The sequence below is a fragment of the Gastrolobium bilobum genome, unplaced genomic scaffold (genome assembly GCF_033153095.1).
Source record: "Gastrolobium bilobum isolate Gb01-03AN ecotype WA unplaced genomic scaffold, APGP_CSIRO_Gbil_v1 utg39614, whole genome shotgun sequence".
NCBI lineage: Eukaryota > Viridiplantae > Streptophyta > Magnoliopsida > Fabales > Fabaceae > Gastrolobium > Gastrolobium bilobum.
In genome coordinates, this window is record NW_026896841.1 from 54,266 (window position 1) to 108,840 (window position 54,575).

Below are 54,575 nucleotides of genomic sequence, written 5' to 3' on the forward strand. Positions count from 1 at the left end.
GATATCGTCTATGGGATGTACTGATCTGCTGATAATTTATGCCTGCTTCTCTCTCTCTCTCTATGTGGAAGATGTTGATGTCAATTTACATTGCTACAGGAATTATCGGAGCATCTTGGCATTCAGCTGCTGAATGAGCGATTAAATGATCCTACAATGAAGGACTCTTTTGAGTCCATATTTGCAAAAGATAATCCAAAAAACACACGGTTCTCCATTAACTTCTTCACATGCATTGGACTTGGTGGTCTTGCTGCTAACCTACGTGAGTATTTGAAGAATATGCCACGTCTTATCATGCAACAACAGAAACAAGTTTCTGATGAAAGTGACAGTGACAGTGACAGAAGACAAAGCAAGAGGAGGAGAAAGTGAAGCAATTTTATGATATTGTCGAAGGCTCTTCTTGCTCTTGCATACACAAAATTGTGATTGAGTGTACATGATTTCATCTGTAATTTTTCATGGCTCTTGAATGTAGGTTGGTTTGTTTGATGGTTCAAATTTTGTTGTTTTGAGATGAACAAAATTGTGATTGAGTGTACATGATTTCATCTGTAAATACTGAATCAACTTGCCTTTTTTTGTATTTTGAAAGTGGAAAGTGAGCTCTGCTGGTTGACAGATGTTGAGCTTGTTTTCTGGATAGTTGTTCTGCTCGGAATGTCTTATCTGGATTTGTTTAATTTGTTCTTAAGATTATAACCTCGTACATTAAAAAAAAATTGTCATCCATTTTAAATTTTACAATATAAAATTCAATGTAAGTGTCAATAAATGCGACATTAATTTCTTCCTCGGTTACTTTTGCGATATTAGTTTCTTAATATGTGAAGAGTTCAAATCTAAAGGGTGTTGGAAGATTTTGTAATTTAGATAAAATTAATTTCTTTCTTATAAATCCATTTTTGAAATCATTTATGATTCAGAGTAACATTAAAGAAAATAAGTCTAATCTGAGAAAGGGTCAAAAATGAATTAATTTAAAAGGAAAGAAATAATTTTATAAACATACATAATAAAAAATGAATTTAATCATGTACCAAAAATAAAAATAATTTAATCTTTTGATTAATGAAAATAAATCTATTTTAGAAGGGAGAATCTGGTTTATTTTTATTAATTCAAAATGGAAGATATAGATTAAATACTGACAAAGTAAATGGGGAATTTTTTTAGTCTTTTGGTACATGATTAAATTCCTGTTTTTGTGTGATTTAAAACAATGAATTCATATTTCCAAAAAAACAAAGAATTCAAAGAATAATGAATTATTATTTTAAAATTACTAATGAGATGATTGTTTGAGATTTCAAAATAGTTTTTATTCTGATTTGAATTAGTATTCAAGATAATTGAAGATTGCATGAAGATTGTAGAAGATATCAAAGATATCATAAGAGAGAGAAAAACATGGAATCAATTAAAAATTAAGATAGATTTTATCTTTTTAGATTTTACGTAAGAGAAATAGAATATTATTTGCCAAAGATTTGATTAGGATTGCATTACATAATAGAATAAGATAATTTAAATTTTGGAAAAGATTTCTGATTGAATTTTGAAAACGATTTCAAATTTAGATATTATACCTTTTGGGCTTTTAGGAGAGAGAAAATGTTATTATTATAAATAGGGCTCATTGCATATTATTCATAACTGAGAAAACACGATAGAGAAAAGAGATAAAAGAGAGAAAAATATACAAGGAAAAAAAGAAGAAGAGAGAATTAGATTCCTAAAATTTGGATTCTCAAGAACATTCATCCTTTTGCAAGATGAATATTTCTCCGTGCTGCTTAAGGAAAAAAAAAAGCACCGAGGTAAATTAGTTTAATCGCGGACCAGTCCACTCTTTTTTTTTTTTTTTTATCTAAACCCTAAAACCCCAATTTCTCATTTCTCTCTCTTGTCATGGTTTTCTTCTTCCGATTTCTTCGAAAGATCTCACCCATCAGGCCGAGCCACAACGAACCAACCTCTGCCACAACTCAAAACCTCCGCCACCACGAATCATTTTGATAGAAATAGAATGGCATGGTTAATTAATTTCCAACTTGATGATTTGTCTCTTCGTTACACGCGAAATTAAAAATAATTATTCTAGATTATTGAAGTTTTCTGTTCTGTTTTATTTGAAGTTTGGTTCCCGCGCACTTGATTATTATTTTTTAAAAATAATTATTCATAGCAATTCTATATATTTCATACAAGAACTATCAGGTGTTGATTTAACTGGTCGGAGTCTTTAGGAATTTACATAACTTAATGTCTATAAAAAAAAAAAGGCTTTTTAATCAAGGGCAAGGCCTAAGCTCACATGGTAATTTGACGCTGAGTTAGTGGGGTTGGATATGTGTTCGATTCCCGCTGGATGCGGGGAGGGGGCTGAACTTTTAGCCATCACTTCCTCCGCACTCCGGATTAGTTACATAGCTGGCTAAAAGAGTCGAAGTTCGTGGGGATACCGGATTAGTTACATAGCCGGGGATACCGGAAATAGTGAACTCGTCTCAAAGAGATAATTAGGGTTGGGTAACTAAAAAAAGGCCTAACTGATCCGGACCCTGACCCGGACAAACCCATTCCCACTTTTTGAACCTTATTCTTCAAACCAAAATCTTGCCCCTCGTTATTGCACTCCGCCCTGCACATCTCACCCCAAAGCCTTCATACCCCACACTCTCTTCTCTCAATGCTAAAGAAATACCAAACCCTAATTGTTTATTTCAATCAAAGAAACCCCTCAGCCCCTTTTTCTCCAAGATCCGAACTCCAAACAAACTACCACTCAGGAAACTATTATCCGCCAATGCCAGCAGATAATACCCCAAAGATTTCGAGTTCAAGAAGCATCAACGAACTTCAATTCTCAGGCGCATTACCTCTCTCTCTCTCTGTCTCTCTTATTAGCAACAATAAATAAACCCAGGGATTCATTTCATGCATTCATGTACTTAATTCTATACCATTATGTCACTTCATGCTCTATCTGTTATCTCTTTTTTATGTTCCAATCGGTAGTGGTTTGTGTAATCATCTTCATTTCTGGATTTTGCTTCCTAATTTGGTTTCATTGGATTGCAACGATACAGATGAGTGTTGTGACAGATTCTCCAGCATATTCATCCAGCATTGATGATTTCATTGCATTTCTTGATGCTGCACTAGATGCAAATTCACCCAATGCATCGTCAGATAAAGAAGATGGAAACCAAGATGAGTTTGAGAGTGTCAGGTTTTCTTCATTGCCCATTTCATATTATTTATATACTTCCTGGAATGAGTTAAGTTGTTGCCGATTGCGATTTCACAAATTTATTGAAGTTTAGTTGGTAATTTTGTATGACATATTCATATGTCAAGTCATGATTCCTTAGAGGACTAAACATTTTTTAGATACAGAGTGCAATGGGGTTCGATTGATCCATGTAGCTGACCCCATCTTGTAGGGCAAGGCTTGGTTATTATTGTTGTTGTAGGGTACTGTGGTTGTTGAGACTTTAATTGTAGTTGAGTAAGTTGCTTGCTAACTACTTTCAAAGTGTTTTAAATTGATTTTCTTTTATCAAGATCATAATAAAAACATAGATGATCATACTGTGAGCTTTTAATTACATCTATGGCATTCTTTTAATATAGGTAAAGACACACTGAAATGGTCGTCTAGGTAAGGGATCCTTACTCCTTCTTTCCGTGTCAACTATGTTATAGAATGAATATCACTACTAGTTATGCCTTGTCTTCTTAACTACTCACGTTACTGTCTTCTTTATCTTTGTTTTGCTTTCAAATCTTCACTGTCTTGTGAAAACTTATTTTTACTGGCCTGTGGAATTTGGATGCAATTTGCATAAACCTGAGAGAAACTTGGGTTTTGGGGTTCATGTTTTTGGTGTCTATTTGTGTTGCAAATGTTATTCTGAGAGATAATCATGTAACGCTATGGTTTTTTTTTTGTTTGTCTCATGTTTTTGGTCAAATCTCACTGTGTTATACTTTAATTTATGAATTAAAGCAGAATTAAAAGACGTAAATTTGAAAGCATTGAGGAAACTGAGGGGTCTGCTTCAGAAGGAACCAAGGAACGTAATTTAGGTAATTTTGATTGTTTTGGTTGTGTTTCTTCATTATCTTTACTGCAAACCAGAATCATTCCCACCACATGTGCAGCTGATTGTAATTTTCAAGAATTTATTCATGGACAGCTCTTTTAGAGCAAGAAGACCAATTTTTAGTGAAGGATGTGATAACATTTCCTAGTTTTACCTTCCTAGTTTTTTACCACTTCACCAAGAAGCAGTATGGATTGTTTATTTACTGACACTGTCAGTTATAGTAGAGTAATGGTTTATACACAGACAGATTCGTGTACACTCCACACTGCCTTTATCGTGGGCCACTGGATAACTACTAAACCTTACCTAAACTCATTTGTAATGGTTCAGATTCTGCACAATGTTTTTACATGTTTGTGCAACTATTATTACAGTTCGTATACAACTTTATCATTTTGTCTTGAAAGTATTGTAACTTTCTCTTTTTTATTGCTATTGCAGAGGCATCCTTGGAGGTAGATGTATGTACACATCCTGCCTCATTTGAACTTGCTGACTCATTTGAAACAATGTGTATACATTGTGGGCAAAAGCAAAAGTTGGATGGGAAATCTGGTGTGAAATTTGGGTACATACATAAGGTACACAATGTTTCAGTTGATTATCTTGTGGAATTACAAATTTGTTTTTGGATAGTTATTGCTGCTGCATGTTACAGTTTTCACATAACTGTTAGATCTACTTGAAATAAGTTGTAGCTTGGTAATCTGGTCTAATGGCTGTTATTGATCACAACCAAAAAGTGTAGTGGTTAGCCTGTAGCACCACTCGTTTAGGATATATTTCTCTTTTTTGGAAGTAATTGTCCCTATAAGAAATAAAATATGTTGTGCTGGGGCATTCATATATAAGTATACAGCTGCATGCTTTATATTCTCCACCATAGTTTGGTGATGTTAGGATTCTCTTGGTTTTATATACATCACATATCCTCTAATATTAATGTAAAAATCCTATATTAATTTTCATGATTTTGTTAGTTAGCATGATGGTTGGGCTGGTACAAATAACCTAGTCAATCTACATAATTTATCCAAATAACAGTTTATTAAATATGATGGAAAATTTTGTATTTGCAGGGACTGAGACTTAAGGAAGAAGAAATTTCTAGATTGCGCGATAAAGACACGAAGAACTTGTTATTGCAGAAAAAGCTTACCTTGGTTCTTGACCTAGATCACACACTGCTAAATTCTACTGATCTTGTTCATTTGAGGTCAGAAGAGTTCGATTTACTTCCCCAGACAGATTCTCTAGAAGGTATATTTGCTTTTGCTTTCGCTAATTGGCATCAGTATTTTGAATGAGCAGTTTTTCCTAACACTAAAGTGTTTTCACCCCGTCTTTGTTGTTTTTATAATGAAACGATAGATGTGTCCAAAGGTAGCCTCTTCAAATTGGAGCATATGCGCATGATGACCAAGTTGAGGCCCTTTGTCCGCACATTTCTAAAAGAAGCAAATGAGATTTTTGATATGTACATATACACCATGGGTGATCAGCCCTATGCATTAGAGATGGCCAAGCTGCTTGATCCTCAAGCAGAATACTTCTATGAGAAGGTGATTTCTCGAGATGATGGGACTCAAAAGGATAAGAAGGGTCTTGATGTTGTGTTGGTGGAAAAAAGTGCTATCCTAATTCTTGATGATACAGAACACGTGAGTGCATTGCTAGTTTCTGATTTTTAATGCTGAATTACTTAATTGGAATGTCTGTTTGATGATAGTTATTTTAATGTGGAAGACAGTCCTAGAAAATTTTTCTTTTGACCTATGTATGAACAAAACATTGATTTGGCATATATGCCACAAAGTCTATTTCTTTTTTTGTTTATAATTATTTTAGTTATAATGGAAGAAAAATATTATCTTTCAATTGCTAAGTGGCACTGAAAGCCATTCAGTCTTTCATTCTGATACATCCCCTCCGAAAATGCAAGTATACCGTAGGAAGAGATGCAGGGAATTATACTCTTCTGCTGAATAAGCAAAGGAGGGCAAGTTGGTTGGAGAAAATGGTTAGGCACTTGGATGTATTTAGAAGGGGGGGTCTGCTGAGCGGGAAAGGAATCTGAGGACTTGGGACTTAGGCTGGGAGAGTTCAGGGGCTGTAAAATCCCCTGGCTTATCTTGTTTTCTGCATTTTCCATTGCTTTCAACTGTTTCTCAGTTTTCTCTTGTAATTTCCATTGGATCTGAGTTCTGTCTATTTTTGATTCCACAGTGAATCTTATTACAGTAAATACAAAAACCAGTGTTTCCTTGTGTTAATGGTTGTAGTCAGAGTTGGATTTTACACTTTCATCCATTAAAAGCAATCTATTGGGATTCACAACTTTGGTCAGACTACTTCTAACTGAAAATGTTACAATTTGGGTCAAATAAGTGAATTACGATTGTATAATATGAATAAAAAAAAAATTATAACTCTATAATGTATTACGTTGGTAATAGGGCATAGAAGTAAGAAATTAGTTTTTCTTGTATATGCATTTGGTGTTTACAGAAATTAAGAGTGCTTGAAGGCTAGCTCCAGATTCTAAAGGTTTTTTGGAAACCATTTTGCAAAGATGTTTACATCAAATTTTATTAGAGCATTTCGAACTTTTTGTTTGTTTATATTTTTGAAAAAAAAATAATTTCTTCTAGGTTTAATTGTGTTCGAATCAGTTTACTTTGCAATGTTGCTTTCTATAAAATATAACACAGATTAGGAAATATGACTCTTGACTCATGTCCAGTTACTGGTGCTATTGGACTTATTTTAGGGGGAAAAAAATATTTCTATTTCTTTTTATACTTTAATACATACATATTCGTAGGTTAGAGATCAGACAATGTTAACAGGTTTTGAATTCCGTTATGGTTGAACTTTTTATTCTAACTAGCTTCATATGAGTGCAAATCTGAATGGTTGATGTGTCTGAAGATGTTGCAGCGTGGCCCATCACAATGGGATTTGAAGACAGCTTATATGTAATTTTGACTAAGCCTGATTATTCCCACTTATAATGCTTAAACTTTGTCTTTCTCTTGTGAGGATTTCAGTGTAGGGGTTTGTGTGATTATTGGTTAACATAGTGGGCGTTTTAATTTTTTATTTTTATTTTTTAGAAATTGAATCTAATTATCTCTGTAAAGTTCACTCTCTATATACGAAGCTCAGAGTTTGAAATGTGTTAATATCTATCCATTTAATGTTTCAGATGGCATTCTTTTTTATTTGGTAATGTATGAACTAAAGTCATCTCCTTTTAATGGGATGTATGAAAATGTTGCTACTAAATGTTGTAGGCATGGAAGGAGGAGGATAAAGAGAATCTGATACTGATGGAAAGATACCATTTTTTTCCTTCAAGTTGTCAGCAGTTTGGTTTAAATTGCAAATCTCTTGCTGAATTGAAGAGCGATGAAGATGAAACTGATGGACCACTCTCCAAAATTCTCAAAGTGCTGAAGCAAGTCCATTGCACATTCTTTGATGTACGTCTCTTATCATTATGTCATCCTGATTAAAAAGTTGATTATTTCATGATATAATGCTAAAAATGTGTGGTGGGGAAACTTTTGTAGAAACTTCAAGATGATCTTGTTGGTCCAGATGTGAGGAAGGTAGTTATGCTGTTAATATTTGGTTGTCTTCTAGCTCTAGCTTTATCATAATATATTGTTTGTCTTCTATTAATGTGGTTCTTACAATCAATTCATTTTTTTCTCCAGGTTCGAAGTGAAGTCTTAAATGGTTGTGTGATAGTTTTCAGCCGTATCTTGCATGGTGCATTACCAACTCTCCGGAAGATGGCAGAGCAAATGGGAGCCACTTGTGTGACAGAACTTGAACCCTCTGTGACACATGTAGTTGCTACTGATACTGGAACTGAGAAGTCACGGTGGGCGGTGAAAGAAAACAAGTTTTTGGTTCATCCTAGATGGATAAAAGCTGCAAATTATTTTTGGCAAAAGCAGCCTGAGGAGAACTTCTTTCTAAAAAAAAAAAAGTAGTAATGACTTAGGGCCCGTTTGATGGATAAAATAGGATAACGATGGATAGGATAAGATAGCTAGATAGCAATAGGAAAGGATATGGGCCTGATAAGCTCATATATATCCTATTTTTGATGTGCACATGATAGGTAGAGTATCAAACACTGCTTTGTTCATATTTTGTTTTGATGTTATATTGGTCCAAGGTTTTGAAAGGTTATTTCATTGCCTATCTAACAAACTTCTGATTGTGAACAGTCATCTCACCATTTTTTTAGTAGTAATTAAAAGTATGTTTAACTCGTTAGCTTTTGGACTATTTCCTCCATGGAATGCTAACAATAAAATTCTTATATGGTCAAAGCATGCTCAACTTTCTAGGCAATATCCTTAGCAGATTGCAAGACGTGAAACGTGCATACAAGGGATAAGCACAAGCACCAAGATATGCACATGGAAGATTATCATGATGCAGCCTTGACCATTCTTTAGAGAGCAAACGTTAACCAGAATCGTACAGAAAATAGAAGGCAAATATGCACAAACTTTAATTGGAAAACCATGTGATACAAATACAGTAATACTATACATGGTAGTTAAAAAAAAAATACAGTAATACTATTATACCTAAAGAATGAAAAAATTAAATCAAAAAAATTGTAGAAACTAATTCAACCCAATATAAGGTGTAGAAACTAATTAAAAATCGAAAAAATTGAAAATTTAAAGAATGAAATTTTTTACTGAATTGGATCGGGTGTCAGTTCTGATTTTAAAAAAACGGTTCCAATCCAAACTAAATCAAATTATATGTATGCGTATAATTTTATTTATGAAATTACCATACCACCCATATTTATATACTTATTTTCCTATTCTTTTTGTGAGAGAGGACCTTGAAATTTTACAAAAAGTGCACAAAATAGGCATATGCACTTTTCGTATCTTATCATTATCATCAATGACTAAAGATTAACAGCCATGAGCTTCTTAAAAATGCTCATATCAGTTATGCTTGTTTATGCAAATATATATATATATATATAGCTTTTTTTTATTACATTATTCTCTAATAGATATCTTATTATCTTAATATTATTTATTAGTTTCTGATTAGCTTAAAATCTCTTCTTGTGTCTCTTGTTCTCCTTTATTATATAACTTCTGCATTTTATATTGAAAAATGAGTTGAAATTAAAAGTGGTCAAAAAAGATAAAAGAGGATAAGAAATTCTTAACAAAGTTACAAAATAAATCACAGCAAAAGCAAACAAATAGATTTGTATCATACAAATGCTGGTTGTGACATTGTGTAGGTTCTCTTTTAAGTTCTAATAGTCTAAATTTAAAATGAGCTATGTTTACTTCCTCTTGAAAAAATTGAAAAATTGATCCAATTCTAATCACTTTAGGTTGGATTAAATTTGAATATAGAACCAAACCATTGAGCGATAAAGTAAAACAAAAATAATGAGATTGGATCCGATGTTGTTCTTTTCAAAAACAAACTTTCCAATTCGTGAATATCCTTAATATATAATACAAGCAAGTAAAAAACTTCTTAATTATCCTTGTTACGGAACTCATTATGGTCCCGCACAAATCTTTTGTCCTTTCCCCCACTACAAAATAAGAATTACACATCTCACCTACTATATACAGATCCTTGAAAACCAGAAACCTTTTACCCACATCAGTAAGGTTTTCATCCAGGCCACCATATAACGACAAAGACCTTCACCCTAAATCATTTTCAAATAGGTATATTTCTGATCAGGACATGATATATGTGAGATGAAGGCTCAATTCAATAAAGGCCCATAAACCATGAATTAATCTTGAAGGAACCAAGTTCATCCCGTGTATGAATTGTGAGCATCTCGCAACTTAGCTTACAATCCAAAGTAACTTAGCATGCAAGAAAATATCATTGCAGAGATTAGTAGCTCAGGGCAACTTGATCTCCACATGAACTCAATGAATAAATGGCAACACCAACTCGTCGCTATATCTACTAGGGCTAGCCTGACTATAGGCTTCTCGCCCAAGGAATAGCCTGTAAAAGACCACCATTCTCTACTAATCGAAATTGACACCGCCATTTGAAAGGCGGCATTAAGCAAGACACCCTTCCATTATAAATACAAAGGCATTCAACCCAGGTAAGATAATCTATCCTTGAATACTTGAACTATATTGAATACTGAACTGACTTGAGCGTCTGAGTCAGTCTCCTCAAATTGCAGAGACATTAGGCTTTTAAATCAACCATCTCACCAAATAGCTCAACATCTCGATATGCTTACTTATTAGCAACATTTCTTTTCATCAACATCTTTTACCTTCAACTGTTTGTGATCAAACTTAGCCCAATATATGTTGGACTGATCATTGGCGCCATCTCTGGGGACGATAAATTTTGACTCTCACTCCATACAAATTAAAAACATGTTGATACCTAGAGCAAGATAACCAAATTTCCAAACGTGGCATCACCTCGCCATAAGAGAACTTACATGAATGACAGAACCTACATCTTGTATGACTATACATCTCGCTATTCATACTTCTAGCATAAGCAACAAGTTATGGGACTTTTGATTTGGATCTAATATATGCGAGATGAAGGTCCACTCCAATAGAAGCCTATAAACCATGACTTAATCCTGAAGGAACAAAGTCCATCCAGCGTATGAATCGTGGGCATCTTGTTAACTTGGCTGACAAGCCAAAGTAACTTAGCATGCAAGGAAACATTATTGCCAAGATCAACAGCTCAAGGCAACTTGACCTCCACATGAACTCAATGAATGAATGACAGCACCAACTAGTCGCTATATCTACTGGTGCTAGCCTGGCTGTAGGCTTCTCGCCCAAAAAATAGCCTATAAAAGGCCATCATTCTCCACCAAAGGGAATTGACACCGCCATTTGAAAGGTGGCATAAAGCAAAGTCACCCTTTAACTATAAATACTGAGGCATTCAGTCCATGAAAGATCATTTATCCTTGAATACTTGAACTATATTGAATAATGAACTGACTTGAGCATCTGAGTGCTTTACATGTAACCCCCCTCCCCCCGTCTCCTCAAAGACATCATGCTTTCAGATCAACCATCTCTCCAAGTAGCTCAACATCTCAGCAGGCTTACTCATCAGTGACCGTTCTCTTCATCAACATCACTTCAATTGTGCGAGATTTTAGGCCCACCCCAATGTATGTCGGACCAATCAACTTCTATCTTATACATTCTTCTCTCATATATATTAACTTGAGTGCCACAGTTTCTGTAGGTATATCACCCTCTCTTACCCACTATAGCATTGCTTGCTGGCTGTCACCTAACCTCCGTAAATGGAAGCTCAAACTGCACGTCTAAAACAATTACAACTTTTTTCAAGTAAACACCTCAAAATAATCCTTAATCAGGAGGGAAGTTCATTGCTTTGCTAAGATAAAAAAAATTTCCCAAAGAACGTCTCGTCAACTTCTTTCCCTTCTTTTTTGCTCACATGTAATTGTCACGCCTTATTAACTTATAAAGGAAAGAGAGTGAAATATTAATCATTAAGTCATATCACTTCGATTGTCAAATTACTTATATTTATATAGTTATTACATATTTTTACGTAAATTTAATTTAATCAATTTAACCAGTAATTCATGGGTTAAATTAGTAATACATTATTCTCCAAATAAATCTATAACTGATTCGAGTTTAATATCATTATTTTAAAACTTTCGATGACCTAAATATACAAATAAAAACCTCGATGATTGTGCTAGATGCTTGCATGAGTGGCTGAATTTATATGACAATGAAATCTGAAACCCTTTATTGGCATCAATCTGTGTCTTCTACGTGGTATGTCGCGTGGAAAGAGAGTGATGTTTCGAATATTCTGAAAAATCTTAATTAGCACCACTAGGGTTACTTTAGTGGTGTTGGACGTGTTTAGTGTATATTAGGTTTGTAGTTCGATTCCATGTAATGTCAAAAAAAAAATCTTAATTAACAGTCTAGTTGTAATTGGAGAAGATAAATAATACGTTATGTTTGCTACTAAGTTTATACACTTATACATATATATCAACGTGACATTTGAAAATTGACTGACCCAAATTTGATACCTAATCTAAAAGGACAACGTATACGAATTTGTGTGAATTTTATGCCTTTGTCTCTAGAACAATTCCATATTATAACTGATCAGGTAATCTACCGGGGTTTATGGCTCGCCAAGTTAAATTTGATTTATTATATTTAGTAAAATTGATCTACAATAGGCGAAAATTAACCTATTATATCTAATAAAATAGAACAAGCTCAAACCTATAAAAGACTATTTAGAAATCACGCCTTAGATTTTTTTTTACAAGGCACAGTCTATAACTATAAGCCTTACGAGCTACTTCATATCATATTATTTATTTTAAAAAAATAAAAAATTTATTATTCTAATAATTTTGAATAAAAAATTATTATTCTAATAATTTTGAAAAAAAAAATATCATTTTAACTATTTTTAAATTATTGAATGCATTATAAGCTTATACAGGCCTAAACCAAATCTTTTATTTTTAAATATAGGTCCGACCAGACTTATAAATTGAGTCTACACAAGATTAATAGATCATGACAGACTTAAAATATTTTTCATAAATCTAACTTATTTAAGTCAAAGTTTGTCCCAACCCAACCCATTTAGACTAAAAAAAAAACAAAAAAATTTAAAAAAAATTGTAGTTTATTATTATTTTGGAATATTTTTTTAAATAACTCAATCAATTTTTTTAAACCAAATAAAGACACAATGTTATATAATAATGTTCCTACAACGCTTATAAACAAAACAAAAAGCTCTGACCTACCGCATCCAAAAAAAATTAAAATGTTATTATTTTAGTAAATAATTATGAATATATAGCTGTTTTAAAACTATTTACGAATTTATTGCATTCATTCACGTCCAATTTGGGCGTGACGCATGAGGCATTTACGCCTAAGTTAGGCGTGATTCATCTGGTGTTGATACGTGACACAAAAAAATTAATAGTATAACTGTAAAACTTCGAAAAGCCATAACTTTAACACAGGTATTCGAATAAGATAATTTTTTTTGATTCCATATAAATTTTTTTGTAAACGATTCCATATAACTTTTCTACATCTAGCAATGACACCTCATTTGACATATTTTATCTCTCACAAATATCTTTCGAATTTGTAAAAAAAAAATTCTCCTCTACCAAACACTCCCTAATATATTTTCAAAAATAAAACAACAAATAAATCAGATATGTTGATTGTAAAAAATAAAAAAATTATTGGGGTAGCTCAGTTGGCAACTGAGCTCCCAAGGGTTTGCTTGAGTCAGGGGTTCAAACCCTACCTCAAGCAAATTCTTGAAAAATCTTTGGGGGCCAGATGATGTGCCTCCCTCCTCAAATAGGGGATTAGTCTCATCCTTCCTCCGGTAGCGAAGCTCAATGCACCCGCTGTTCCAATGAGGGCTAGGGGCTAGCCTAAAGGGCCATACCCCGGGGGCAAGGTGACCGGAGGAGGTTGAATGAGGATACCTCCAGATTATACTAAAAAAAATAAAATTAAAAATCGATGCATTTTTCTTTTCCGATTTGCAACTGATTCTTTTTTTACAAAAAAAAAAAAATTGGTTGCTGATTCATCTTCTGTCAATATTGAATGAAAATAGACTAATTTGATTTGAGGATCAAATTTATTTTGATAATATATTATTTGCAATGGAGTCAAAAAAAAATTATTAGGGGGTAAAATTGCATGAGTTTAAAAATTCATAAATAAAATAAAATATTACATAATTGAATAAAAATACTCACAATTACTATATAAATCAAAAGACGTAAATGATAATATAATATATTATAATATAAATAAAAATACTCAAATCAATTGGCTTTTTGACCCTTTTGCCCCTCATTAATTAATTAATAACTATTTTGTCCCTTATCCAAAACTCTCCACCAACCTCCCCCTCTTTAATCAATTAACTGCAATATTTAATCAGTTAAATGGTCATAACACGTAAAAAAAAGTTGACCCGAGGTTTGATCGATAAAATCTCTCACTTAATCGATTAAATCTCGGGTTATTTAATCGATTAAACTTTTTATTTAATCAATTAAATCACGCCAGAAACCCTATATTTGCATTTCTCGGTCTCATTTCAACTCTACTCGTTTTTTAAACCAAAATCTCTCTTGTTTGTCATCTATAATCCAAACTATCAAGAGTCTATTTCTTCCCACCACCTCTAAAGCCTTAATCTTGTGAAATTATTGTCATTGCACTTATATATTTCTTTGTTGTTGGAAAAATCCAAACTCAAACCCCCCAAAATCCGAACCCTATATTGGTTATATTTACAAAACTCAAAATTTATAAATTATTACAAACTATACTATATATTATGGATAATACTATTACTTGAACATGTATTACCCATAGTACCTATACTATGATACCCAAATTCATAGTATTCACTATTCGCACAATTTAGAAAATAATTTATAATATGCAATAATATCTTGCTTTTATAAGATTGATTACGTAAATTGAACTTTGCCCAATAATGACACCAACTTCGTACTAGGCTTTCTTCAATTTTTTATAATTATAATTGGGTTTATCGTTAATTTCTAGATAAATTTATTTTCACCAATCTTAAAATTACGTCGTTGCAAGGGTTTGAGATTAATGAAAAATATTTTGGTAAAATTTATACAACAAAGAAACAAATAAAATTTCAAAAATATCCTTCGCTAATTTTCTCACTCCCAAAATGACGGAAATTGTAGTGGTAAGAGAAACATCTTTCCTATAATAATATAGTAAATATATATTTTTAAAAATGTTATTTTTAGGATTGATTGTAAATTTTTTTTGGTTAATTGTTATTATTCAATTAAAAATACAAAGGATATAAGAGGAATAACATGAGCTTCAATGTCCCATGATTGAAACAAAGGAGCTACAGTTGTTGTTGGTATAGAGGTATAACACATGATTGTCTCTGTTGTCTTGTCCTTTCTTCACAGTTCATAATCCCTTCACTGGCTTCAATTCAACTTTAGGTTCGTCTTTCTGTTTTATCAACCACTTTCCTTGCACTATCACACACATAACCAATTTGTTTTCCCTTTGTTCACAGAGATAAGGAGAACAAGCCTTGCCCTTATGTGTTCTTCACTATGCGTTTTAATTCTCATTTATCATTTCTTAAAAACGGGGTAACTTATAGGGTAACGTTTTAATTCACATGATTTTTAGGCTTTCTAATGTGAGGACTTTCAAATCAAGCCTAGATTCGTATGTCTTCTTAAGTGTTACGAAAGTATTCTTTCATTAACCACTTCTCTCAAGTCAGAATTTGATTCCAATTATCTGCTTCTATTGTTATTTAATCAATACTATATAACGAGACATGACTGACGACTAATGCAGATTTTCTTTCCCCCTTCATGTTAAAAATATCTAAACTAATTTTTTTAAGGGAAAGTTATACTTACAACTTATTTTCTTTACAACCTTTTACAACCATATATCTTAACCGTTGATTTTTGCCAATCAACGGTTAAGATTTTCACAAATTAAATTTATTAATTAATTATTAAATCACAATAAGTGATAACCGTTGATTGGCGAAAATCAACGATTAAGATATATGGTTGTAAGAGATTGTAAAGAAAATAAGTTGTAAGTATAATTTTTCTCATTTTTTTATATCATAATAGCCTTTTTACATTTATATTTATCCAAAATATCGCCTTTAATACCCATATCCACATTTACTCATTTGTAAATAAGGTCAAACTCAAAAGTCACTAGAGTCATTTTGTAAGGTAACCATAATAAAATATCTATTGAATATCAATATCATCAAAATAATTAAACTTCATTTACTCAAATCCAGATAGTGTGACACTGCATAAATAAAGCAAATTAAAAAGTAAAATGTTAAATCTTGTCTTGTAATAAATATTGTATATGACAGATTTCTAGCAAAACTAAATTTCACGTCCAATTATATTTACCAATATCAAAATATCAATTGTTCATTTCTACTTTATGTTAAGAAAATTTAACTTAAGGATTTTTTTTCTAAAATATAGCACAGTCGAAGCAGAAAAGAGAATCACATCAGATTAAAAGAATGGATCTATTAATCTCATGTTGCATGAAATAATACTGTTGCATGAGATAATACAACATGAGATAATTATCTCATGTAATAGAGAAAATATAGTGGGATTCACTACTTTTTCAAAAAAAAGAAAGAAAACAAAAAAATAATAGACCCCACTATTTTATATCTGTTACATGAGATAATTATTTCCTTTAAAAGAAATGGATGTTTGGAGCAATTCAAAATTTTGGCAAATATGAAACTAAACCCACCATACTTAGATATGCATAAGATTCATTCATATATTACTGTTAACAAAACGACAATTCTCAGCAATCTCATAAACTACTATAGTTATATCCAAGTTCAACTCAAAAGTAAATATTAAATGTAGTTCATACAAAATATCACCAACCTAATTTGACACACGTTTGACATTACATTTACAAACTCAGCAAGGCGTTCAGCCTCACTCGCATCCCTTAAATAGACAAGTTGAATAATAACCTTCACTGACTCGTAACATGATAAACCACAACTGAAGGTCAGGCAATTGAAAAACAAGGAGTTGATGCAAAGCATTCGCAGATTAATATTTCCAAAATAAGCAGAGATTATGCATATTGTAATTATGCCAAATATGTTAAATATTTGGCAATCAGCACTAAGATGCAACCAAAATGATAGATAAAACTTTCAAAATCACAGTCAATTAGCCTTTGCTATAATTTAAGACACACCCAAACCAATAATTCCCAGTTTGAAGGAGTCGAGTCGGATCTCTAACAAAAAAAACCACTCCCCGTTTAACTCGATAAACGAGTGTGGGGTGGAGGAAATTCTTGTATGCAGCCTTACCTTTGCATAATTACAAAGAAATTGTTTCCTGGATTCGAACCCATGACCTTCAGTCGTGAAGGAAAGGTTTTACCACTGCTCCGGATCTCTAACAATGGAAGAAAAATAAACTCAATCTCAACTCCATTTAAAAGAGAATATAGACTATCCAGTATTTGCTCAGCCACTAGGTATTATTTCTTTATCATAAGAGAGCGATCCTAGAATAGTGCTAAAACTGTTTCTTTATGTTTGAAAGGTCAAGGGTTCAAATCTGAAAAATAATCTCTTTGCAAATATGTAAGGGTAAGGCTGCGTATATGCTCTCACCCCACCCTCGCTAGTCGAGGTTTATTAGGAAGTGGCTCAATGAAATCAACTCTGGCCAGCGGAAAGTTCTGAAGTAGGTACTTCACTATCCTATTTACTTCCTCATCAAGTAGTTTTGCAGATGATTGCATTTTCACTTTCAATGCCTCCAATCTAACAAAGCAAGGAGGTTGTGTACTCGTTGAACCGGATTTTGAGAGATCCTACACAATTAGAGTGAATTAGAGATATATTTTAATAGATATTCTGAAATGTAAGAGATTGAATATTGACATAAAAATGCAGACATCTTATAAGCAATGTGAAAAATAAAGAGAAGAAATCGAGTTAAAGTAAAACTTACACTTAATAATATAGAAAGTGTGTCAGAAGTAAGTGTCATTATCTTTACATTTGCCAGCACTTTCAACCAGTTTAGAATGACTAAATCTTTGCTAATATCTAAACCTGCATCCATAGGAAAAAACCCCTAACCCCTAAATGGATGTGAATATATACTTCTTCGAGAAAAGAAAGATTGCATGCGTAGGATAGTTGGAGCATAGGAGTACCCATGACAGTAAGAGAATTGACATTTGGAGTAGAAATCACAATTTTGTAAGGTGGAGAACTAAGGAGATGATAGCATATGGTCAAACTAGAAAGGTTAGAATTAGATATGCGAAGGGTTTTAACATCATCATGCAAACGAAAGCTACTAATGAACAATGTATCCAACATCTTACAGGTTGAAAAGGGGTCAGCACAGTCATTGTCACTTGCAGTAAACATGACATATTCAAGATGCAAGCTTTTTAATGCCGGCAATTGCAGATATTTCGGAATCTCTAACCTGTGTGAGAGAAAAATACGAAAAGAAACCTTAAGAGATGTCAAAGACCGACAGGAAAAGATTATAGGGTCAAACTCAAAATTGGGATTGGATTTCAAATGCGCATCGATGGTCAACTGCTGGATATTGTGCAACACAGCATAACTCATGAACCTATTCAGCAATTCGAGCTCAAAGGATCTATGGCTACGTAAGATGAAATCAAGACTATGTAGGGAGGTGGAATGATGACGATTAGACAGAACCGAAGACACAAACATTTTAAAATTTGCATCATCAAAAGCTCGGATGTTATCGAATTTGAGAACAATGAGATCTTTCCAAAGGTCCTTCCACCTTTTAGACAAGACACAAGTCCGAACAGCATCTTTTATGCTTATAAATTTCATTATATGGATCAAAACATCGTCAGGAAAGCCACTTAGGTTATCCCTGTCCCTGTCTTCTCTCCGTCTCTTCATCTTCATCATCCACCACCTGACCCATTAAAGTTAAACAAATGCTTATTGAGAAATCCAAAATTCTAAGAATTCAACTCAAAATAGGAAACGGGCAAAAATATATAGCAACAATTAAAAACTCGATTTAAATATGCGATTTTATAATTTTATAATTTCTTTTAATTAAAAAGATTTCATCAAGATTCAAAAAACTTTTACACAATTTTTTTTTACGTTATAATTCTACGTTTTATATGATTTTGTATCCTCTTTTTTGATTTGAAGTAAAATCTCAATTTTAACTACCATGAGCAACCCAACACAACACAACGCCACACCCCACAAACAATATAATAGAGCAAAACAACACAACAAAAAACAAACAATACAACAAGCCAAACAATAAAAGAACATACCTGCCAAATAATTTCCTGTATGTATGATATTACGGTTCCTTAGAAATTGAAGAGACAACCACAGCGAGACACTGATAGAGTTAACTATCTGGAAAGGCAATATAGAGAAGAAATATACGTAATATGAAATTATCAACGGCAATTCAAGGATGCCGGCAACTCCAGAATAGTTTTTGCAGGGAAGAAAGAGAAGTTTGTTACAAGATATTTTGCATAAACCCTTAAGTGGTCCCCTATCAACCTATATAGCAACAGAAAGCAAAATTATAAAAATGACATTACGGATGGGCCTATGTATAACACAACCCATTATTTCTACCACTTCTTGCTGATCAGCCCACCATGAGCTCTGCTCACTCACAGCCCATTACCCACTTCCATCTACCAACATCAGAGTTCCTCAACTGGCCACGTGGCCACATCACTCACCCACCATCTAGACACCTGTCAGCATCACAAAGTCCCTGAGCCATTGAGGTGTCCGCTTCTCTCTCCTCTTTGACCCACGTTGTTCCTCTCTGTTCGGTTCTACTCTCTGCCCTTCATCTTCTATTTTATCTTCCATAGCCACTGAGTTCGTGGAATTAGTGTGATCCCTTGGAGGACCTGTCTGACCATGCGGAAGGCTCCTATCAATTCCCTCCCCCCTCGAAGACACAATCTTGTCCTCAAGATCGAAGTTTGGGAAGGCTTGGCAAAACTCAGAGTATGAGATCCAAGAGGCATCTTCCAACGGTAATCCCTCCCATTGCACTAAAAGTTGCAAAATTTCTTCATTTCCATGTTGTAAGGAACGGGTTCGGAGTACAGCTACTGGTTTGGTGACCGGATGGTTATCCCAACTCACGCGAGGAAGAGGGGCTGAGTGGAATGCTGGGTTCTGTCGGTATTGCTTGAGAAGCGATACATGGAAGACAGGATGGATTCGCGACTCCTCTGGAAGCTCCAATCGATAAGCCACCGGACCGATTCGCTCCGTGATGGGGAAGGGTCCATAAAAACGGCGTCTAAGTTTGGAGAAGGTATGGTTGCGCACGGATCTCTGTCGGTAAGGCTGTAATTTGACCAATACTAGAGTCCCAACTGTGAATTGTACATCTCTCCTCTTTTTATCTGCCTGATTCTTCATCCTCTGTCTTGTTTGGTGTAGAGTTTCCCTGAGTTTTCTGATTATCCCATCTCGCCGAGTCAACAAGGTGTCTACCGCCTCAACTGAGGATGTGGTGCCTTCATACAGTGGAATGGAGGGAGGAGCTCGCCCATACACAATCTGGAACGGTGAAGCCCCAATTGACGAATGGTATGCCGAATTATAAGAAAATTCAGCCCTGGGTAAATAGTGTACCCAGTGTTTAGGTGACTCCATGGTATAGCAGCGCAAATATTATTCTAATCCCTTGTTAGTGACTTCTGTCTGACCATCTGTTTCAGGGTGATTCGCGGTGCTGTAGCAGAGCTTGGTGCCACTCAAGCGAGCAAGCTCAGCCCAAAATTTACTCACGAAGATGCTATCTCTGTCTAACACAATTGAACGGGGAATTCCATGTAACCTGCAGATATTTTCTACAAAGACTGATGCGATCTTTGTTGCAGTGAAGTTGGGAGGTAAGGCCATGAAATGAGCGTACTTGGAGAGGCGGTCCACCACGACTAAAATGGCTGTTTTTCCTTCAGAATTGGGTAGTCCTATGATAAAATCCATGGACAATTCCTCCCATATAGCTAGAGGCACGGGTAAGGGTTGAAGCAATCCGGCTGGAGACAATGGTTGATACTTTGTCACCTGACAGATGGGACAGGTTCTGACAAATTCTTGGACATCTTTTTTTAGGTTGGTCCAGTAGTAGATGGGAAGTACCCTCTGCAGCGTTTTCTTCACACCTCTGTGGCCTCCAATTAAGGATGAGTGAAATTCATGCAAGATGGCAGTGTGAAGTTCTGAATTGGCAGCTATGGTAATCCTCCCTTTGAAGAGTATTAGTCCTTCCCTGAAACTGAAATTCTCATAGCCTTCAGTACCCTTTTTCAATTCTGTCCTTTAATTGTATTAACTCTGCACTGGATTGAACTTCTGTTTTGATTTGTTCAATCAGGTTGTTGTTGACCTTAGTGATGACCATGGCGCAAGCCTCTCCAGCTACTATTGAGGAATCATTCTCTGATTTTCTAGACAGGGCATCAGCCACCCTATTCACAGCCTGAGGGTAATATTCTATAGTATAATCAAAGCCAAGTAACTTAACCAGAAAACGCTGCTGTTCCGGGGTTTGGATTACTTGCCCCATCATGTCTTTAAGGCTCCTCTGGTCGGTTCTGATAACAAAAGGTCCCCCTAGGAGATACCGTCTCCATTTAGAAACCCCTTCCGTGATTGCAAACATCTCTCTCACATAGGTAGAAGCTTGTTGCATTTTAGGGTTGAGCTTTTTACTGAAATAAGCAATTGGTCGATTGTCTTGACTTAACACAGCTCCCACCCCAATCCCTGAAGCATCAGTGGTCAACACAAATACCTTTGTAAAATCTGGTAGTGCTAAGATAGGTGGGTTGGATAAGGCTTGCTTAAGCTCGAACATAGCCTGTTTGGCCTTCTCATTCCAATGGAAGGCATCCTTATGTAACAAAGCAGTCAATGGTGCTGCAATTTGGGAAAACCCGCGAACGAATTTGCGGTAGTAGCCTGCCAAGCCAAGAAACCCGCGTAGTTGCTTTAGGTTAGATGGTCTTCCCCAATCCATAATGGCCTGAATTTTCCCTACATCTGGTCTTACCCCTTTTGCATCAACTATATGGCCTAAATAGTCCACTTCCTCCTGGCCAAATGCACATTTCGACCTCTTAGCATATAACTGATGTTGCCTAAGACAGTCCATAACCAATTTTAAGTGCTCCACGTGTTCCCAAACTGATTTACTATATATAAGTATGTCATCAAAGAACACTATAACGAACTTGCGCAGATATTCCTTCAAAATTGAGTTCATAATACCTTGAAAGGTGGCAGGAGCATTGGTGAGCCCGAAGGGCATCACTATGAACTCGTAGTGTCCTTGGTGAGTCCTAAAGGCTGTTTTATAAACATCCTCAGGAGCCATTCTGATTTGATGGTAACCGGAGCGTAGGTCCATCTTTGAAAAGATTACTGCCCCTGCTAATTCATCTAACATTTCATCCACAGTAGGAATTGGGAACCGGTTCGGTATGGTAACTTGGTTCAGTGCTCTATAATCTACACAGAATCTCCAAGTTCCATCCTTCTTCTTTACTAACAGAGCTGGTGATGAGAAAAGGACTCAGGCTTGGTCTGATAACACCAGTATTAAGCATTTCCTTTACCATTTTTTCAATTTCTGTCTTTTGAAAATAAGGATATCTGTAGGGTCTAACATTCACTGCCTTTGTGCCAGGTTCAAGATAGATTCGGTGATCTTCTAGTCTGGAGGGAGGTAACTGGTTGGGAGTAGCAAAGATATCCTCGTATTCTTGCAACACTGGTTGTATCAGGGAATGGCAAGCTTCCTCAATGTAAGGTTCGATTGAGTGCTGATGATCAATGGTTTGTAATTGGAAATAAGTGGCTACAGCATCAGAATTACTTAGCCTACGGAGTTGATGAAGTTCAATGGGTTCTACTTGCACCTTGGTCTCCCCTTTCAACTCAATCACCCGCCCTTCCCTTTCAAACTTCAGGACCAATTGCTTGTAGTTAGTGGTCACATCTCCAAATTCAGACAACCATTGTACCCCCAACACTACCTCAGCATCCTGTATAGGTAGTACAAACAGATCTGGACAGAATTTATATCCTTGTAATTCCAGCCCTACTCGTCTACAAACCCCTTTACACCCTAGACTGGCCTCATTGCCTACCATCACCTTAAACTGCCCAATGGGTTGCACCTCCAAGCCAAGGAACTTGACTATCCTTTCTTGGACAAAGTTATGAGTGGAACCCTCATCCACCAATACCTGGACCGAATGCTTATTGATCAGTCCCTTCAACCGCAAGGTGCTAGATGAATATTGGCCATCCATAGCATGTAAACTGATGCCAGGTATGTCATCCTCACCCCCAATTGTCTCATTTGTGGCTTCTATCACTTCATCTTTCTCTTCTTCCTCATTTTCTTGAATAAGTAATAAGAACATCTTTCCCTTGCATACATGGTTTCGGTGGAATTTGTCATCACAATAATAACATAGCCCCTTCTCTCTTTTCTCCATCATTTCAGCTGCTGACAAGCGCTTAATTGGCAGGATATCTTTCGAGGTTCCAGTTGTGTTGACCGTACCTTTGTTTGGAGTTGGTAACAAGCCTGGCTGCTGTTTAGTGGTTTGGTTGTTGGTGAAATTTCTCTGGTATCCCGATCTTGCAGGGATTCGGTCATTGAACTTGTCTTCCACCACCTTAGCCAATTCGATGGCATTCTGCAAGGAGTCAGGGAGGTGCATTCGAACCTCTTTCCGTATTTCAGACTTGAGCCCATTCTCAAAATAGCTCTGCAAGGTAACATCATCTATCCCTATGATGAGATTGGATAACTGTTCAAACTCCTTCTGAAATTCTTCAACTGAAGCATGCTGTGTTAATCTTCCCAATTCGCCTCGGAGATCGCGATATTTGGATGGTCCGAATCGTGAACGCAGTGCTATCACAAAGGCGCCCCACGTTGATAACCGCTGGCTTCGTTCCATCCAATGGAACCAATTTTCAGCCACCCCATCCATCTGGAAGGACGTCAACGTCAGCTTATCCCCATCACTCAAATTGCGGAACCCATAGAATTGCTGAATCTTGTGGATCCATGGTTCGGGGTTCCCTCCTGCAAATCTAGGTACGGAGAATTTAACAGATTTATATGCGTTATTTCCCAAGAAAGTGTTTAGTCCTGATTCATTGCTGCTTCCACCCTTATGCTCAACTTTGCTTTTCTGATTCTGATCCAACTTGGCCTCCATTAATGTCAATTTTAGGTTCATGCTCTGGAGCAATTCCCCAAAGGCATTGAACTGTTCCTCGTGACGAGCAAGTTTGGTTACACATTCTTCCATCATATTTCTTTTTACTGTGGAGCAAGTTCCTTCCGCCATTTTTTTTGAGGAAGTTGTCTCTCAATGAAAAGAGCACCAAATGATAGAGTTAACTATCTGGAAAGGCAATATAGAGAAGAAATATACGTAATATGAAATTATCAACGGCAATTCAAGGATGCCGGCAACTCCAGAATAGTTTTTGCAGGGAAGAAGGAGAAGTTTGTTACAAGATATTTTGCATAAACCCTTAAGTGGTCCCCTATCAACCTATATAGCAACAGAAAGCAAAATTATAAAAATGACATTACGGATGGGCCTATGTATAACACAGCCCATTATTTCTATCACTTCTTGCTGATCAGCCCACCATGAGCTCTGCTCACTCACAGCCCATTACCCACTTCCATCTACCAACATCAGAGTTCCTCAACTGGCCACGTGGCCACATCACTCACCCACCATCTAGACACCTGTCAGCATCACAAAGTCCCTGAGCCATTGAGGTGTCTGCTTCTCTCTCCTCTTTGACCCACGTTGTTCCTCTCTGCCCTTCATCTTCTATTTTATCTTCCATAGCCACTGAGTTCGTGGATTCAGTGTGATCCCTTGGAGGACCTGTCTGACCATGCGGAAGGCTCCTATCAGACACTATACTACGTCGCGGCGGCGTTGGTTTGCTGGGATACTATGTCCTAATTTGGGGAAAACAGAGAACTGAATATATTTTTGTTAGGGTTAGGGTTAGGGCGGTCACGTCACGTGCTTCTTCAGCCTTCACATAACCGTTTCTATGGGCTTTTTTGTTAAATAGTTCTTCATCCATGATCCAATATTCATTTCTCTCTTCTCAATGCTTCACAGGCCAAAAAAAGTAGAGATCCATTTTTTTTTTGTATTTATATTTTTCTTTTAAAAAAATATCATTGTGAATATGAATATATGTTTTTAACAACACACACAACTGCAACAAATGAAATTAAACAAAAAAAATGAATTTTTAAAATTAAATAACACGACTACAACAGATGAATTATACAAATAATTATAATATTTGGTATGAACATTAAAGGATCAATCTGAGTGTCCTCCTCTATTAACCTTCTTATGATACTTATATATGGCCTAGTTAACTGTTACAAACAATCGTGGGTAGTTAACAAGGGTTCGATTATTGAGATTGTGGCATGGCCAATGTGTGATAATAAATCATGGGTTATGGCTCATATTTTGGTCTTCTATTCTGGATTTCACATATATGGATTGAAAACAAGCTGATTTACCTTATTCGGATATGAGCCTCGGTTATGCTTAATTAAGCCCAAGTTACAAATCGGAACAAATAATAATAATAATTTACTATTAAATAAGATTAAGATGAGATCCTAATGAAACTATTCCTAATGCGGTTATTTCTAATAGAGCCCAGCGTTTACCAAATAAGAGGTTTTGCAAAAAAATAAAAAAAAATAAAAATCCTTCTAAAATACATGAAACCACCTTATACTTTAACGCTTTTTCAAAAAAGCATAATGTACTATCAATTCATATAATTAACCTCTTATCCTATCGCATTATAACAATAAAACTTAGGTTGGAAAAAAAAATTGTTTTTCAATTCAAAAATAGTTAAAATTCTAGAGTTGAATCAACTCAAAATAGCACCAAACACAAGAAAAAAGCATACCTATATCACGAAATTGGATGACAAAAAGCGAGATGGGAAAAGTAGAACATGAAGTAGGCGAGTTTTCTGGAAAAAGTTAAAATTGATGTTACTAGTCTTGTAACGAACAACAACAGGAGTGCCAAACGATGGTGTCTGGATTAGAATGGCAGACATGGCCTGGGTTGGCATCGATGGGGGCGAGTGGTTGCAGGAGACATGAACTCAGGCACGAATTTTCATAGCAGTTTTTTTTTTTTTTTTTGTTACAGATTCAATATTTAAAATGTTTAGTAATTTTTGTTGGGCTTCCTCCTTCAATGCTAAGTCCAAACCCATTTGAGGGATTTTCTAAAAACCCTAACCCTAATTTCCACCTCTTCTATATATACTAATTAGTTATGGGTGGAGGCTAGGTCAGATTGAGAGAACAAATTTGAGAGAAAAATTATTTGATTGTTTGAGCAAAGCTTTATGCTTTGCATTTGAGAGATCTCTAGAGAGAGTTTGAGTGAAACATCTCTAGGGTAGTTTGATTATCACCATTGTTGGAGAGATTGAGTTAACCACCACATTGCTGTATTTGATTCTTTGTAATCATTATTTTCATAGTGGATTTTTGATCTGGACTAGATCCAATGGGTTTTTACTTCTTCATTGAAGAAGATTTTCCCACGTTAAATCCGGTTGTGTTCTTCTTCTCTCTCCTGTTTTGTGATTTTTCGTTTTGTTTTTCTGCTGCGCTACCCGACCTGGTGAAGTTCAGGTCGAGGTATTGCCGAGATCCGAGATCAGGATCTTGTTGATTGACTTCCGCACAAAGGCCCCTTAGCCGATCTGAGGGAACCGATTTTTCCAATAGTGGTATCAGAGCCCGAGTTTGACGGGTTCTGAGGGAGACGAGATGGAGACTAGTGGCATAACCAATGATGGAGACATGTTCAAGTTGACCGCAGATAACTTCACTTATTGGAGACCGATGATGGAAGATCATCTCTACTGCAAAGATCTACATGAGCCCATTATCCTTGATGAGAGACCGGCAGGAAAAACTGATAAGGAGTGGGAGATCCTGAGTCGGAAGGCGGTAGCCACGATCAGGAAATATATTGATAAAAGTCTCTTTGAGCACGTGTCCGAGTTCACGAACGCGTATGAGTTGTGGACGAAGTTGGAGTCCATGATTCAGAAGAAGACTCCCAGGAATAAAGCATACCTGGTTCGCCGACTTGTGAAGCTTGAATACAAGGACGACATGAGCATGATTGAACACCTCAACACCTATAAAGGTATTGTGAATCAGCTGTCAAAAGCTGAGATGAAAATTGATGATGAGATGCAGGCTTTGCTGCTGTTGAGCTCGCTGCCAGAAAGCTGGGATACTCTGGTGGTGACTTTGAGTAATTCAGCTCCAGAAGGAAAGTTGAAGATGGATGTCGTGACAGACAGCCTCCTGAGCGAAGAAGTCAGGAGAAGAGAACGAGGTGTTTCAAGCACGTCTGAGGCCAACGTTGCTGAGAACAAAGGAAAGTCCGACTCCCGGGGTAGAAGCAAAAGCCGGGGTAGAGGTCGTGACAGACGAGAACAGTCCAGAGGTCGGTCAAAGCCGAAATATGAGTTGAAGTGCTTTTACTGTGGAAAGACAGGCCATAAGAAGCCAGACTGCTGGACCCTGCAGAATGATGAGAAGAACGGCTATGAGAAGTCGGATCAGATTATTCCCAAGAAGAGGGAAGACAAGAATGATGTGATACTTCTTTACAACTCATACTTGAATAGTTACAAGAATACTTGAATAGTTACAAGAGGTTGGCAGCAAGATTATCAGCTACACGGGAATCAGGTGAATCTAACTCTTCGAGCTTAGAAAAAATATCCATGTCCTTGTTCCTCTATATGTTCTTGAGGAGGAGGAAGAAGTTGACAGATCTTCCTCACCATTTTGCAACCACTGCTTGTGTCCAGGTATGTTCTCATGTCTTAATCTTTGTTAATTAAATTTAGATATATTTCTTTGCAATTTTGTGCTTTCTTTTTACACTCTTGATTCATTGTAATTGTACAAGTTTAAAAAAATAGTTCACTATAAGTCTATAACAATTAAAACTTGCATATCATGCTATTGACTAAGATTTAATAAGTGGTTCGTGAAAATGGGACAAATTAATTAGTTCTTTCAAGGATCTTGAAAATGATTCGCTGGAAATTTTATTTTTAATTATGATTTAGTTCTTTCTTTTAAAAACTGAAATGTATTATGTAGAATGAGACTAATGTCTGTTTTATTTGGTTTATGATTCGCAGGCTGGAGTGGCCATTTCATCTCAAGAATAAGAGAACATTTCATAATCCCACCCTACAAAGAGTGGCAAAAGCCCTTGCAAGAATTAGAAGACAATTGTCATCTCTTGCATGAGGTTATTCACATAAATGGTTATTGATGTTGGAGGTTATGAGTTTGAGAGATAAAAAAGTTTAGAAGTGCTTAAAGTATTACATCAAGAGATATCATATTTGGAATACTTAATAGTGCTACCTTCAGTTCTGAGAAAATCCTAAAGATAATGCAAGTTATTGACCTCTAGCCTATATGGATCCAAATGACCATATTTTTATCTATTGAACTAATATGTGCAAATATTATTAGACTATATTATTAATATAACCAACAACGTACATTTGCTTTCTGTTTATAGAGATCATGGATCTCTAGGACAGGATATGTGTCAACCTTCACGCAAGGTAATCTTGAATATAATTGTGATTTCATTTTGCGAACTTCAAGAGTCAATGTTTATATGATTTTTTTTCTTATTTCATCTCAGGCTCCAATAGCTAAGATTAGTATAAAAAATTATGTTGCTCCTTCTTTAAATGGAAATTAAGGATATACAATACGACCTTTAGGAATGTAGTGAGTAACTGAAAGCTTACAAAAAAAATATAGCTAAGGCGACTGTCAGGGAATTGAAGGAGAACATAGCTCTTAAACTAGATTATGTTTGGATGACGATGTTAGAGTTGAGAGATGCAATTTTGAATGAGTTTCATAATACAGGATTAGATAATCATGTGTTATTCCGACTAGACAAAGTGATAGTTGAAAGTCACTTGATTAGTCGGCGGAAGAATCCATGGACGAGATTTAATGTATGAGTACACCATTCAAGAGTTGGGCGAGGGGTCTTCTGAAGTGGGGCGTGTGACAATTACTTCTATGGATTGTGGGATAGATTCATCAGTGTTTTGCCAACAAACTTCTATCATAAGGCAACTCATCAAGTATCAACTTATTATTTACATCAAGAATAGATTCATCGGTAGCACAAGGTATTGTGGGATAATTAGAGAGACTTTTTCCGTTACTTTGTAAGCAAGTTCCAATTTCAGCAATAGTAACGTTTTTAATCTCTTCATCAGTCATTACCAAATCTGTAGAGAATCATGCATGCAAATATAAAAAAAAAAATAGATAAAGATATTCAATTACGTACATTTGCTTTCTGTTAGAAATTTCTAACAACTTTCCCATATAAATTTAGGTCTATTCATATTGTTGCAAAACATTAACAAAGCAAAGAGTCTTTTAAGATAATGTCCTGATGCCCAAAAGCTTGATTCTTTAATTCTAAGATCCATTTGAAAATTTTAAGAATCCATTAAAAATATTTGAATTATAAGAAGGGAAAAATGTTTCTGCAGTTAATGCAGATAAGTTATTTGCATTTATTCTCAAAACGACATCGTTTTGGTATTGAAATCTTAAGAAATTATAAATATAAAGACTATTATAACCCTGAAATAAATTAAAATTACAAAAACACCATGACTTCTGTCCCAAAATGACATCGTATTGACTTACTGCAGATAAGTTATCTGTAATAACTGCAGAAAAAGCAAACCCTTATAAGAATGAGTCTTAATTAACCACATAGTTGGACTAAAGAATTAAAACTTGTGAAGATATCTGAGATGTCAATTCGCCTCAAAGAGATAATTAGAATAAGTATAAAAAAACATATGTAACCCAAAAAAAAACTGAAATTAAGATAAAGTGATTGAAGAATAAAAAAGTAATTATTAATTAGTCGAGCGCATAGAGGATTATTTTGATACCCAAATTCATAGTATTCACTATGCGCACAATTTAAAAATAATTTATAATATGCAATAATATCTTGCATTTATAAGATTGATTACGTAAATTGAACTTTGCCCAATAATGATAACATCTTGTATTTTTCTTGTTACATATGATAAATTTATCTCTAGCAATCTTAAAAGTATATCATTTTAAGAATTTGAGAATTAATGAAGAATATTTTGATAAAATTCATATAAAAATAAATAAATAAAATTTCAAAATTATCCTTCGCTGATTCTCTCACTCCAGAAACTACATAAGTTGTAGAGGTAGAAGAAACATCTTTCCTATAATAATATAGTAAATATATATTTTTTAAAAAGGTATTTTTAGGATGGAAAAATATTTTTTCATATTGGACGATTGTTATTTTCTTCAACCATCATTCAAATTTCCGTACAATTTGTTTTTCAGTTTTTTAATAGATATAGATCTCACACAATATATGTCTATAGCATGACATATCTATATGAGAAAATTGAAATACTTTTAGGGTGTTTGGTTGAGGAGAAATTTTTTGAATACTAGAAAAATATAATTACTAGGGAAATGGTTGGAAAATGAGTTTGGTAGGAAAATGTAAAAAAAGTTGTTTGGTTGACCGAAATATTACCCGAGGAATTTATTTAAATTTGCAAAATCTATGTTCGAGAGAAACTTCGCACCTGTTTTTTCGCTTCCCCAATTATCTCAAAATACCACATCTCAAGTGGTATTCTGTAACAGTGAATTCCATCCAAAAATCAACACAAAAGTCATTTCCCCATCTATCCCATTTGCCTAGTATTTTTTTGAAAAAACCTGAACCAAATGTGGTATTTTCCAATATCCACTTACACTTTCCCATCAATCTCAAAATAATCCTTCAACCAAACACTACCTAGGATTGATTGTAATTTTTTTTTTTAGTAAATTGTTATTATTCAATTAAAAATACAAAGGATATAAGAGGAATAACATGAGCTTCGATGTCACATAATTGAAACAAAGGAGCTACAGTTGTTGTTGGTGCAGAGGAATAACACATGACGTCTCTGTTGTCTTGTCCTTTCTTCACAGTTCATAATCCCTTCACTGTCTTCAATTCAACTTTAGGTTCATCTTTCTGTTTCATCAACCACTTTCCTTGCACTATCACAGACATAACCAATTTGTTTTCCCTTTGTTCACAGAGATAAGGAGAACAGGCCTTGCCCCAAACCTTAATTCCATGTCTTCACTTCATTCTGAGAAGACCCATTTGAGGAATAACCAATGTACCACAATGGCTTCTTCTTCTTCTTCGACATTGTTGGAGGACAAGGGTAAAAGATCCAAGAGAGTGTGGATATGGACCAAGAACAAGCAAGTCATGACTGCAGCAGTTGAGAGAGGATGGAATACTTTGATGTTTTCTTCACACCATCAACAACTTGCACATGATTGGTCATGTAAGTCATCTCCCTTTTCCTTTTTTATTCTCTAACTTTTTCATTTGGAAGGAATTTCTAATGCCCATTTGTTGTTTTTTTCTTTTCTTTTTGAGTTCTCATTTGATCCAATGTGTTAGCATATTGTATAATTTGTTATTCTGTTCATCATTTGATCCATTTGTTGTTTTGTTAACCTAATTAGCGTAGTTAAATATTTACAATACTCAATGTCATTATTAGTACTTAAGTCTACTTTTCTTTTCCCTGTATTTACCCTTGTATAGAGTATAAATAAGTGTAGCATCTTGTATTTTATACATACTGATAATAATATTCACATACCCTTTCCGTCTTTCTCTATAATTGTCATTGTTAATACATGATTGGATAACGACGGACTAATTTTTTGTACTTAGTGGATCAAAATTAAATCCTTTTTTTTTTTTGGTATTGTTCCACTTGCTATTCTAATGTTAACCATAAGATGACCATAATTGTTCTGTACATAAATATCTGTGGTGATGAGTAAAATGGTGTTTGTGTTATGTTGGTAGCATCTCTAATTTTGTAAATTGGAATTTTGGCCCTGATTGAGTACAGCCATTACGTTGATATGCCCTCTTTTTGTTGGTGAGGGGGAGATTTTGGATGGACAGAATAAAAGGGTAGCCACAATTTTTGACATTTCAACTCCAGAAGAACTAGAGCGACTTAGACCTGAGGATGAGCTGGCAGAGAACATTGTAGTTAATTTACTAGATTGGCAGGTATGCTCGTTGCAAACTGCTATACAAGAATTGTGATTGCATAGTTTGCATGCATGTCATCCAGTGATTATTATGTGTATAGTTTATTAACCAATTTGCTCTGCAGGAAGATAAGATAAACTTGTTTTCCAAGTGTGAAATATGAAACGACTTGTCCTGCAAAAACTTATATTGGTGGGAACCAGGAGTTGTTGCATGTTTGTGCTAGTTCTGGCTCTTGGTTTCATTATAGAAGTGTGACTAGGCTACAAAATATCAGTTGCAACCAGTAACTTGTTGAAAATGTGTTGTGTAACTTCAGCCAGTTCAGTTTTCTATGAAATTGGTGTGATTGATTGCCTTTCAAATATGCTTTGATTCTTTGATTAATTTATGGGTATTATTATTATATCTCCTACCCTTTATATGGAAGGTTTTCTGTCTCTGTGTCTTATGCAGTTGTACCATGTAGCTCTTAATGACTTTGACAATTAGCATTGCATGTTTTCTGCATAACCTCGAAAACATTTCTTTTTCTTGCTTGATCTTGTCTGACTTCAATTTGCTGCACCAAAAGCTTGGACTGTCTTTTAAAATAACCACTCCCAATTAAACCACGACTAGCTATGGTATGGGTAAGAATAATTCTTGTACGCAACCTTATCCTGACATAATTGCAAACAGACTATTTCCTGGATTGTCTTTTAAAAATGTAATAGTAAATTGTTTTCAATAATTGACATATATCATTTTTAATAACATATAAAATGTTAATTTTCACTGTATGCAATTGTGCAGGTGATACCTGCAGAAAATATAATTGCTGCATTTCAAAGCAGCCAAAAGACCGTGCTTGCGATATCTGAAAATGCATCAGAGGCTCAGATGTTTCTTGAGGTATATAATGGGAGACTAATGAACTAGACTTTTCGTAGTCGAAGCTCATTTAACTGTATGTAATAGTTCTCTTTTACTTTAAGCTTTAACTCTCTCCTTACGGTTGAACCCTTTGGATTTTGTAGGCACTTGAACAAGGTCTAGATGGCATAGTTTTGAAAGTAGAAGATGTTGAACCTGTTCTCAAGATAAAGGTATTCTCTAACCTAGTTGAAGCTTCTTGAGTATTGAGGCTTGACCTCTTATTTCAGTTGAAAATTCTTAGGAGTATTTTGACAGAAGAATGGAAGAAAGCAATCTACTGAGCTTGACCAAAGCCACTGTGACACATGTTGAAGTGGCTGGAATGGGGGATCGTGTTTGTGTAGATCTCTGCAGTCTCATGAGACCTGGTGAAGGACTTCTTGTATGTATACATTTCCTCTGGAAAGGTTAAATTATTTCTTGGCTAATCTAGCGAAGCTTCCATTCTTATTGGCCAAGCATTTTCAACAGGTTGGATCTTTTGCCAGAAGATTATTTCTTGTTCATTCAGAATGCTTGGAGTCAAATTACATTGCAAGCAGGCCTTTTCGTGTGAATGCCTTAAGTTGTGCATTCAAATCTTGAGCTTAAAGTTAATATATTCATTGCCTTTGACCTTGGATAAAATTACCTCTCTTATCATCACAATTCACAACAATGGGGTCACAGTGTGAGACCAATAGTAAAAAATTGCTCTTAAAAAGGTGTCGTGATGATGTTAATCCAATACAGAACACTGAATCTACTATTTTGTACACTTATATGTAAAAGTTATCCAACATTAATCTCAAATAATTTTAAAGATTTGACAACATTTGAAATCATTATACAATATATTTTATGCTATTTCATGTAAAAAAAATTTACTAATAGGGAAACTAATAGTTTTCCTTTTATTGTTTATTTTTCTAAATTCTATTTTGCTGTGCAGTTCATCAGGATTCATTTACCTTTCAAAGCAGACTTTGCTATTGATTTTTTTTTCCTTTTATTTTTTGTGAATGTTGAATGTAATTTACATGTTCAAGAAGTAGTGTCAGCATAGATTGGGAGATCAATGAACCTGTCATTTGAACGCTGAAACTGTTCCTTACCTCTCATGTCTCATTTTGTTAGTTTAATTCTACCTATCTAGTATGTACATTTTTGGAAGATGAAAGTTTTATGTTTTCACTATTTTTCCTTCTTTCTTTCTTTCTTTTTATTCAAAATGTTTTGGAATTTCTAGTATAAGAATTAATTATGCAGTCAAGAGAAGTTGTGTGAATCCTTTTAATCAATTACTTATCATAACAGGGACCAGTGCATGCTTATGTTGCTGTTCCAGGAGGAAGAACATGCTATATGTCAGAATTAAAATCAGGAAAAGAAGTGATTGTGGTTGATCAGCAGGGTCGGCAACGAATTGCAATTGTTGGGCGTGTAAAGATAGAAACTAGACCTCTAATCCTTATGGAGGCAAAGGTTTGTGTATGCATTAGTAGCAAACTTGATTGAAAAAAAGCGTTTCTTAATGTTTTTTTAACTTTAATGAGGTTGTTATGGTACATTTGCTGTGGAATATCATGCTAAACTAATAAATATATTCTTAAAAGTTGTCAACATCTTTACTATATACAGTGAGATTAGAACATCTCTTAGGGGGTGTTTGGAAACTTCTAAAAACTAGATATCTAAGTGCAGTTGTCCAGTTTTTAGATATAAGGTGTTTGGTAACTACTCAAAGTCTTAAAAAATGGTTCTTATGGAAGCCAATTTTGAGATAAAACTAGTTCTTAAAATAACCACTTCCAAGTTGATTTTCTTCCTAATCCAACATTTTCCATAGTCTTTCTCTTCGTTTAATTGTCCTTTTCTCTCTCCTTAAGCTAGATCTAAGGATTGTTATTGGTACAATATAACTGTAGAACCACTTATTCATTCAATGTTCAATATGCATGCTAAGTTTTTTGAATTTAAATAAATATTGAAAATAAATTGGATAAGAACTAGTTTAGAACAAAATTTAACAGAACTAAGTTTAAGTTAAAACTAGTTACAAAATTATCTGAATTTATATTATTAGTTTATAGAGTTGCCAAACTGCCCCTTATTTAGCACTTGCAGTAAAATCAAGGTGCTATAATGTAGTATTTCATGGTATCATCCTAAAGTTTTTAATTATCAGTAGCCTGTTTATGAAAAAAAATAAAATAAAAATTTATCAGTTGCCTATTTTAAATTGCACCATTAATCTACAATATTACTTTCTTGGCCATAAGATTTATTTTGCATATAGATTTGAAAACAAACTGCCATTTCAAATAGCATTTGATAATTTCTTTATACTAGCTATTTTTGCCATTAACGAAATAAATGTATTCTGTTACCGTGAGTTTCTCGCTCAATGCCGCCATCAATAAAAATATGAAAAAGCCTTAACTAATGTACATTATAATTTAACTTTGAATGTGAAAGCTGCATTTAATGCTGTCTTTCTTTTGGGAAATATGTAATGTATACAACCATCATTCATTCATATCAGATAGACCTATCATATGAAAATTCAGTAGTTGAAGATACAACAAAAATTGTGTATATAGTTGAACCTGAAACATTCTTTCTCGTACTAAATTGGTCAAAATGTTATTATGGCTGTATTTTGAGTTTTCTTCATGACAACTTCATGATTATAGAACTTCTTTAATATGGACTAACATTGGAATGAGGGTGAAGATAAAAGTTCAAACATCAGGAATTAATGAAGAGCCACATGTTTGTTTTAATCCTTACCATGAATATTAATTGTTACAAGGGTTTCAGAAACTTAAGGTAATTTAGAGCATGATAATTGTAATATAGAATAACTGGTTAGATAGAGTTATCTAGTTCCTTTTGCTTATCTCGTGGAATGGGTATTAGCTGTGTCATTTAATTGTCTTTAGCAATATTTCTGTTGAGATATACAAAAACATTAATGTATCCTCACCCAACAGCTTAAGCTTTTGGGTTGAATTGGTTCATTACATGAGATCAGAGCCTCAGTGTCACGGGTTCGATCCTCACCGCCCCCCACTTTCTTCTTTCTAGTGGAATTTCTTTCTTCGCATAGGTAAGTGGGTCTGTGCATTGTCCACCCTTCAAGTCTAGTGGACTCTCGTGTGAGGGAGCATGTTGAGATATATAAAACCATTAATGTATCCTCACCCAACAGCTTAAGCTTTTGGGTTGAATTGGTTCATTACAATTTCAAATTATGTTTGAGCTTTGTGTGGCAACAAAGAACAAAAAAATTCATTTTGTGTTACGTGAAAACTAAAATTTTATCAGTACTTTGGGTTTTATTGCTGTTTTCTGTTACTGTTCTGAAAACTCTGATTTGGAAGTAGTAATTATGATTTCAGAGTGACTCGGATAATCAAACGATCAGCATACTTTTGCAGAATGCAGAAACAGTTGCCTTGGTTTGTCCCCCACAAGGTAATTCAGTCTTTTTTTCTTTTTCCTGGTAGATTCTTGAGTTTCCTAAAGTATTGTTTGTTACTCTATTCAGGAAATACACTGTTAAAAACAGCTATTCATGTTACCTCACTAAAAGTTGGAGATGAAGTTCTGTTGAGACTACAAGGAGGGGCTAGGCATACAGGAATAGAGATTCAAGAATTCATAGTTGAGAAATGAACAAATAATGATGATGTATTCAAATTATGATTTTCATTCAATTTGTGAACTTATGTTCTCCTTACAGCTATGATGCTAGAATTGATCATGATGTGGCAAAGAGAAATGGAAAGGGGCAACTTATATTTTGTTCTACACAATGACATTGAAGCTGTGGAATTGGGTTGGATTAAGAGGGTACAGCACATGCCTTCTCATATCTTCATCAAGATTGCACTTCAGCAATTATTCAGAGATGTTAGTATAGCCACCAAGTGCTTGCTAGTCTAAACATCATGATTGAACCCAAATTATATATAGTTCTTGGGAAGTGTGAACTAAGCGTTTGCTTTGGATACATCTAAATCAAACATGTTAAAAGTTTTCTCCAAAACTTAAAAATGGAAGCTTGTTTTTCTCTTCTTGGCATAGCTGGACTCCTAAATTAAATGTAGTTCCTCCAATAACGTTACTTGAATGCACTTTATGGATATATTGCAGCAGGTGAGCTTTTGTTATGCCAATTGCTTCAGTTTTTATTTGTTTTTGCCACATAGGTAATCATTTTGTATGGTAAACAATTGAAAAAGTTTTTTTTTTTTTTCAGTTTACATTACACCCTAGACCTTCTGTTGTTGTTTGATGACATAACGAAAATGAATAGCCAAAGTGGCTTGGAGAAACTATGACTTGCGAATATTAACTATGGATCATCAGCGAGAATATTAACTGGTTCAAGTTTAGTGGTCTTGATATTGATTTTGCTCTTTGTAAGTTCTAAAAAGTCTTGCAAGCAATTAAACTTGTCACCTATAATAGGAATTAAAAGGATGTAACAAGAAAACAATTTAGCATTCATCCAACTCATTGCTTCTCAATGAATAACATTTACATTAATTGTTAATAAGCCCTATATAAATGCTGATCTAAGAGGGGAGAAGAAAAAGAAAAAGAAAGATAATTTAAGTTTTGGCTTTAAAACCAATCTTAAAATGAAGTCAATATTATTTCTTTCTTTTCTTTTTCCTGTGTATACAGCAGTTTCTATACAGAATATAAACTCTAAGTTACTAAAAGAAATACAAAAGTATAAACAAAATTTACAATCCTTTATCTCAAGGAGGTGCATCACAAGGTTTGGGGTGGAGGAAGGGGATACTTCAAGTCGCAAGGGGAGGCTTGAAAGCGACTAGGGATGTTCCTTGAAGTTGAAGCAGTTCTCAAACCATACTTGTTAGCTCCATGGTTTGAGGGTCCTACATGGAAACCTTGAAGTGGGAGTTGAGAAGTAGAAGCCATGTTTTTGTAAGGAGGCAAAGACTTCAACACTCTAACAACTTCACTCATTAAGGGTCTTGTTTTTGGGTCTCCAACAAGGCAATGAGATGCCAACTTCATTACCATATATGCTCCCTTTTGTGAAAAATGAACTTGTAGTTTAGGGTCAATCAATTGGAAATAGTTTCTTTTGTTTAGCAGTGGCCTTGCCCATTCCACCAAGTGATGCTCCCCTCTGGGCCTTGTTTTGTCCATAGCTTTTTTCCCAGTCAACATTTCAAGTAGAACCACCCCAAAGCTATAGACATCACTCTTGGAAGTGAGATGTCCTGCAACAAGATACATCACATTAGGCACTTATATCTCTTAAAAAGATCTCAATCAATAATATAGAAGAAACTTGCATATCTAATTTATCATGTTAGTTAGTTGCATGGAAACTATAGAAATAACATTAATCACTATACTTTTTCAAGAAATCTTCATTTTCAAGATTCTTGATCTTTAATGGACTAGAAGCAATTCAAATTCAAGGATCACAACATTCTGATAACAAAATGAGATGAAAGAGAGAGGATGATCTATTATCTCTGACTATACTAACCTGTCATCACATACTCAGGGGCTGCATAGCCATATGTTCCCATAACTCGAGTTGAAACATGAGTTAAGTCTCCCTCTGGAGCATCTTTAGCAAGGCCAAAATCAGAAAGTTTTGCATTGTATTCCTGAAATAGAAAAGTGTTAAGGTGGAAGGAAAGTTGTGTGTTCAAAACTAGTATATATAGTGTATTTAACATTCCACTTACCCCATCCAATAGAATATTAGATGTTTTGAAGTCTCGAAATATCACTGGCCTCTCAGCTTCCTCATGCAGAAATGCAAGTCCCTTAGCAGCACCAAGCATAATTTTCATTCTGTGATTCCAAGGAAGGCACACAGATCCTGCAAATATATGACATTATTATTACTCATTCTCTAGTATATCTCTAGTATACAATCATTAACACAATCACTTTTTTCTTTCTCCATTCTGTAATAAATTCTAAAAAAAAAAAATTACTATAATAAAAATCTAAATGTTACATAAATTAAAAGAATATTATTGAAAGACATACTCTTAAACAAATGACTCTCCAAGCTTCCCCGAGGCATGAACTCATATACTAATAGCCTTTTATCATCCTCAATGCAATAACCAACCAATTTAACCAGATTTGGATGACGAAGTTCCCCAAGATAATTCACTTCCGCCTGCAATTATACATGAAACAGTGAACATATATTAAGTGATGTAAATCATAGAACTTTGCCAATCTATTTTATTTAGGGTTAATTATTTAGCATAATAACTTACAAGCCATTCCCTATGACCCTGAAGTCCATTCTGGTTATGAGTCTTCACAGCAACTGGAAGTGGTCTTGGTGAAGAGCTCTCATTCTCTTTGATCCAGCCTTTGTAGACACAACCAAATCCACCCTCGCCAAGCAAATTTTGAGGTTTGAAATTGCTTGTTGCCACCTTGAGCTCATAGAAGGAGAACTTGTGCAGATTGGAATAAGCACTTAGCTCCTCGCTTAAGCTTGAAGAGGATGTAGCAATTCCTTTTAACTTGGGAGATGATCTTGCTCTTCTTGGATTATTGTTTCTTGGGGATACATGAGAAGCAACTGGGTTCTCTCTAGTATTGGAATTGGTTATTGTTGATCTGGTTTCTTCTGATTTACAAGGATAAAAAAAAAGATATATGTTTAGAACATAATTGTGACACTTGAGAATGAGATTTAAGTATAAAGAGTCATGCCATCACAAAAAGTAACGGCTAAACAATTCCAATAAAAACAAACACTGCACCTATTATAAGTATATATGAAAAGCGAAATATTAATTAAAATTAAAAAAATGATGTAAACTCCAACAATAATAGTTAAACAAGGTATATGTAGAATACCATCTTTTTTCTTATCTCTACTAGAGGAGCCTTCTTCTTCAGCTTTAAACCGTAGAGCCATGCAACCTAACAAAAACCTTAGTTTCCACCAAAACCGCGAACTTTGTCCTTCAATATCTTTGTTGTTGTTGTTGTTGTTGTTTCTTCCAACGTTCACTCCACGAGGACTTGCCATTTCTTCAACTGATCAGAACCCTAAACAGTAGACATATAAACTTCAACACAAAAACTCAAATAGAAAAAATGAAAAGAAATGGTGAGTGCACTGAGTAGCAAAAACAATGACAGACATAGATATGAAAACTCTAAATGCAAAAACCAAAAGCAAAAAGAAAAAACAAATGTAGAACTATTCCAGAACCGAGAGAGGCTCATCATGAGAACATAAAATGAACAAACCCCACATGGGAAAATGGGGTTTGGAACAGTTAGATACATGAAAAAAAAGGACATGCAAGTATAGAAAGCAAGAAAAGCATCACCAGAGAGAGAGAGAGTGTTTGGAACAAGAACAAAGAGAGAACTGGGACAACTGAAAGCTATGGAAGCACTGAGAGATTGAATATGAGAAATGGGGTGAGTCCAATGAAGGCTAGAAGTGCGGTTTATATAGAGTATTGCCGCTATCACACTACAACACGTGACACTCACACACATAAGCAAGAGAAGATGTTGCATAGACCAATGTACCAGAAACAAACAAAACAAGACCCTTATTTTGGTGAAGAGAGAGAGAGAGAAAAAGAGAGGAAGGAATCAAGGGCAAAAATGAAAGATAAATGTGTATTATCAGTTATGCATGAAAAAGAGGAGGGAAAGAAAGAATAGAATGAATGTTCTGACACAGAGAGAGTACTGTATGTGAGAGAAAATAGACTAACGCTTAAAACAAACACATAAAAAATGAATGTTCTAATAGAGAGAGAATGGATTAACACTTAAAAAAACAAAAACAATGAGTTATGACAGACACAAAGAAAGAAAGAAAAGATAGATAGAGAAAGTGTGACTAAGTAAATGTGGCACAAAAAACCATACAAAGCAAACTGAAATCTGAGTTGGAATGTCATAAAATGCCAAAAAAAAAAACAATGAAAATTCAAGACCAGACACAGATTTAACGTTAAACATTAACTTATGTCATTATGATCAATAACTCATTGAATTGAAACATGAAGTTGAGATCACATTTTCAATCTTATTCTTCAAAATTAATCAAATGATAATTAAGGTGAAAATCATAATTATATTAAGGTCCTCAACTTCTTCTTTGACTTTGACTGTAGAAGAAATTTTATGCAATAATCAATTATAAATATATCTTACTGATAAAATATAATTATAATATTAAAATTATTTTTTTTTCCGTCGTATTAATCGACAGCCTTTTAAAGAAAGGAAAAAAACAAATTTAAAATTATAACTATATTTTATCGATAAAATATAATTATAATTGGTTGCTGCAAAACAATCTCTTTCTCACATTAAAAAAGAAATACATTTTCCTTAATATTATAAGCCCAATCTTTATCTATATCTATACGGGACATATTTAGTGAGATGAGTGAATCCTCAATTTAAGGTCAAAGCATAAATGCGTATAATTTTTTTAATAAAATTCAATGGTAACCTTTAATGTGAGATATAATATTCAATTAATATTCACTCCTCTCACTATCTCACAATAAATGTTCCTCTCATTAAATATGCCTCTTATATTTTTATACAATTATTTATCTATTTATTTATAATTTTATAATAATATTATAAAGAGAACTATCTCATTCAGTTACTATTTTATACTTTTCTAAAATGATGCAAAGCAAACTGAAATCACAAATGGAAGGTTAGTAAATGCCAAGAAAAATGTGAGGAGAGAGATAGCAGATGCTGCCAAACTAAACGTCATGAATTGGAAAGAAACTATCAACACTGAACAGCTTTAGTGCAGAGACACACAGAGGATAGAAACCCAGGTGATCCAAGTTAATCAGCCACATTAAAATCCACCTACATGTGTAATGAGATGAGTGAATCCTGGCAACTGAAACTTTATTTGAATATTTAAGATCAAAGCATAAATGCATGCGTATTATTTTTTAGTAAAATTTAATGGGTACTATTTATAAGTTTTTTTATAAACTTTTTCAAATTGCACTATGTACTTCTACTTCCGGAAGTAATAATTTAGTGTAGTTTCGGGAGTACATAATATAGTTTGTAAACAAAAAATTTGTAAATAATACTCTTCTTAATTTAACTTTAAATTTAACTTTAACTTTCAATATAACATTTACTATTCAATATTCACTGATCATCTCACTATCTTATAATAAATGTTCCTTTGACTAAATATGTCTATTATATTTCTATACTATTATTTACCTATTTATTTATACTTTTATATTAATACTATAAAGGAAATTTTCTATTCAGTTAAATTTACTTTTCTCAAAATATTATTATTTTTTAATTAAATGTAAATATTAAAAATATTTTTAAAAAGTTATAAATGTTTCTTATTTTATTATTGTAACTCCAAACCAACTCTTCCTATTTTTCAGACAGAAGACATAATAAATAAACTAAAATTTAAAACAAATAAAAACGGTTTGTATTCACTTTTGTTTAAAAAAATTCAAAGTGATTCTTAATTAATTTATTCATATACTTCCAAATGAGATCAATGAAAATTATTATAATAATGATAGCAATAGGTCATTCTACTTTCCTCATTTTCTAAATTCTTTTCTCTCTTTCTTCATTTCTCTTTCTCATTCTATTACTTCCACACTATTCAGTTTCACTAAAAAGTCTGTAAACAAGAAAAGGATCACGACAAATTAAAGTATTTTAACTCAGAAAATATAAAATTATTTAAAAGCAATGTAGGGTATGTTTGTTTTGGTTTCTGATGGTGTCAAAAACTCAGTTTTATTTTTCTCACATCATTTTGTATAGTAAGTGCAAATATTTCACAATTCTTAATGTGACAAAATCATTTTTTTTTTAAAAGCCCACAAGGTATTTTGGGTGTGACATTAATTTCGGCTCGAGCCTAAAGGTACTATTTCCAATGAGGTTTGAATCTCTAAGTCTACTGACATGGAATTTAAGTGAATAAGACCTAGCAATTCAAAATAATTTTGCATGTAAATTATGATTTCTTTAATTATATGTAAAACTTAGATTGTTTTAATGAAATATAAGTATATAACTTTATGATGAAAGTAAATTATATTATATTTTTGAAAAAAACCAAAACAAATCATACTATATTTTTTTTTGATAAACAATCATACTATAATTTTATTTGCGTATAACTCTTATTTAATAAAATTTAATTTTAACCTTCAATGTGAGATATAATATTCAATAATATTCACTTCTCTCACTATCTCACAATAAATGTTCCTCTCATTAAATATGCCTCTTATATGTCTATACAATTATTTATCTATTTATTTATATTTTTTAATAATATATATGCGAGAACTCCCTCAATCAGTTACAATTTCATTTATCTCAAAAAATATGCAAAGCAAACTGAAATCTGAAATGGAAGGTTAGTGAATGCCAAGAAAAAAGTGAAGAGAGATACAGCAGATACTACCAAAATGGACGTCATGAATAGGAAAGAAATTAACTCCTAACGTAACACTGAACATTTTACTGCAGCGACACACAGAGGATAGAAACTTAGGTGATCCAAGTTAATTAGGCACACTAACATCCACGTACATGTGTAATGAGATGAGTGAATCCTGGCAATTGAAATTTAATATGAATATTTAAACCAAAAAAAAATACATGTGTATTGCTTTTTAGTAAAATTTAATTTTAACCTTCAATGTAGCAATTATTATTCAATACTGGCTCCTCTCACTATCTTTGGTGTGAGGTATAAGACCTGATAGTATAAGCTTATACTATACGTAATGATATTTTCAGTTGTTTAGTGTGACCAACATATAGTATAACTTTATACAGCATGACCCCTTTATACATCAAAATGATATATAACTTAATCCGACCTAGGAGTGGTGGATTAGGCCTGATAAGGGATTGATGAATTAATATTGCTTACAAGTACAATTCTCAAGAACTAATATATCGTTTCAATATTTATATATTAAAAAAAAAATTAATATATTAATTTTTAAAATATTAGAGGATATTATCTTATACAATATCATACCAAACGCTGGACAGTATTAAAATTTAACCAGGTCTTATAAAATCAGGTCTTATACTATCAGGCCTTATTCTATACTATGCACCAAACATGCCCTAAGTGTTCTTCCACTAAATATGTCTTTACTATTATTTATAATTTTTATATTAATATTATAAAGGAAAGTCTCTCTTCAGTTACAACTTTAATTTTCTAAATATATTATTATTATTTAGTTAAATTTAAATATTTAATAAAGTTATAAGTTTCTCTTATTTTATAGTTGTAACTGCTTTCAGTTTTGTTTGAAACTTTGTAGTTATATAAAAAATTTATTATTACTTATATATTTTTAATTTTAACTTAAAAATGTGAATTGTGGGACATACTCACATCACAATACATTGTTTCTTTTCTGTATTTTTTATTTTATTTTCACGACTCAAACTTAAGAGTTAAATAAAACAAGAGAAGTATAGGCAGGGGTGGACCCAGGGGGTGCTAGGGTAGGCGGTCGCCCCCCTCAAAATTCGAAAAATAAATTTAACATAAGTATAATGCAAGAAAGCTCCATTTTTTTCTCTCCATTAATGTGAAGTTGTGTTCTCCCACCGCAAAAAATTTATAGAGCTTATTTATATTCTCAGGTCCTATATCTATTGAAACCCCTCTAACTCTGATGGCAGTTTCAACTTGAAACTTACAGTCTCAACTTGTATTATGCTTAGATGTTAGCACAAATCTTCCCATCCATGAATAAAAATAAGAAGTCCGAGAGTCGACTTATGAAAGAATGAACCTTATTCTTTTGATCCCTCTTCTTTTCTGATGATTCGTGACAGAGAGGGAAGTGAGGGGCAAAAGGGTTTTGGTGATTGTGCTTCTTGGCAATCTGTCTCTTCTAATTTATCTTTGGTTTTTTTTTTCTTGTTGGGCTAACAATAAGTGAATAGAAAAAGAGGTTAAGAAATGAGAGGGGTCTGCTTTGAATTATCTATTTAGATGATAGTAATTAGTACATATTTTTTGTGAAATCTAAATCTTTGTTGTCTTCTCTTTTTCTTTGTTTTCTTTACTAAAAAATATTCATTTTAGGGGTTGAAAAGGTGTAGTTTTTTTAAAAAAAAATTGATAGTAGATTTTACGGTGACATCTTCCACCTCTCTCTCTCTCTATCTCCTTCTTTCTCTCTATAATATGTTAAAAGAGGTATTTATGAGTTATGTTCTCTGGATTGAGATTTCAGACTCCCACATGTTGTGGTTGAAAAGAGGAACAAATATTTAATTTTTCGTATTTTGGTCTCTCGTATATTATGTTTGAAGAGAGAAACAAATATTTAAATTTTAGCCCCCCACAGGAAAAATTCCTGGGTTCGCCATTGAGTATAGGTATCTCATTCCTACAATAGATGATATGCTATGAATAATAAGAATTATCCGAATTGAAGGAATTGCTATGAATTCCTTTTTTCTGAATATTTTTATGAATCTCTTTGATTTTCGATTATTTATTTGTTATGTCTCTTGATTCAACATTAGAAGTAAATCTGCCGCATCATTCATAGAAATAATGTTGCATACCCACTCTTCCTATTTTTTCAGTCAAAAGAAATAAAAAAACAATAATTTAAAACAAAGGAAAACGGTTTTGGATTTAATTTTGTTTAAAAAAATTCAAAGTAATATTATTAATTTATTCATATTCTTCCAAATGAGATCAATGAATATTATTATAATGAGGAGAATATGTTTTTCATAGGATCCACTAAGGAGAAAAAATAAAAATAAAAAAGTGAAATTCACTCATTTTTGTATGTTGCATGAGACAATTGTGTCTCATGCTACATGAAAAATATATTTTCCTTATAGTAATGATAAAGTTTCACTCAATATGAAAAGACCAATGTTTAGCTTATTTGCATAAGTATAAATAATTATTCATAAAACTAATATATATATATATATATATATATACATATATATATATACATATATATATATATACATATATATATATAAGCATATATAATGCATCGTATTTAATCTCAATAATACTTCAACTCTAATAATACTAATTTGGTGAAGAATATGAAAAGTCTACTACTCACTGTGTTGGAAACAACTAATCAAAAATAGCTTTAAAATATTAATATATTGAAAACATTTAATGATCATTCCTTTTAATTGAGTAATTAATCGGAATAAATAATTATTTTTTTGAAATTATTTGTGGCCTTAGTATTTGAAGATTTACAAATTAGTATGTACAAATTTGAAATTAGATTTAGGAATTTAATCATAAAAGATGAAAGGTGAAATTTCAATTTAATTATAAAAACGTATTGGTGAACGGGGGAAGGTGGCCCTCCGGGTCGAGCCCAGTTTGCCATCTTTAACTGCCAGCATTATATACCAGCATGTAGTAAGTTTTTATATTTATCTATAAAAAATGTTCTTATAGTTGCATCTAGATTACTATCTATTTATGTTTTTTATAGTTGCCTCTAAATCGACTCTCTGAGGTGTGTTTATTTGTGACATCTATATTAGATGAAGAGTTTACAAATATTTGAGTTCGTACGTTTAATATCCCTCCATACACTATATAGTTGAATTTTAATGTGACAATATCAAAATACCATTCATTAGCTTATTTGCAAATATTTGAGTTGGTAAGTTTAATATACCTCCAAACACTTCATAGTTGATGTTGAAAGCGGCAATATCAAAAGACCATTCATTAGCTTAATTGCATAAGTAAAAATAATTATTCACAAAATTAACTTATATATAAGCATATATTTAGTGCATCGTATTTAATCTCAATAAAACGTTAACTCTACCAATAATAATTTGGTGAAGAATATGAAAAGTCAACTACGCATTGTGTTGGAAATAAGTAATCATAAATGGCATTAAAATAATAATATACTATAAAACATTTGATTAATTGAGTAATTAATAATAAAAAACTAGTTTTTAAAGGATTTGCGGTCTTAGTATTTGAAATTTTACAAATTAGTATTTACAAAATTAAAATCAGATCTAGGAATTTATTTATAAAAGATAAAGGGTGAAATCTTAATTTAATTATAAAAACATGAGAGCGGGGCGGGCCGACCCTCCATTCCGAGACCAGTTTGCCACCTTTAATTGTCAGCTTTTTATATCAGCATGTAATATATGTTAATATAAAAAAAGTTTTATAATCGTGTCTAGATAAGTATCTATCTATGTTTTCTATAGTTGCCTCTAAATTGATTCACTGAGGTGTGTGTATTTGTGACATATATATTAGATGAAGAGTTTGCAAATATTTGAGTTTGTTCGTTTAATTTTCCTCTAAACACTTCATAGTTGAAGTTGAATGTGGTAATATCAAAAGACCATTCATTAGTTTATTTGCATAAGTATAAATAATTATTCATAAAATTAACATATATATATATATATATATATATATATATATATATATATCTATATATATATATACATATACACATATGCATATATTTAATGCATCGTATTTAATCTCAATAATTCTTCAACTCTATCAATAACAATTTGGTGAAGAATATGAAAGCCAACAACTATCTGGGTTGGAAACGACTAGACATAAATAGCATTAAAATAATGATATACTGCAAAATATTGAATTATTATTCCTTTTAATTGAGTAATTAATAAGAATAAATAATTATTTTTTTGCAAGGATTTTTGTCCTTAGTGTTTGGAATTTTACAAATTTGTATATACAAAAATTGGAATCAGATTTAGGAATTTAATTATGAAAGAAGAAGGATGAAATTCTAATTTAATTATAAAAACGTGTTGCTAGGTGGGGGCGGGGCGACATTCTAGGCCGAAGCTAGTGTGTCACTTTTAAGTCTGTTGGCATTTTATATCAGCATATAATATATTTTTATATTTATGCAAAAAAAAAAATCATATAGTTGCGTCTATATTACAATCTATGTATGTTTTCTATAATTGTCTCTAAATCGACTCTCTGAGGTGCATATATGTGTGACATATATATTAGATGTAAAGTTGACAAATATTTCAGTTAGTACATTTAATGTTCTATCAAACACTTCATAGTTGCAGTTGAATGCGGTAATGTGTGACATATATATTAGATGAAGAGGACCATCTTGGCATGTTTGACTCTGATGAGGATGAGGAGGACATTCCTGCTGGTGGTTCACCTGAGATATGACACCAGCAGTCATTTCTTTTTGGATCTTTATCTTTTTGTTGAGACTTTTTTTTTAATGTTGACTTTTCCTGGTTGGACTTTTTTTTGTGGTTGAATGATTGTATTTTCCTACTTGACTGTGACATTCACTATTTTATGATCTGCACTTCATTTTCCTACTTGTTTTGCTTTGAATTGTCCTTTTCTTTTTTATGTTGCCAAAGGGGGAGAAGCATTCGCAAATTGAGAAAAACATGTACAACTTACCCTCTACCTCAAAAAAGGGTACATACTAAGGTAAAATGGGGGAGCATAATCATAAAAGGTAAAAACAAGGTAAATTTAGATCTAGAACTCCACTTTTTCAATTCTTTCAACTATCCACATATTAAGGGGGAGTCCTAGTACCACCTTGTCAAAATACATATTACGCTAACCCTCCTTCTCAATTTAAGTTTGTCATCATCAAAAAAGGGGTGATTGTGAAACCAATGCACTTAAAATGAAGAGTTTATTTATACAAGAGTTTTGATGATAACAAACAAACTTAGAAGCAATGTCAAAAATAATACAACTTGCAACAATCAAAAAGTTCAAGGAAGTAATTCAACAAGACAACAAAAGAAAATCATTCAACACACATGATCAAGATCAAAGAACAAGATTACAGCATATCATTTAGAACTTAGATCTAAAAGTAAAGGTAATTGATTAATGATGCATAAATGAGCTCAAAGGATATTTAACTCTATGCATGCATTATCCATGACACTAATCACTTGAAAACTTTGATATTTATGAAAAAGGCCCTTGACATATTTGGTAACCTCAAAACATTTTTAACAAGTCAAGGAATTACATTAAAAAGTGATTAGAGGCTAGTAGGAATGCTTTACAACTCAAAAAGCTGCATTAGTTATGTTCTGTCAAGAAAGTATTCAAATACTTTCTTGACTGTATTCGAATACTTATGATGTGAACAAAGTATTCGAATACCTTAAGAAAAGTATTCAAATACTTGATGAAGTATTTGAATACTTCACGAAAAGTATTCGAATACTTACTGGGCAGTAAGCATTTCAATGGCTATAAAACGGCTAGTTTCGTACCAACACCTATATAAACTCATTTATTACAATTCTGAACACTTGGAATTACTGTTCCATTGATTTTGCTATCATTCTTGATTATTCTTATTGAATCAAATACATTCATTACTTGTTCTTACTCATATTGATCATGAAACTCCTTTGAGCTTCATTCTTGTGTCATTGATCAATACCCATAAGCTTCAATTTGTATAATCTGTACTTTAAGAGTACAAATCCATTTCTAAACACTCGCATTCTGTTTATTTGAGTTGAGGGTAGTGAGACCCTAGTGAAAAGGTCGCTTATAGCCTAAGAAAGTGAGTGGAAGTATAAGGGTTTCAAGAACCAAAATTCTTGAAGGTTGTAGTGGTTTGTCAAGCACCCTTGAAGCTTGACCATTAGTGAAAAGTTGAATGAGCGGCTTCAATCTGGACGTAGGTCACAGTGCTGGTGACGGAACCAGGATATATCGTGTTTGCAATCTCTCTAACTCTTTATCTCTTTACATGAGCATTGTTTGAATACTTGAGTATATTTAAAGTTACACTTTGCATATTATTTGCTTGTATTAATTTCTATTCTTTAATCTTTGCTTGTGTCAAAATCATATTAACTCAAGAAATTCATTTTCAAGAAAGAAAGTGAGGCATTTTGCGAAAATATTTTTAAAACTCAATTCACCCCCTCTTGAGTTTGAGGTCACTTGTCCAATAGTTAGTACATTTAATATTCTAACAAACACTTCATTCGTTGGTATTAAGTTGTTTCCCTGTTGTTGTTAACACTCTTCTATTTTCTTATATTATTTTAAGATTAGTTTCCTTATTTTCTTATATACTATATATGATTTGTTTTCTTATTTTAACATCTTATTTATATATTATAATTTGTTGACTTATTTTAATTATAGTGCTTCACAATGTGCCTAAGTTTTTTTCCCAAACAATGTCTGACATTATTTTTATTATTATAGAAAGGTGTGGAAAGTAATTTCTTCTATCAATCACTTTTCGAATTTAATAACATTAATGTCTCCTCTCACTTGACTGACGCTCTCTTTCATTCAAAGTAAAAACCTAATAGATTTGATGAAAAATCATCCAGCAATAATAATACTCCAGAATAGCAATATCTTATTGTAACACCCCGTGTGCACCCAGTGTATTAAACATACATATGGTAATAGCGCAGCTCAATAAATGCGGAAGCTAACATTTTCTTTCCAATTATGAAACCATTCCTTATTAACCAAGTGGATTTACTTATTCTTTTTCAAAATACCGCCTGTATGTAAATTGCAGTAAATAACTACACTGAATATCCTCATATCTTAAATAAGTATCAGTCACGGAACTACAACACGTAGATCGGACAATATCCAGACACCAAATACAAATCAAGTCTGACGAATACAACTTATACCAATGTGGCATGGACAACCCTCATGCTCATCAAATAGAACAACATATCATAGCATGTCTTCAAAACAATAACCATCAAATAACAAGACATAACATAATCCAAATATATCAATAAGCAGCATTCATAAATCAACTCAACTCCGGCCTTGTGCCGCCAGAGGTCTCAACCTCGGAGGTACCCGTACCTGAAAATGTGCCCCACACAGTGTAACACCCCATAGTACTCCGGTTGTTAACATACACGATATTTAGCATACACAGCGGAATGCTTTATTTTAAAGAATAAAAACACTTCTTACAAAAATACAAGTAAACTTTGTCCAAAACATTTTATGAAAACATTTCTAAAAAAATGTTCATGTGAGATATTGCGAAAGCGTACATCTACTAATTAATCCCATTAGCCAGTATTAGCGGCCTTTGACCATCCGGAGATGACATCAAGTGTCATTCCTGACGGAGTCTCAAGGACAGTATAACGGCTGTAATTCAGATAAATGGGAGCTTGGGTCCCACACATACAGACCTGATAGATACAATAAATAAAACAGATAGCTTGCAAGTCCCACACGGACTGCAATCCCCTCAATGGGTCAATACAAATAATAAGGCTCCATGCCCAATTTATCTTAATGCATACATCAAGTCTATATTAATTCCAAAACATAACATCAGTAAATACTCCATGGCTCCAAGGATATAATCACAAGCCTAAATAAATCCATAACATAATCTCAATACAATAATTAAGCATATTAACGAATCTATATGCCATCATAAAGTCTCAACATAATATAACATAATCAGTTGCATCATCAACTACTCCAATGTGGGACCTTACCCCTAGAGGCATCACCACTGCTCTTAGTACCTGAAATGATGTCCCCAAACGGAGTGAGATAACACCATCTCAGTAAGCTCAAGGTTAATAGAGGATCCTCTAATCCCCTGAGCCTACTTCCTGCATGACAAGTCAGATATAAAGTATATAATACAAACATACAGCATAAACATAGCATCATCATATCATCCTTGTGTAACCCCAGGGTCAAAGCCATAGACAGTTACACTTGTGTAACTTCCAGGGTCAAGCCATAGACAGTTACACCTGTGTGACTTCCAGGGTCAAGCCATAGACAGCCAACACAACCTCTGTATGATACAGCCCCCAGAGTCAAGTCATAGGCAGCCTACATACCATGATCACTGTCCAGGATCCTCATAACATATATCATCAGTGCATCATCATAACATCAAGATCATATAACATCTATATGAATGTGAATGAATGCACATATACATCATACCATATACTTTCATACAATACAACCATAATGTCCACCATCATGGTGGGGCCACAAGAGAGAGGAGCCAACTAGAACTAGGAGCTTTCCTCAATGAGCTTATCACAAGCCCAACTCCAACAGTAAAATACATATGCTCCAATAAACCCTCAAGTGCCAAATCCTCTGGGTAAACCTAGAGCAAGAATCATTTACATCATTAATACTCAATCACTTAATGATTCCACATTTCATTCTTACATGCCAAAAATTTGTCCATTACAAGTCTACACCAATTATTACATAATTACGTATTTTAGTGTATTATGAAGTGTTCACTTATTACACAATCAACCACATAGTTTAAGCACCTTGCATAATATTAGAATCACACACTAGGATCACTGAGGTAAATTAGATTATTTTCACTTATCCAATCCATATATATACTTATTATAACTTACTAAGGGTTCCCATAAGCCCACTTAGCTTAAATATCATTTTTACGATTTTTCCATAACCGTACATGCTTCTGTTTTCTAGTCACTGAATGCACCTCACTTGTTATAAAATTATCATCTTTTAGTATGTTAATCTAGACTCAATTAAATTCCAACAAGATATCACATGCCTCATTTGGAGTTCCCTAGCTCCGGTTATCATCATTTGAAGTTGGACAAACAAAGTTGTTTTCCAATTCCGAACAAAGCCCTAAACATCCTTTATCATTTCTGTGATTCTGGAAAATATACTAAACCAATTTCTCTCAAATCTTTATTTAGATAAATAGACACATTCAGCTTTAATTAGACATATTATGAGCCTAATTTGAGTAGTAACATAAGGAGAAACAATTCGTGGAAGTTTCAGCCATGTACAGCCCCTGCACATGGCCTCCAAGGGCAGTCATCACTCAAACGCGTATACAGAATGCTATACATCTTCAATTTCCACCAAATTTTGACACCACGTAGCTAACATCTCAAGATTCAAAATGTTATAAGGCACATCTCTATATAACCTCTATGGAGGGAGATATGTCATCCCAATTTCGCCTAAAAACTGGTTATTTAGCCATAAATGTGTTTACTTAACCGACATTAATTACTTTTGATTATAAATCCTAATTCACTTTAATTCTTGAATTTTTCTATTATTAAGTCACATAATGAATATCCTTAATCCCATTATGTCATGATACTTAAATTTTACTAATTACTTAATTAGTGTACCTAAACCCTGTTTAAGTTCAATTTTAGGGTTTAAGATTTAATTAGTGTATCTTAGTCCTTTCTTTAGTTAATTAGTACCTACACCTAATTAATCAACTAATCCATGTTTCCCTTATTTTTAACACAACTAATCCACATTATTTCAAAGGGGGCAGATTTGATTATTTTTGTTTATTACAGTTTTTAGTCATCCTTAATCAAGATTAGTAGGTTTCGCTTAGAGATAACCTACTTAATTAATCTTGCTTAGTTCATCTTAGGATTTTTCCATACTTAATCCTTTCTAGAAAAAATTTAGTTATCAATCCCTAGTCCTCATGACCATGGCTGAATAGTGTAGGGGTCCTTTTAGGGTTCATGTCAAACTTTTACATGAAACCCACACCAAGTATCCAAAGGTGACACCTTTACTCATCAATCCAACATTTTCTTGGTTCAAAACTCACACACCCTCAAGAATAATCATAAAAACCATTACTTTACAAATTTTTCAACAATATTTCCCCACCCACAAGACAAAAATCGTGACATCAAAAGGAGAAAGGAAGGCTTTTGGGTCATCTTTTTCCCAAAGTGAAGCTTACATCTTCAAGTTCACACCTTTAGCTCTAAGCTCCACCTTTTAACACTAAGCATGCTCCTTTAACAAGAACACACCTTCAAGAACATGCTAGAGAGAAAGATGAGATTTTTTAAGAAAAGTTTAAGAAAACTTACACAAGAAATCAAAGGAACCAAGCAAGCAAGTGTTGTTCTTCAAGAGAACTCAAGAACAAAACTCCATGGCTCTTGAAACTCCAAAAATCATGGTTGTGTTTGAGGATGAGGAACACAAAAATATGGTTTCACACCATATAAATTGTATGGTTGTGAAGAGGATAGTGAGGGGAGCAAGTTTAGTGAAGAAGGTTTTGTGTTTTGAAGAAGTTTTGGTGAAGAAATCTTAGAGAGAAGTGAGAGCAAAGTTTGAAGTTTGAAATTTAGAGAGAGAAGGAGGAGTGGGGGCTGCACATTTGATCATAAAAATGGGGGAAAGGTGCTCTAATTAAGGGTGCCATGTCACTTTAGTGGCATTTGTTCTTTAGTGAGACCCAATGTAATTTTTATCTGAACCGTTGTCAAATTTTACCCCAAAAACCCCCAAGACTCCAACTTTAAGTACTTAACATTAATTTTGTCTAATTATCATGTTCATAACTTAAAAATTTGATTAGTAGATCACAGATCCACTAACAGTTGTTTAGTTGCACTGTAGTCT

At 33.6% G+C, this 54,575-nt stretch overlaps 5 protein-coding genes and 1 pseudogene across 5 annotated transcripts; 3 read left to right on the forward strand and 3 right to left on the reverse strand.

Moving 5' to 3' along the window:
* The window catches only part of LOC133302289 (uncharacterized), a 6,930-nt pseudogene extending 6,555 nt beyond the window's left edge, over positions 1 to 375 (forward strand).
* A 2,720-nt stretch (positions 376 to 3,095) lies between these two features.
* LOC133302290 (RNA polymerase II C-terminal domain phosphatase-like 4) lies at positions 3,096 to 8,122 on the forward strand. The gene is made up of 8 exons (XM_061502047.1): positions 3,096 to 3,238; positions 4,022 to 4,098; positions 4,560 to 4,699; positions 5,198 to 5,378; positions 5,490 to 5,779; positions 7,415 to 7,603; positions 7,694 to 7,735; positions 7,841 to 8,122. Exons 1-8 carry the CDS (start codon positions 3,096 to 3,098, stop codon positions 8,120 to 8,122), a joined length of 1,344 nt encoding a protein of 447 aa, XP_061358031.1.
* A 7,922-nt stretch (positions 8,123 to 16,044) lies between these two features.
* Positions 16,045 to 19,548, reverse strand: LOC133302291 (F-box protein At5g03100-like). Its single transcript, XM_061502048.1, has 8 exons — positions 19,498 to 19,548; positions 19,264 to 19,367; positions 18,529 to 18,747; positions 17,990 to 18,270; positions 17,782 to 17,885; positions 17,439 to 17,641; positions 16,687 to 16,809; positions 16,045 to 16,069 (listed from the first exon to the last, which is right to left on the reverse strand). The coding sequence occupies exons 1-8, from the start codon at positions 19,546 to 19,548 to the stop codon at positions 16,045 to 16,047; spliced, it is 1,110 nt and encodes a 369-aa protein (XP_061358032.1).
* Positions 19,549 to 22,348: 2,800 nt separating this feature from the next.
* Positions 22,349 to 24,217, reverse strand: LOC133302292 (uncharacterized). The gene has a single exon (XM_061502050.1). The coding sequence runs from the start codon at positions 24,215 to 24,217 to the stop codon at positions 22,349 to 22,351; it is 1,869 nt and encodes a 622-aa protein (XP_061358034.1).
* Positions 24,218 to 27,701: 3,484 nt separating this feature from the next.
* LOC133302293 (uncharacterized) lies at positions 27,702 to 36,739 on the forward strand. Its single transcript, XM_061502051.1, has 11 exons — positions 27,702 to 27,788; positions 28,520 to 28,565; positions 31,140 to 31,397; positions 31,980 to 32,146; positions 32,924 to 33,022; positions 33,148 to 33,216; positions 33,288 to 33,428; positions 33,518 to 33,616; positions 34,343 to 34,510; positions 36,430 to 36,505; positions 36,579 to 36,739. Exons 1-11 carry the CDS (start codon positions 27,702 to 27,704, stop codon positions 36,704 to 36,706), a joined length of 1,338 nt encoding a protein of 445 aa, XP_061358035.1. The 3' UTR covers positions 36,707 to 36,739.
* Positions 36,740 to 37,813: 1,074 nt separating this feature from the next.
* On the reverse strand, positions 37,814 to 40,091 carry LOC133302294 (serine/threonine-protein kinase PBL34-like). The gene is made up of 6 exons (XM_061502052.1): positions 39,917 to 40,091; positions 39,322 to 39,683; positions 39,083 to 39,218; positions 38,773 to 38,909; positions 38,568 to 38,691; positions 37,814 to 38,292 (listed from the first exon to the last, which is right to left on the reverse strand). Exons 1-6 carry the CDS (start codon positions 40,089 to 40,091, stop codon positions 37,814 to 37,816), a joined length of 1,413 nt encoding a protein of 470 aa, XP_061358036.1.
* Positions 40,092 to 54,575: the final 14,484 nt, after the last annotated feature.

Bases quoted from the DNA above. Each gene is read 5' to 3' on its own strand.
- LOC133302290 (XM_061502047.1), top strand. From the start codon at position 3,096: ATGAGTGTTGTGACAGATTCTCCAGCATATTCATCCAGCATTGATGAT. The intron at 3,239-4,021 runs GTTTTCTTCATT...GAATTAAAGCAG, and splicing joins GATGAGTTTGAGAGTGTCAG to AATTAAAAGACGTAAATTTG. The intron at 5,780-7,414 runs GTGAGTGCATTG...TAAATGTTGTAG, and splicing joins TTCTTGATGATACAGAACAC to GCATGGAAGGAGGAGGATAA.
- LOC133302291 (XM_061502048.1), bottom strand. From the start codon at position 19,548: ATGTGGCCACGTGGCCAGTTGAGGAACTCTGATGTTGGTAGATGGAAG. The intron at 17,642-17,781 runs GTAAGTTTTACT...CTAATTGTGTAG, and splicing joins CACTTTCTATATTATTAAGT to GATCTCTCAAAATCCGGTTC. The intron at 16,070-16,686 runs GTTGGTGATATT...TTATTTATGCAG, and splicing joins TCAAACGTGTGTCAAATTAG to TGTCACACTATCTGGATTTG.
- LOC133302292 (XM_061502050.1), bottom strand. From the start codon at position 24,217: ATGGCGGAAGGAACTTGCTCCACAGTAAAAAGAAATATGATGGAAGAA.
- LOC133302293 (XM_061502051.1), top strand. From the start codon at position 27,702: ATGTCCTTGTTCCTCTATATGTTCTTGAGGAGGAGGAAGAAGTTGACA. The intron at 31,398-31,979 runs GTAAGTCATCTC...GATTGAGTACAG, and splicing joins ACTTGCACATGATTGGTCAT to CCATTACGTTGATATGCCCT. The intron at 34,511-36,429 runs GTTTGTGTATGC...TTATGATTTCAG, and splicing joins TAATCCTTATGGAGGCAAAG to AGTGACTCGGATAATCAAAC.
- LOC133302294 (XM_061502052.1), bottom strand. From the start codon at position 40,091: ATGGCAAGTCCTCGTGGAGTGAACGTTGGAAGAAACAACAACAACAAC. The intron at 38,910-39,082 runs GTATGTCTTTCA...ATATATTTGCAG, and splicing joins GGAGAGTCATTTGTTTAAGA to GATCTGTGTGCCTTCCTTGG. The intron at 38,692-38,772 runs GTAAGTGGAATG...TTTCTATTTCAG, and splicing joins CTAATATTCTATTGGATGGG to GAATACAATGCAAAACTTTC.